Source organism: Artibeus jamaicensis, unplaced genomic scaffold (genome assembly GCF_021234435.1).
Source record: "Artibeus jamaicensis isolate MK-2021 breed Jamaican fruit bat unplaced genomic scaffold, CSHL_Jam_final contig_3214, whole genome shotgun sequence".
Classification (NCBI taxonomy): domain Eukaryota; kingdom Metazoa; phylum Chordata; class Mammalia; order Chiroptera; family Phyllostomidae; genus Artibeus; species Artibeus jamaicensis.
Genome location: NW_026521760.1, coordinates 3,418,697 through 3,490,785, shown reverse-complemented (window position 1 = coordinate 3,490,785; position 72,089 = coordinate 3,418,697). Strand labels below are relative to the sequence as shown.

The 72,089-nt window shown below is 37.2% G+C and overlaps 1 protein-coding gene across 1 annotated transcript; it reads left to right on the top strand.

Annotated features, from left to right (window-relative positions):
* Positions 1-50,424: 50,424 nt before the first annotated feature.
* Positions 50,425-71,838, top strand: RIOK2 (RIO kinase 2). The gene is made up of 10 exons (XM_053663589.1): positions 50,425-50,741; positions 53,979-54,117; positions 54,852-54,968; positions 56,761-56,936; positions 59,589-59,677; positions 61,924-62,115; positions 64,105-64,197; positions 64,966-65,481; positions 67,144-67,240; positions 70,054-71,838. The coding sequence occupies exons 1-10, from the start codon at positions 50,676-50,678 to the stop codon at positions 70,216-70,218; spliced, it is 1,650 nt and encodes a 549-aa protein (XP_053519564.1). The 5' UTR covers positions 50,425-50,675; the 3' UTR covers positions 70,219-71,838.
* Positions 71,839-72,089: the final 251 nt, after the last annotated feature.

Here is a 72,089-nt window from a genome sequence, read left to right as displayed (position 1 = left end):
CATAAATATATGCATCATATAATAGAGTTGCATCTTATTGGTGACATCATATAATAGCATTGCATCTAATTAATTAATTCTTGGTAGCAGAAATCCTTATCGGTAAGTATAGACACCTGATTTTTTTAAAAGGCACTTTGGGGCAAAATAGGTACAAAATTTTACTATTATTATTTTTTGTAAGTACCTATTTTTTGTCAAATTGGCAAAAAATATAATACAATTTTGATATGCCGCAGAATTTTAGTAAATACTTTACATGCGCCATGAGATGAAAAAGGCTGAACATCACTGTTCTAGACAATTTAATCCTTATAGACCACAAATGTTTTGTCTACAAAATAGGGTAATAGAAACTTTCCCATAGTTTTACGAGAATTAAATAAGGTGTTGCACATAATTCACTTAGCACAGTGTTTAATACATAGTAAACAACAATCGATGTTAGCTAGTAATAATTTAAAATGTAATTATAAGGTGAAGAGATTAAGAAGAACAAATTCACAGTCACAAAACAGTCACGGGGATGTAAAGCATGCACAGGGAACACAGTGAACAACACTGTAATAACCGTGTGAGGTGCCAGGTGGGCACCTGAACTAGCAAGAAGACCACTTTGTAAAGTACGTGGTTACATAACCACTATGCTATACACCTGAAACTAACACAAAATAATATCGAATATAAATTGTAATTGAAAAAATGCTAAAATTTACTTATAATTGTTATATTATTATTTTATAATTATGCCATTAGTATAATTAAGTCCATAATAAAGATCATTTTTCCCATAATTTTTTCATTATTAAGAAAGCACATGTTATAGTTTAATTATTAATAACAGAATTTACTGATATGTCCACATTCTAACAGCAGCACTTCCCCTCTGGTTATACCAATCAGGAAAGGCTTTATAAAGAAAAATAAATTCATCTGGGAATTAAGAGCTGGGAAGAGAAAAAAACAGCCAAGTAGCATGAATTCTATGCACTAAGGTCTAAGGGTAGGAATGAGGCGGGCGCAAATATGGCGTAGTGAAATACCAATACAACTGGTATACTTCTGAGTCTGGTAAAAATAATGTTGATCAAGTTGATATAATTGTAGGTAAGCTGAAAATAATGTAGGATATGTGACAGGAATTTATTAATAATGGAAGTCAGTCTTTTCATTGAACCCAAATGAAATTAACCAGAGAGTCTTTTCTTCATCATGTTTGTGATGATAATTGTGACAAGTAATAATTGCCCTGGTGATGAAATGTAAATTCCATTGAAAAAAGTAAAAATTTGGAGTCAAAAACATCAGCCAGGCTTTCTGCTGTCCCATACACTAGTCACTAGTTGTATGTGGTGACTGAGCACTGAAAATGCCTAGTCTAACTTGAGATGTGCTCTAAGTATAAAATACAAATTGTATTTCAAAGATGAGGGAAATATATAAACATCACATTAATATATTTTAATTATATTTTATAATGATAATATTTTGGCTATCTTGGAATAAATAAAATATATATAAATGAACTTCATCTCTAATATTTTAAGTGTTACTAGTAGACAGTTTAAAATTATATATGTTTATATATACATATATTTCTATTATATCACATTAATTTCCATTAGAATGTTAATTTATTAAAGCATGCATCAAAGAAATAATAAAATTGTAGACTAGTGTGCTAACTGCAAATGAAGTAGAATGGAAGGAAATATTACAAAAGAAGAAACTGAATAGTTCAGTGGATAAGGACAGGGATGGTAACCTTGGGAATCTGAGATCGGATGACTAGTTCTACAGCTGGTAGATAGAAGTTCACAGGTGAGAAATTGATGTGAAGTGAATATTAAAATATTTAGTGTTTAGACATGCTGAGTCTGAGAGGGTGGCAGGATATGCAAAAGAAGAAAAGGCACAGAAAGTACAAAAGATAAAGTCACTGAATATGGCAAAAAAGATGTGTGCATATGTTCAGTAAATAATTTCAGTAAAATTATGAGGACAAAAGCCAGATTATGAAGAGTTAAAGAATAAATAGTAAATAAACAAAGGCAATGAAATATAAATCATTCTTTTGAGAGGCTGTCCCTGAATGAAAAAATTAGGCTGAGGGCAAAGAGTAAACGTTGTTGAGGAAAGGATTTGGGTTTTGCTTTCGGTTTCCAAGAGGCAATGGACTCCACGTGCCTACCTTTTCATCATCCAGTCTCGGTCAGTCAGTCTTTCAAAAACCAGATGATTAAATAATTCCTATGTGTCTTGCCCCTAAGTCCTAAAAGTCAGAACAAGTGTAAAGAAAAAATAGTAACAATGGAAAAAGGGGATCAAATAAGTGAAATGAACACAAGCGTACATACACACACAAAAAAAAGGTCTTTTAAGGGGCAGTGAAAGCCCCCGGGGTGGCTAAATCAGGGAGTAAGAACATAAAGAGAGCTCTAGATGAAGAAGCAGGCAGAGACCAGACCTGGGGTGACTCAGCCACAGTAAAAACGTTTGCACTTCATTCTCAGGATCGAGGTGAACTATTAAATAGTTTTAAATAAGGAATGGCATGGCCAGACCCATAGCTTTGCCAACAGACTGTAGAGTAGAATGGAGAAGACCAGAAAGAGGAATACCTCATGCAGGACAATGAAGGCCTTAATTTGCCTTTGGAGGATTTTTCCCCCATCAGAGCTTCAGCAGCTGACAGTGGCTCCAGCCAATTGTGGTCACTTCCTTATGCTCCATGAGTCAAAAAGATGCAGAAAAGTTTTGGATATGTAAAGAAACTCAAGCATGGAATGACCCCCATTATGCCAAATCAGCCTCTATGGGCCAGACTCCAACTTCTTTAGAGAATCTGATGAAATACACAGAGCAATGAACACAAGTCTCTTTGAAAACTGTTTTAGGTAGTCGCAGAACCCTACCTATGCGTTTCAATTCAATTCAGTAACTACGTACAGAGTAAGTTCTGTAAGGCTGTATGTGGGAAAGGAGTGGTGAAAGATGAATGAGAGACGGAACAGATATTTGTAATAAATCCTAAGGAGTTTGGACTTTGGCCTTAAGGGACATGGGGGCCACTAAAGGGTTTTAAGAAGGATGACCTAGTCAGATTTTCATTTTACTCTATAGCAAATTGATTGGAACTGGAAAATCTCAAGACAAAGAACCATTTAGAATATCTTTGGCATAAACCGGGACAGAGGTGGCAGCTCTGCCACCTACACTGACAGCAATGGAGATAAAGCGATATGCATATTCTAGAAAATAATTAAGGTAGAATTAGCAATTCTTTGTGACTGATGGGACGTGAAGGAATCAAAAGAGTCCAGGATGATGCCCAGGTTTCTGGGTTGGCCAGAGGAGGTGACACATTCAGTACCATAGAAATACAGGAACGGCACCAGTAGGGAGTTAAGGAAAGAGGTTGAACTTGGTTATTATTATGTTGGGTTTGTAACGCCTGTGAAACATCCAAGGAGAAAATCCAGCAGGTAATCCAGTGTTTGAGTAACATGTTCAGGAAGGGTCTGAACTGAAGTAATGATTTTGAAGTAAGCATGGAGATGGTAACTGAAGCCACTGGAGTGAGTGAGGCCACACAGGAAGATGCACCACATATAGAGGAGCTGGAAGAGACAGAAACCTGAGAAGGAACGCTGAAAACAGGAAAAGGCAGAAGGGTGGGAAATGCAAAGAACACGCAACCAGAAAGGAGGAAAACCAACAAAATGTGGTGCCAAGAAAATGAAGTATTTTGAAATGGTAGAAGTAGTCAACAGTGTCATAAGCTGCTGAAGGGCCAAGTAAATAAGAGTTGAATGTCCTCCCTTGGACTCTAACTACCAGTGTTTACGCTGTTGAACTTGTCCCACAGTTTGCCGATGTTATGTTTATTTTTTCCTCTCATTTCTCTGTTTCTGTTTTAATCATTTTTACTATGTTTTCTATTTGAATCATTTATTTCTTCAGAAATGTCTAATCGGTCATTAATGCTGTCTGTGTCAGTTAATTTAATGTGTCAAGTGTTCTAGGCTATGGTGCCCAGTTGATTGGTGCAACACCAATCTAGATATTGTTGTGAAGATCTTTTTTAGACACAATTAACCTTTAAATGAGTAGGCTTTGAATAAAGCAGATTACGTCCATAATGTAAGTACATCTCATTAATTAGTTACACACATCAAGAGAATAAACCTGAAGTTCCTCAAGGAGGAAAGAATTCTATTTCCAGACTGCCTTTGTAGTCACAACCTCAACATCAACTCCAGCTAAAATTTCCAGGCTGCTGGCCCGACCAGATCATTTGACTTGCCGGGCGACCACAGTCACATGAGCCAATTCTCCAAAATATTTGTTTGCTTGTCTGTTTATGCATTCATTCATTCACCTGCACCCCCTATCAATTCCGTTTCTCTGGAGAATACTAACTAATACACAATCCGGTGTATTTTTAATCTCTAGAATTTCTGTTTGAACCTTTCCTATACCTTCCATCTACTTAACTTTTTGAACATAGAAGTGTAGTTATAATAATGGTTTTAATGTCCCTCTAGTTATAAGATCTATATCAGTTCCGAATTGGTTTTAGTGGTTCATTTTATCTCTCATTATGTATTCTCTTCTCCTGCTTCTTTGCATGCTTAGTCCTCTTTGATTACATACCAGTGTGAATGTTGCCTTGTTGAGTGCTTGATATTTCTGTATGTCCATAAATCTTCTTGAGCTTTGTTCTGGGATGAAGTTAAGTTTCTTGGAAACAACTTAATTCTTTCAGTTCTTGCTTTTAAGATGTGTTAGCTGGGGTCATAGCAGCACTTAGTCTAGAAACAAATAAAATAGAATCCGATCACTGATTTGAAATTGAGGCAAGAAAGAGAAAATGATCAGATGAGTATGAAGTTCAAGACACAGATGAGTGAGAAATAGCAACACCAGAAATGGAGGATAAGAATTACCATCATATCCGAAAAATGTTTAATTATGATAAAATAATAATAATGTATGAAAATAGTAAAAATAAAAATAAAATCCTCTGCTTATGATAAAAATTGATAGCTTCCTATTCTGCCCATCCTTCTCCCAGAGTCAACAGGCAAACTTTGTGAACTGTTTCTGTTTGGGTTCTTCCGGTAGTTAATCCCACAAATTATATATACGAGTATATATCCTTCTTGATTTACCAACTGTAATGTCGAATTACTGATTCTCTGCTATGAAAGAAGAGGCTTTGGCTCACTTACACAAAGCCTCTCTCCCTCCTGTGTCCCAAACATTGATAACTACTTTGTAATTCCTACCTCCTTCACCACTTATCTTGGTAACTCTACAATAGATCCAATGCAACTACTTCTGGGCCTCTCCAATGAAAGTATTCCTAGCATCACAGTATGATGGATTTTTTTTTCTTTCACTATACCACAGGCTTACCATCAAGTCACATTTTAATTAGCTCCATATTTGGTCTATGGCTTAATTTTTCAACTATTTGTTTTTTTTTCTAGAGTTTCTAATGGTCTCAGTTTTCTTTAAAAAAGGTGGAGGCAGAGTATGGAAGGATTACAAGCCTTCATTATATCCTGACATTTATCTTGCTTTCCTTTTAACTGTATGGTTTTTTACATAAAGCTCAGGTTTCTGCTGGAGACATCTGTTCCAGACCTTCCTGCTTTCGTACTTCAACTGAGTTGGAGGGGGCTGAGTTTCTTGCCTGCTCCAAAGTCCAAGGAATCGCCTTATTTTTTAAATTAAAAACAGTATTTCTTGAATCTTATGTTCTTCTCCTTCTTGTTTTTCCACAATGTTCAAAATTACACTTTATCCTCCAGCCCTATGAGAATCTGTCAGTGTATGAACACAACGTGGCCTCTATTACTTTGTAGTTTTCAAAATGCTCTCGCATCTACCAGAAACCTCTCTCACCCACTTTGTCTGGCTAAGTCCTATTCATAGTTGGCGTCTTATTTTGGAAGAACATTTGCTCTGTGGTGCTTTAGAACCCTTTCTCCTCCTTCCATGCCTACTGTTCCGCTTCAGACTTTGCCCTCTTCTATGGAAGCCACAAAATACCACACTTTCCATCGTGACACTTTCTACTGTGTATTACAGTTAATTTTAAACTCAAAGCAGGCAAGAACTATGTCTACCTAGTTACAAAGTTGCTGCCTAATAACCATGGTACTTAATAGATAACTGATATGTCTGTATAATTAATTCCATAAATAAGTAAAAGGTATTCTACAGTCAAAGAATAGCAAAATGACTAAGATTAGACCAACTTCATGGAATATTCTTGTCATCAGTATAGTCATTTTAAAATAAAAAGGGTACATAATCAAAAAATACATAATATATGTATGTTAAGGTTGTAAAAAGAATACTTTGATTAAAGCAATATAGTCGGTAGACTTATGTTTTTCAATTTTCATTTCAATGTCTCTTTAGGTTAATGCTTTGAAATAGTTTCTTTGCTTTTAATATCATCAAGCAATTATAAAATAACAGCACACTGTGAATTCTTAGATGGTTAAAAAATTATAAATATAAATATGTAAGAAAAATAAAGGAAACTAGGATTTTGCCCTTAAATCTTTAAGCTTTAATTGAACCTTGATAATGAAAGCAATTTGGGGTTAGCCGTTATGAGATAACTCCTCACACTTTCCCAAAGTGAGGCTTTTTGTTCAAAAATACAATATAAACACTCTTCTAGCTACTGTGATATGTGGAGGTGTTATAACACTCTTCTAGTTCTAACTTTCTTGAAATTTCTAGAAAGAAAGAAAAAAGACAGGAAGGAAGGATGGAGGAAGATAGTAAGAAAAAAAGTGAGTAAGTGAATATAGCAGGTTCAAAATGTCTTTTAAAAATTATTTTGTATCATTCTGTGATTAAGTAAGAGACTTTTGAATATTAAATAACATTTTTAAAACATGTTCCTGTATAGTGACAGTTTACCCATAAAGCACTTGACTCTCTCAGACAAGCACTTAGCTTTGGGTTAAGAGAAGCCCATGGCAACAAGAACTGGAGCGTGGATACGCACTTGCGATGGCATGTGCACTTAAGACTGTGAAAGAGGGTCAAAGGCAATATCCCAAATCAGAGAGCTATGCAAGGGTAAGAAGTATAACACAATCTAAACATATAGACAAGCTGACTGAGTGAACAGGAAAACAGCCAAAATAGAAACCAAACCCACAGCAGGGTCTCAAGTCAGAATGAGGGCCAACTCAGGCGTGAAGGAGGCACTGGATGAGGATTTGCAGACAAGGCGGGTAGGCCTGGGCTCCCTTCCTCCCTTTCTGAGAAGGAGTGGACTTTTCTCCTGTTCATGCACAAGCACAGCTTGAGCCACACACATGGGTTACTTAGATGTTATGAACCCAGAATCTAGGGGCTGGCCAACCTACCTTAGAAAGACACTTCAAATTTTCTAAAATAAATCATAAAGTTATGTTTATGTATATTTTCATTTCAAGGAAAAGATATCAAAACTATTAAAATGCTAAGTAGCTCTCCAAAGTCATAATATGAGTCCAACTTGAACCAGAGCAGAAGGTTCATTTCCTCACTCCTGGCATTGTTACATCTGCCAGTTATGCTGCTTCCCATCAGAATGATTTACAGTTATTCTTTCTTTCCCCTGGTGCTATGACTCAATGATATCACATAAATCTCAGGGGAACATCCCAGCTATATTTCTTTTCAGAATATAGAGGCAATTTCTAGTTGATAGCAGAAAAACAATATTAAATGATTGTTTTACTAAAGAGTTAAGTCCTATATTTTAGTCTTATATCAGAAAAAATAAACACATTGTTTCAATGTGAGCCAATTCTTAGCAACAATATAACCTGGCTCCCTATATACACACAAACTTAAATACAGAGATCACAGCATAACAGTTAATACTGTGGGCTCTATAATCAAACAGACAAATGTTTTCATCACAATTCTGACAAAACATATAATCTTGGGCAAGTGTCTTGACTTCTTAAGCCACAGCTTCTTCATCCATAAAGTGAGGGTAATGACAGTAAATACTTCAGGGGGCTGTTGTGAGGATTACATTTAAAAATGTGCTTAAAGGCCATCACAATTCCTAGCACTACAGTCACTGCTCAGTTAACGTGTACTAATGACAGTAGTAATCGTCCCCCTCAGGTCTACTGCAGCAGGAAGCTCACAAGATGGAGCTAAGCTCTCGTCTGGGCTCTTCTGTTAAACTGGCACTCGTGACATGGAACTTATGTCATATTCAAGAGCATGTCAAGGAAAATGGCAGGCCTCTTGGTGTTTTCCGGGAGCACTGGTTCTCCACCACACACACAGCTCTGAAAATCTAAGCATATTTCAAAGTTGCTTAAATAATTCTTTTCGGCCAAGAGTCATGTACATTGCCAAATGGCAATGGAATGATTTTCCACTCAAACTTGGCAACAGCAGGATTTAAACAGAAAACTGGGAGGAGGGGAAGGGAAATGATACCCTTCCTTCCTCGGAGCAGTTTCACACTCTTTGGCACCACAGATAAAAATTGTAAAGAAGAGAGAATTTTGGATGAGTATTACAGTATTTATTCTTAATGTATCAAAAATAATCTGAAAAGGAATTGCTAGCTACCATCAGAACCCCTCCTTTTCTACCATGTTTTCATATTTGTGAACTCTTTTTAGAAGACATTGTAATTTTTTCATTTGGGTGCTCACAATTCGAGCAGAATGAAGCTGGATATTTTGAGACAAGTAGGAGACCTTTGACTTCAGTAATCCTGCAGAAGTTGTTTGTTTTCTTCAAAATGTAACATAGAACCCTAAAGCAAAATAAGTCATTCCATATTTCCATTATTCTTGAGAGTAAGAGGAATTAGGGTAAATGCTAATGATATTTAAATTTTCTCTAAACAAAATTCTAATTCAGAATATTCTGATGACATTCTAACTAAATTAAAAACTTGCCAGGATAAAGGTTCTATATGCTTCCTCAAAAAACACTACTGCAAAGTACTAACAGGAAGGGTTTTCTTATTTATGCATACATGGCTGGCTTCCAAAAAAGATTTGAGGCAAGGCATAAAGATATATATAGTACATTGAGATGGAAGAAAAACATAAATGAGGAAACCAGGAGAAAAATAAAAGCAATTTAAGAAAAAATAAAGATATCAATGCTAAATGTGGGTCATAAACTTCCTCTAAGCATCCTAGCAGTCAGTACAAAGATGTTAATTATATTACTTGCTATCTATAAGAATTACAACAATAATTTGCTCAGGAAAACTTACTGTTATCTAATATATTCCTCCTGCTGAGATTTGCAAGAGTTTCCTTATATTTTCCTGTAAAAGAGAACCCTATTATTTAGGCCATAAAGGACAATTTTTATGTATTTCAGAGACTTCTACTGCAATACTTAGGTGGAGAATGTCATGACATCAGCAAAAATGAACAAATATTCCTAGTTAAGACAGAGAGAGCATATCTAATAAATATATTCTATAATAATATTCCCCTATGTAGTTTTTAGCACTTGATGGTCCTTAAAAAAACTGTGAAAAAGGTCATTTGGTTTCCAAAGATGAAATTAATATACCATAAGATGCAGTAGATCAAAGACTAGTAGGTTTACATTTCATGGAACTATATGTCTATGTAGACAGAATAATGGCCCTAATAAGATGTCCATGTCCTAATCCTGGAACCTGTGAATGTTACCTTACATGGCAAAAGGAACTTTGAAGATGCAATTAAATCAAGGGCTTTGACATGGTAAGATTATTCTGGATTATCTGGATTGGCTCAATATAATCAGAAGGGTCCTTACAACAGGGAGGTGAGAGGGTCGGAGTCTGAGAGAGGAAGGATCATGATAGATGCAGAGGCTGGAGTGATACAGGAAGGGAGCTTGAGCCAATAATTGCAGGTGACCTGTAGATGCTAAGAAAAAGCAAGGAAATAGATTCTTTCCCAGAAATTCCACAGGAAATGCAGCCCTGCTGACATCGTGATTTTAAATTTTCTGACCTAGAGAACTAATAAGATAACAACTTTGTGTTGCTCGAAACCACCAAATACGTGATAATTTGTCAGAGCAACAGTAGCCAACCAATTTAATGATAATGAATTAAATATACTACTTACTGATCTCATAAATTTCTATCCGGGTGTCAAAATAAGCAAAAACGTATATGATTTTTATAAATAATGCCAAATTGAAAACACATCAACATTTTGGCAAAAACCACAAAATAGTTCCAAGGTATATTTAGATACTTTTAGTGTAACAATTTCCAAGTATGCTTCGTAGCACATTGCTACTGTGGAATACTAATAGGTATTCAGCACTAAATGAATTCTAAGATCAAACAACTCGGCAAAACCGTACTATTTCATTACAGAATAATTAAAATAATTTTTTAAAAATTACCCCAGGATTCTAGATTTACTAAGAAACCTTCTGGGTTATACAATAGATCCAAATGAAATCAAGCCCACTATAAGAAACAGGTGTAAGATGAAGTTGCAGCAGTAAAATAAATGTACTAAGTGATAGTGCAGAAATGTCATTCCAGCCCTATAAAGTCTTGCTCATCAACACTCACCACGATTTCACACTCCTCAGCCCGTGCCCATGAAGCCACCCCTGTAGTTCCTGCTCACCAACCATGAGACAGGCTCAGCAAATAGACTCTTAGATAACATAACTCCTCCTTGAAGTCTCTGCCACTCGCCACTGACCTTGACCAAGGAAGCTTGCTCAGGCTTTTATTTGGAAGAATAGGAATGATACCAGGACTACTCACTAATCAAAGTGAAAAAAAAGTAAGCAATCTATCCCATTTATTTAACCCAGCCCCTCATAATTCACTCACCCAATATATACCAACCTCCCTCATCCAATTCTCCCACAGAGGAAGAGAAATTTGCCAAGAGTATAAGTTTAATGGACCACAATTTGAAACATGGACATTACAGAAGTTTCAGGCCTACTCCTAAAGAACAAGATTTCAACAGCCTCAAAGTTCCCAGGGCACAGAAAAATGACTGAAAAGCTTGTCAACAAGAGCCAAAGCTTGGTCTCTTATATAAGTGCTACACTCCAAATTTTAACAAATTTCTTCACTATAGAACAAATGAATATCATAAATATTTAAGAGAAGAGGAAAATTATACAGTGTTTTTCACACATTTGTGACCTAGGAACTTTCTTCTCTGGAGCATGTTCAGAACAGCATTTGGAAAATAATTTGCTAGTTATATATAAAATTTTCTACAAATCAGTCAACGTTTTGGAAGACTGTTATGTGAAAATTAAAAAAAGAGCCAACATAAAAAAATTCTACATAGGCAGTTTGAGAACTGATTTTGGCCAAATAACAAGGTATATTTTAAAGAGCTTATTTCTAGCCCTGGCTGGTGTGGCTCAGTAGATTGAGCACCAGCTTGGGCCAAAGCATTGCCGGTTCAATTCCTAGTCAGGGCACATGCCTGGTTTGCAGGACAGGCCCCCAGTAGGAGGCAAGCAAGATGCATCCAGACATTGAAGTTTCTCTCCCTTTCTTCTTCCCTCCCTTCCCATCTCTCTAAAAATAAATAAAATAAAATCTTTTTTTTTAAAGTGAGGTTTTTTTAAAAGCTTATTTCTAGATATTAGGGAGGTGGTTTGGGCCCTTTCTGCTGACGAGCTATAACCAGGTTCATTGAAGGAGGGTAGACTAAGAATGCACAAATTGTCAGGCATGCAATGAAGTCAGAAATTGAGGTCTGGAGGTCTGGAGACAGGATAAGAATCAAAGAGGTCGGCATCTGGCACAAACTTAATAGTCAACAGAAAGCCAGGTCACCCAGATCACCCCTACCTACCAACTCAAACAAAAAGCACTGAAGCTAAAATAACATGATTCAAAATGCCCTAAGTACTAGAAGTTAAAATTAGGAAAAAAATATTTCAAACAAAATAAATGGTGTCATGAGAAATAATTGTAATTATTTCTAAGAATCTTAGAAAACAGCCATATATACCTGACAAGGGAACAATCACTCATTATCGAGGAATTCCACAGGCCTTTGGCCCATAATTATTTCCTCAGTTATAAGGATATTTTCCCTTATTTATCCTTAAGAACTAGAAAAAAATGCTGCTTTTAAGGACTTTAAAAAAAGAGGGCATAAGAATCAAACGTTAACTTTTTTCCACAGAAACTTATCAGCTAAATTTCCCTATTCCAAAATATTTTTTTAAATTTTATTCACCAAGTCTTTATATCCAGGAAGAAAAACATAATTATAAACAGTTTTTTAAAACCTGGAACAACATATAAAAATCCACAGCTACACATGCTAACACAAAATTCAAATTAATGTAACATAGTGTAAAGTCTTTTGGGAAGAAACTTCATAGCATATGGCAGCCACTGTGAATTTATTGTCTTAGGTGAGTTTGTCTTTTTTTAATCAAGATAATGTGAATAATTTAAAAAAACAAAAGAGGTATATACACTTTATATTACTTCTATTTTCACAAAAGAAACTTGAAATACGATCATCATAATTAACATATTTTATCATTAAAACACATTCATTCAGCAGGTATTATAGAATGCTTTCTCTCAAACTGAGCTAACAACGTTGAGCAGTAATGTACCTACCTGTGTGTCTGTTTCATAATTACATTCATTTAATTCCTCTCCCCACAAATATAAAATTACTTGTGACCAAAAAATAATATCTCGCAGTTATGTATCGTCAGGTACTTACAGCGATCCACAAAGGAAAGGTAACTTTTCTAACTCCTAAAGTGACAGGACCCTCTTAAATTGTGTATTCCGGGAAGTTTACTATATTTTTATACAGTATTGGATGGCATGCTTTCTTAAAGTATTGGATTAGTTTTACCTTTTTCCTCAGGTTTACAATTTTGCCAGGTGTTTTGTGACTGAAGAACATAAGTAATTTTGAAGGAAAAAAGCATTTTAATGCATGCTTTTATAGTAGAAACCTCTATTTTTAAAAGTTAGACATTGTTTCTCAAAAAATCAAACTAAATCTACAGAAATTTTATTTTATTTAAAAGTATCCATATTTTCACCTTTTGTTAAAGTTTGACAGCATTTCCATTTGGTATTTTAGCAGAAATACTTATCATGAAAACAGAAATGATACACAGTGATCTACAATATTTTAAAAGAAAATTGCCTAAACAAGAGGTTTTTCAGTAGCTAGGCAGCAAGCTACAGGAATGAACTCTAACTTATTACAAATAATCTTTCCAAAAGTGTTGTTGTGGTCTTGACCCTAACATGATGATTAGGCTCGATATTTCTTTGAAAATATTACAGCTGTCAATTTCACAGAACCACATTTCTCACAAGCAGTGATCTCTCTAATGCAATGTCTCACGTTACATCAGTAATATAACTAGTAATCTGAGCACACAAAGGAGCACTGCCATTGTTTGTAGGAGAAGTTAAAAGATAATATTCTGTTATTTGAGCATCATTTTCAGGCAAATCTATTAACAATCAGCATAGCTTTTTCTCACCACGTAATTGACATTGCATTAGAGATTAAAACCTTATCCCTGCTCCTATGAATCCCAACTCCCAAGAAGGCAAAGCAAGCGGGGTTTTTTCTCTGTTTTTTAGCATGTCAGTTTGAAGGAATTTTTATTTTTGGCATTTTGCCTAAGCCAATTAAATTCCAAAATCACTCACTAAAAGAACTGGGTACATTGAATAATTTCCTTAAAAATAAAGTCATTTGAATATGAAATGTTTGTGTAGAAATTAGCTTATCTTATAGGTCATCAACCTAGCAATCTGCAAACAACATAACATGCTCTGAGGAAAGGATATAATTTTCCTCAACATTATTATTCATATCACACAGGAAACTGAAATTGAGAGATGTTAAGGAACTAGCCCAAGACCATGTCGTTCATGAACAACAGAATCGGGCCTCAATCGACATCAGTAGCTAAGACCACCACCCAGGCCTTTCTGACAGATTGGGACCACCAAGCTTGCCTGTTTCAGCACACAATAAAAATAAATAAAAACATAGAATGCATTCTATAAATCAACTATGTTCAGCTTTGCTAGTCATTATCTGAAATATTTTTGTTTTCTCAGGCTAGAAGAATATTCTAAATCATTTAATTTAATTATGAACTATGTTACGCGTAAGTTTTCTTTCAGGAAAAATATACACATCCTACTTTCTATACATGGGAAAGACAAGTTAAGAGAGCTTACCTTGTATCCCCCCAAAATCCCCCAGGTATCGAATCTGTAGCTCCATTCTTAGGCCTCCCATCAGACACAAGGCTCATATCCAGCCATGATTCCCATGCCTACCAAGTGATGTCTTCTCTGGGTCGGACCTCTTAGCTATAATGCATCAGTCACAGAAGCACGCCCAAGGACACCACAGGTGAGAAGAACCTCTTTAATAATATTCTTCACTGATCTTTTAAATGAAAAAAACAGCAAGGAATTCTATATATAAGAATAACTTCCATTTTCCTCTTATGCAGAGGTTCATCATGCTTACTCCAAGCATAAATTAAGCATTCCTATTATAAAATATTTAGGGCTTCATTTTAAAGTCTTTTTTGTGGTGTAGTAATTCATATTCAGGCACTTTCCAGGTCCTCAAAGCAGCATGAATTCATTTTTAAATCAATTTTTTTTTGTTTTGCAGAAAGGCAGAGAAGGCCCAAACTGCTCATGCAATGAGATTTCTCTCATTAATAATGGCTTTTTGAATAAATTAAATCAACTTTTGTTTTCCCATCCTAACACTTGTAGCATGATACTTACATTTCTAAAAAATCTGATGTGAATGCTAGTGTAGGTTCTACTCTGGCTGATTCCTCTGTGCTGAGCGGAGAGTCCTTCCAACCTGCTGCCGCCACACCCCAGGGAAAACCCTGCATCAGCACCCAGTACTGTAATGCCGGCACATGCCTGTCCCCACTTCCAGAATGTAAACTTTAGAGAGCAGGGACCTTATCTTATTCGCTTTTTTAAAAAATGCCTTATTTATTTATCTTTAGAGAGAGGGGAAGGGAGAAAGAGAGAGAGAAACATTAATGTATGGTTGCCTCTCACATGGCCCCCACTGAAGACCTGGCCCGAAACCCAGGCATGTGCCCTGCCTGGGAATCAACTGGTGACCTTTTGGTTCGCAGCCCACACTCAATCCATTGAGCTACACCAGTCAGGGACTTATTTGCTTTTTAACTGCAATTAACATATACATTGAGAGAAAGGAATACATAAAAGCCACATACAGCTTTTTCCCTTCCCCTTTTTTCTTCTTCCCTTCTTTTCTGAACAATTCGGACCTTACCATATGGGCAGAATAAGGCAGGCTATCTAAGTGCAAAACTAAAGCAGGGTGAGAAAGGTATCCAAGCAGGAGGGCCCCACAGCATGCGTCAGTCCTGAGTGAGATGACGACAGCATTTATGAGAGGGAGCAACCTTGAGTAGGAAGTGAGAAGCCTGCAGGAGGCGACACAACCCAGAGCAGGGTCTTGGAGACACATCGGGGTGGAGTAAGAGTCGACAGACTGTGGGAACCAAGCCCAGAGGGCAAAGAGAGCATCCACACCTGGAGTGGATCGTACTCAGAGTGACAGAGCCGTAGCTGGCGGAGGAGCATGTCCACAGGGAGAGGCACTGTGGCATGAGATGTCACAACCCAGGCAGAGTGAGGAGGGGAATTCTGCAGAGGGTCTGAGTCCAAGCGGAGTAAGGGCACCTCCATTCTGGACACATGTAGATATCAGAGCCTAAGCCAGTGAGGAGGGCAAGGGGGTGGCAGTTGGGCGGGCAGCGGGGCGGGGCTATAGCAGGGAGGTCTCCGAGCCTGAGAAAAGGGAAGGGGAGGCTGATGTGAGGTGCTGCCTGAGCGCTGGTACCTCAGTGCTGGATGCTGCGACCTGTCCTAGAGGGTTGGAACATGGCTATGGTGAGCAAGCCATCCACACAGGAGCAGCAACACTGTTTACATCCAGGGCATGAACTAACAAGTGTTCTGAACAAAGGCCTAGTAATGATCATGGGAGCCAAGTCTCTCACTGTCAAAGAGAGTAACTAACATGGAAGGAGCCAAACCCCTGAGAAATTTTGTTTTGGAATCTAAATTCATCTGAGATAACAAATTGTCATGTGTAACTTAAAATTTTTAGAAATTTAAAAATAATCATTAGAACTAATTATTACTTAAAATATTAGCATATTTTATATATACTAAACATAGTATTTTTATGTAATATAAAATTTTAAGTACTATGTGGTATTTTTCCTCAATTCTTCTTTTAATCTTTTTTATTGTTATTCTATCACAGTTGTCCCAATCCTTCCCCTCTGCTCTCCTCCGCCCGTCCCACCCCCACTCCCACAGTCAATCCCCACACTGTTGCCCACATCCATGGGTCATTCATACATGTTCTTTGTCTAGTCTCCTCCCCCTCTTTCTCAAGAGTCCCCCTCCTCCCAACCCCTCTAGCCACCCCCAGTCTGCTCCATGTTTCTAAGCCAGCAACTCTACTCTGTTCATTAGTTTATTTTGTTCACTAAATTCCACTTATAGGTAATATCATATGTTATTTGTCTTTCACCAACTGGCTTATTTCACTTAGCATTATATTCTTCAGGTCATTCCACACTGTCACAAAAGGTAGGAACTCCTTTCTTTCTGCTGTGTAGTATTCCATTGTGTAAATGTATCACAAATTTTTGATCTACTCATCTGACAAGGGTTTGATCTCCAAAATATATAAAGGACTCATAGACTGAACACTAGGAAGACAAGTAATCCAATTCAAAAACAGCCAAGGACCTGAATAGACCGTTCTCCAAGAGGGACATACAGATGGCCCATAGACATATGAAAAGATGCTCAACATTACTAGCCATTAGAGAAATGCAAATAAAAACCACAATGATATATCACCTCACACCTGTCAGAATGGCCATCATCAATAAATCAACAAACAAGTGTCAGCAAGGATGTAGGGAAAAGGGAACCTTAGCACACTGTTGCTACAGCCACTGTAGAAAATAATATGGAGTATCCTCAAAAAATTAAAATCACTGGGTCATAGAATTGTCCTATGACCCAGTGATTTCAATTCCAGAAATATATCCTGAAAAGCTCAAAACACCAATACAAAAAATATATGCACCCCCTATATTCACAGCAGCTCTTATTTATAATAACCAAGATCTGGAAACAGCCTCTGTGCCCATCTATAGATGAGTGGATAAAAAAGCTGTGGCACATATACACAATGGAATACTATACAGCAGTAAAAATGAAGAAACTCTTACCTTTTGCAAAAATATAAGTGAACCTGGAGAATATTATGTTAAGTTAAACGAACCAATTGCTGAAAGACAAATGCCATATGATCTCACTTATGTGTGGAATCTAATTAACAAAATAAACTAATGAACAAAACAGAAACAGATACAAAAAAAAACAGACCGATGGTGGTTAAAATGGAGGAAGGGGAACTAGATGAAAGAAGGTAAAGGGATTCATCAAAGAACATATATGCATGACTCATGGACATGGACAAGATAGGGAGATTTCCTGAAGGAGGGGAGGGAGGCTGAGTGGAGGTGGGCAAAGGAAGAGAAAGCAGGGACAACTGTAATAGTATAAACAATAAAATACAATACAAAAAATCAGTGGGGAAAGAGGGTATTTCACTCAAGTTGGAAGATCCTGACCTTGGAAGATCTGGGATGGCTCCACCTTCTTACAGCTCCCCTTCCTCTCTGAGCCACTCCCTACCCCTGTGGTACAGGGTAGGTGTGTCAAGTGGGTCCCTCACCACCTCTTGTTGCAGAGCCCTCTTCACCTAGAAGACTGCCCTCTGATGAAATACTGGCAGGGAGGCATATGCCCTACCTGCCATGGAGTCCATTGCTCCACAGGACCCTCACACATCACTGCCACATCAAATCAAAGAAAACATGCCAGCTCCTGAAGCTTCCTGCTTCTTCAGGTTCTGCTCAAATAGTCAGAGGGATAGAACAGCTGCAAGCCAACTGTTCTTACAGGAATGTCCACTCTCTAAACAATTCACATGGAAGCCAAATATGCTCTTGCTCCTCGTCTCTCATCCTCCTTCTCCTCCACAGCCTCCTCTTCCTCTTTCTTTCTTTCTTCTCCTCCATCCCTTCCTCAAATTCCCTCATAGACACTGGAGCGGGGCTACGGCAGGATAGAGGCTGTATGTGTTTGGGAACTGCAGGTCTGGTTCGAGCCCCAGATGGATTGTCGCATTCCAGGTTCCTTTAGAATATGACATAAAGTTTGTCCCCTGGTCCAGAGCGACATGAAAAGTGCCCCTCAAAAACTGAATACATTTATTAATGCAAAGAAAATGTCCGAAAAGATACACACAAAACTGAGGACCCTGGTTAAAATTCAGTAGGAAATTGGCACAGGAAACCAGAAGAAGGGAAACTTATGCAGGGAAGTTTCCAAGATCTGAATCTTTTCCAAGGTTATATTCATGCGTTACTTATGTAATTTAAAATAAATCAAACATAATAAAAAATTTAAAAATTAGTCATTGACATTCAAAAAGAACATAGTGAATATAAATAACAGAATGGGCTTTGTCACCATAAATCAATGAAGAAATTAAAAGATAATTAGATTTGCCCATATAAGTAAACATATATGTGCATATCTCATACAAATACAACTTTGAAAACATCAAAAACTGAATGTTAAAATAAATAGAATCATAAATTAACTCTTAAAAATTAAAAACAACTATCTAAGTTTGAAAATTAATATCTATTGGTTGCCTCGGGGTAATTCAACCCTTTGGGGTTTTGTTGGTTTATTTTTTAAAAAAGGTTTTCTTTATTTGTTTTTAGAGAGAGAGGAAGGGAGTGAGAAAGAGGGAGGGAAACATTGATTGGTTGCCTCAAGCCAGCCCACAACTGAAGGAGACCTGGCCCGTAACCCAGGAATGTGCCCTGGGTTGGGAACTGCACTGGAAACCTTTCAGTTTGCAGGCCAGTACTCAACCCACTGAGGCACACCTGCCAGGGACCCTTTGGGTTTTTTTTCTTTTTATTTCTTATAAAATTTCTAAAATGAACATCTACCTCTTTAAAATAAAAAAATACTTAAAAAGAAGTCCTTCTCACCCCTACTACTCCTCAGAGTATATATACCAAATACACATTTTTGGTATAATTCAGAATCTCAATACTAGAGAGAATATAGAAACTTAGAGCCCAGTAAGGAAGCCTAATGATTTTTCATTTTCCCAAAGAGAAAATATTTAATAATAGTTTTAATTCATCTGATAATTTATAGTTAATGTTATAGTTTTAAAAAGTCACAGAAACTTTAATATAGCTGTCCTTCAAGAAGCATCAACAGGATAAAGAAATTTTAAAATTCTTGAGTTAACCAAAAAATGTGTTACATATTCTATAATTTTAGAATTTTCTATGAACCATTTTCTGTAACTTCCTGGCCTTTTTCTTTTCTTTACTTTTTATTTTCTTTTCAGAAGTCATCATTCTAAAAATCCTCCTTTGTTAGAAAATTTATTTCCTCTGGCCTTTAATAATTCTGACATCTAACTCTTTTTTTACTTTGAAACTTTATCTGCTCTTTCTTCCTTCACTTAATTTTTATGAGTGGATGGGATACTAAGACCTAAGATATTATAAACTCCAAAATCAAAATATCAATGTATTTGTAGAATAAGTATAAAAAATCTCATACATTCATTCATGACGTTTCATTACAATCATGAAACATAAATAATCGTACATAGTACACTTCCCAAGAATAAGTGAATTGTAATCCTTTAAAAACTTGTGTAATATACTTTCTCTCAAAAAGGAAAATGCAAGTCGAGGGGAAAGCACATAATTGATTTCTCCCCTTCTCTCCTAAAGATAAATAAATAAATATTTTTTAAAAGGAAAATGCACTAAGTTTTCTTGTGTCTAAAATTTAGCTGTGAATGAACTAGCCAAATGTAAGATTATGGCCTGTATGCATGAAAGAGAATTTTCTTCAAAATGCTAATTCACAATGAATGCAAACACCAAGACACCTGCATCATTCAGGCCAGTTCCCTGCTCCAAGCCTGGGAAAGCTGGAAATGGGAGAAAAAAGCAGTGATGAAACAGAAGACAAAGAATGCCTCCAATAAGTACAAATATCAAAGCCTGACTTACCCCCAAAAGCATTTTTTGACAATTCAAAGGCACGAAACTTGCCAGTCAATTCAATCTTTCTATCCATGACTCAATCTCTCTATCACGGAGCTGGTAAAGCCCTATCAACTGAAAAGGGAACCATAAATTAAGTGTTTCCTGGAGTAAAGATAAACTCAAGAGAAGTATTGTAGTTACATATATTTTAATAATCTTTAAAAATCTTGGGTTATCCTCATTAATTGAATGAAAAAAATTTATAACCTAACATGATATTAAATATTATTAACAAATATACTGACATATTCATATTCACTCTTTTTTTAAAGAGTGCTAAATTTTACTTTTTTCCACATTCGAAAACATTGCTTTTATTATTCTTGTCTGGACTCAATTTCACTAAAACTGAAGAGGACAAACAGGGTGGTATTAAGCAAAATCTTCTTGGTGAACTGGTGATAATCTCATCCAAACCTACTTACCGCCTGTTAGAGAAGAAGTAGAACTTTAGCAAGCTAAAAACTGTCGCACAGAAAACAGCAGGCAGTCTTCCCCAGAGAGCTGCATGCAGGTTCTGGACACTTACATGAGCTAGCACTGAGCCCCTGATCACAGCCGGAGAGCTTCCAGACATGACATGTTCAACGCCAAAGCCAGGGCTCTAATCAGTGAGAGATTCCAGTCTGATGGTAAAGGGCTTAACATTCTTTGGGAAATAAGGAGCCAGACAATGTCTGAAGCTTCCATGTAAGTTTTCGAGGAGAACCCGGGTGCTGAGAACTGCCTCCAATGTGCTAACGTGACATGCACAGGTGACCAAACAATGAACTGTACACTTGACAAAGAACAAGAACATATTTGGTATGTGCTAGCATCCTTCAGAGCAGCTTTCCTCTTTTGTACCTGAATTAAGATGAAACAGTTTGATAGGACACATTATGTGGCTGAGTTACTTTAAAAAAAAAACAGGAGACAGCAGATAAAATATATTTTATGAAAACTTTTCCTAGATACCAACTTGTACATAAGTCAACATCTGGGAACTTCTCTGATGATCAGAGACAAATCTCAGTTTAAAGGCTGAAACTGCATTAGTAAATATAGACATTCAGTGCTTAGAATTATATAATATGACATTTATACAAGGGCCCAAACACTAAATAAATGAGAACATATCCTCTTGACTTCTAATTTAAAGAATTATTACTGCTCCCAAAAGTTGCTTGCATGCATGATTTTTTCTTCTTTTTTATTTTAATTATTGTTCAAGTACAGTTTTCTGTCTTTTACTCCCATCCGAGCCCACACCCCCAGCCCTCCCCACCTCCCTCCCATATCCACCCGCCCTAGTTTTGGTCCATGTGTCTTTTATACTTGTTCCTGTAAACCCTTCCCCTTTTCCCCTCAAATTCCCTCCCCTCTCCTCTCTGGACACTGTCAGCCTGTTCTCTATTTCAGTGTCTTTGGTTATATTTTGCTCCCTTGTTTGTTTTGTTGTTTAGGTTCTTGTTAAAGAATATGAGATCATATGGTATTTGTCTTTCACCACCTAGCTTATTCTGCTTAGCATAATGCTTTCCAGTTCCATCCATGCTGTTGCAAAGGGTAGGAGCTCCTTCTTTCTTTCTGCTGCATAGAATTCCATTGTGTAAATGTACCATAGTTTTTGGATCCATTCGTTTACTGCTGGGCACTTAGGCTGCTTCCAACTCTTGGCTATTGTAAATTGTGATGCTATTGAACATTGGGGTACATAGGTTCTTTTGGATTCGTAATTCAGGGTTCTTAGGGTATAATCCTAGCAGTGGAATTGCTGGGTCAAAAGGCATATTCATTTTTAGTTTTCTGAGAAAATACCATACTGTTATCCACAGTGGTTGTACCAGTCTGCAATCCCACCAACAGTGCACTAGGGTCCCCTTTTCTCCACAACCTCTCCAACACTTGTTGTGTGTTGATTTGCTTATGATGGCCATTCTGACCAGTGTAAAGTGGTATCTCATTGTGGTTTTAATTTGCATCTCTCTGATAGCTAGCGATACTGAGCATCTTTTCATGTTTCTCTGGATCCTCTGTATGTCCTCCTTGGAGAAGTGTCTGTTCAAGTCCTCTACCCATTATTTATTTATTTATTTATTTATTTATTTATTTATTTATTTATCTATCTTTAGAGGGAAAGGGATGGAGAGAAGGAGAGAAATATCAGCGTATGGTTGCCTCTCGTGTGTCCCCTGCTAGGAACTGGCATGTTCCCAGGTATGTGCCCTGACTAGGAATCGAACCGTGATCGTCTGTGTTTTTTTTTTAATTAGGTTCCTTGTCTTCTTAGAGTGGAGTCATATTTGGTTCTCATCAAATTAAAAAGCTTCTGCACAGCTAAAGAAAACAGTATTAAAGTAAAAAGAGAACCAATCATATGGGAAAACATATCTGCCAATGATACCTCAGACAATGGTTTAATCTCTAAAATATATGATTTTTTACTTTTAACTACACAAACTCTAAAGAGTAAGAGTACTTTGACTTTTGCCTCATGTAACTGAACTGGAGGGAGAAACACTCATTTTTGATTGTTCACCAAAACAGTATGCATGAATTCTGCAATAAACTAAAGTAGAAAACTTATTAAATTAATCATTGGGTTTTTCTACTTTACCTACCCAACTTGTTACACTTAAAGTAGCTAAGACCTCTAGGATAAACTAAAAAATGTATACGGTATATGAAAATTCAGTTATACATTCTAGTAATGCTGAGTTGTTTTCTAGTGTTTGTTTAGAAGGTTTAAAAACTGTTGGCTTAGTATTAAAATATTAATTGTGTTTCTAAAAGATTCATCTTAAGAATTCTAAACCTTAAGTAAATAAAGTTAATAAATCATCAATAGTAGATTTGAAGGTCAAGAACTGGGATTAGAAATTGTAAATGAAGAGCACTGAAAAACAAATACCTAGCGTACATACTGTACTACCTTGCTAAAAGGCAAAGAATGCTGAATTCTGAAATACATCTCTTTCCACAGATTTCACCTTTATGGAATACAGGGGTTGCAAATGGTACGTTTGCTTTCCCAGTGAGGACACTGAGAATAGAGGGTTTTGTTTTCTCTAATAGAAATATTTTGAAAGAAAGTGAATATATAGACTCCAAAAAGAGAGAAATATATTACTTGCATAGAACTATCCTCATATTCTTTCTCTTCCCTTTTTTGTAATGGGCAGCAATTTTCTCTTGGGGAAGAAAAGTAAAAGCTCTGTTGCACCATGATCCCAGGAAAAACTAAGGCACTTTACTTGCCACATCTCTTGTCAGGTAAAACAAGAATTATACCCTGCGAATGTGCAAAAGCACCCTGAGCCTTCCAGTAGGCCTCGGTGCTCAAAAATCTCATGGAACACAAATTGGGCAAGTTAACTCAGAACACAAATTGGGCAAGTGACTTGGTGGTTAAAGAATACAAACTAATAGATCCAAGCTACTTTATTTGAAAGAAAGTTACCAACTGCTTGTAAATATAAACACTGAAGCACATCACAAGGTTTTAGTTGTTCGTGGTTATAAAATTAGCCATTATAACTTTACACCACATTTTGTTTGCAGTTTTCCAGATCAAGGTTATATCTGGAAAATATAAAGTGCACCTCCTTGTGACCAAAGAAGGTGATGGAGCTTACCACCTTCCAGCAGACTACACTGTTTTCTCATTTTCACTATATATAAAATGTTAAAACAAGTTTAAAGTAATTAATATAACTATACTATATTAATATAACATTTTTACATTACTGATTATTTGCCTTCCCTGCTAGAATGTAAACTCCACTCCAGCAGAGATTTTCACAGTTGTTCACTGATCACATAGAAGAGTGCCTGGCATCTGCCATGAACACTGTGGAGTGAATAAATTAAATAAAAAAGTAAAAATTTTAAAAAATAAACATACATATATAATTGCATTGAAATACTTTTTACTTCAACAGAATTAGACTTTAATTTTAAAAAATAATCTCCCGGAAGTGTTCATCTGGTCTCCTTAAAGAAAGATGCCATACAGCTGGGCCCTCTGGTGTCCCCCTCAGGGGGAGAAAGCCCTCCCTCTCCACGGTGGACGAGTGTTAGCACGTAGCTCTTCCCCTCACACACCCGGGCCCTGGTTCTCCACGCTCAGGGCAACAGTCCCATACCAGGCTCTGGCGCTTTCCATCAGAACTGATTCTACTATAAAATTTATATTGCCATTTATGCAAAGGAATAAACGTGGGTTAAATGTTTATTTCCAAGGTCCTAAAAACAGATTTGAATAAGGCTTGAAGCCAAAAAAATTAGACTGGGATTGACACTATAAAGATTTTGAATTGAAGCCAAATTTAATGTTTGAAGCCAAACATTAAAGTTTGAGGTAAAAACTGAAAATCGCTATTGTAATTTTTTTCATAACAATTTTATTGTTAGGTATTATTTGAAATATAAGCTCTATCTTACTGAAATATGATAGTTCAAAATGTTTGGTAAGCTGTAGATAACAAATGAGTGTGTTAAGCAACTTAGAAAAACTTGCGATGAATTTTGTGAGGGTACATGTGAACCTGTCCTCCCTAATCACAATCCCCCTCCCTCTCAACATACTGCGAGTCCCACCGTCACCCCCGCTCTCGCCACCACGCAAGGTGATGCTGCCTTGAAGACATCAGAGTCCAGAGTGCTAACCATTACACTATGGAACCTACTCCGCCTTAAAGACATCGATACCCTCCTTGCTAACTCCTCTTCCCAATCATTCTTTGGACAGCATTTCATGATTTCTACCCTCTTAGTTTAGATGACACTCTAAAATCCTAGATATTTTTGCTGCTTTTGCAAACAGATCTGAGACTTCTCACACCAGTGCTCATGGAAGTCATTCCATGGAGCTAAGTTTTCTCTTTTGTTCTTTTGTTTGCATTGACATCTCACAGGTGCCTATAACTCTACCCACTAAAGTGTGTGTTTTCTTGGAGCATGAGCCATTCTGATGCTCAATGAGTGTAGAGTGAATGATTCCTATTCCGGTCTAGCATCAAGTCTATCGTGCTTCCCATGGGATTATGAGATACTGATTAAAAATATGCCAGTAGACAAACTTTATAAATTAAAAAAAAAATTTAACTTGCAAAGAATATAGAAACTTACAGAGACATTTACACAAAGCAAGAAACAATATAACATATATTCAGATTAAAAAAATAGGCTTTCCATACCCACTAAGTCCCCATAAAAACAAATAGTACAAGTAAGTTTTACATAGTTTTGAATGGCTCAGCCTTTGTAGCCTCATCACTGTCTCACCCAACTCCTCTCTGTGATTACTTGCTCATTCAGGTTAGTGGCTGCTGATAAACACCACCAGCACATTCCTGAATGTTGACTGGGAAACTAGAAAAAAACAAATATACAACATTCCTCGGGAGGCCCAGGGTGTAGACCTGCCCCGGATCCATTTCTGCAGGCCTCCAATACCATTTACCTATGGAACATCTTCAGGCACTTCCACTCCTTCAAAAGTAACAGGTTCAAACACACATTTCCATTCAAAACAGGGCTTTTCCTTTTTTCAATGGTTTAAGTAAAAACAAAAGTTTTATTTAAATACACCTACCCTACATTTTAAATGATCCATTATAATAATTATTTTTATTGGCTAGTCTATTTCCTTGTTTTCATACAGCCACCATATTAGGACAAATTCATAGCAAACTTGAAGTAAACATGCCTGTTCTGGGCTGAAATGTGTCCACACTCACCCTGAAAATTCATGTTGAAGTCCATACCCCTAGTAGTACCTCAGAATGTGACTATAGTAGGAATACTACCTCTAAAGAGATGATCGAGGTAAAATAAAGTCATATGGATGGGCCCTAATCCAACATAGCTAGTGTCCTTATATGAAGAGGAAATTAAGACAGACATGCATGGAGGGAAGACCATGCAAAAACATTGGAAGAAAATGGTCAAAGAGAGAGGCCCTCAGAAAAAAACAACCTTGCCAACACCTTGATCTCATACTTCTAGCCTCCAGAACTGTGGGGAACTAACTTTGTGTTGTTTAAGACACCCAGCCTGTGGTGCTGCATTATGGCAACTCTGGCAGACTAATACAGTGTCTATTTCATGATTTAATCCCTTTACTTGGCCAATGACCCATTGTTCTCTGAACAGTATATACTTAGCATCTTTTTCTCTTGGTTTCAGGTTTTAACCTCTTTGTGCAAGTTCCTGAAAGACACACTTTAGGCATCATTCCTTCTGCTCCTCTGCTCTCCTTTTCCATGTCTTCCAGCACAGCTGTTACCTCAGGGATCTTTTTATACAGATGTTACACCCCTTAGTCATGCTACTCTGAACAAATTCACCATAGATTCTCTCTTTAAATTAAAGCTTCATATATAAGTCTATCCTTGCAATTAAAACATTAAACTATTTGGCTCCTTCTAATTCTTACATCAATAGTTAATCCTTATTCCTGATCTTAGAGAAAAAGCTTTCAGTTTTTCACCACTGGGTATGATATTAGCTGAGGGTTTATCATATATAACCTTTATTATGTTGAAGTATTTTCCTTCTGTACCTATTTTATTGTTTTAATAATAAATAAATGTTGTATCTTATCACACTGTTGCCAAACAAAAAGGGAAGTTCATCTATCTGCTGCCATAAAAGCCAAACTCAACAGGCAGTTGCTGGTGAAAAAGGAAAGAGGTTTTATTGAGATGCTGCGTGATATGGGAGAATGGCAAACTCCCCATTTGAAAGCCCATCTCCTCCTCAACACCAAGACCAAGTCCAACCATCCTCAGCAAGAGGAAAACAAAAGCCAGCACCCAGAGTTTTTGCTCCATTTTAAAATGCAGCCCTTTGAGGCCCACACTGACTGCTGAGCAGTCGTCCAAGTAGCTTAGCTTGTTCCCATCCCAGCTGCTGTCCATTGCAGGCTCCCTCATGGGGCCCGCATGTGGAGCCAGTGTGGTCATGAGCCACGCAACTGCTGGAGCCACCATGTCACATACTCTGGGACAAGACAGCACATGAATGCACTGGCCCGTGCATCTCCAGGTGGGCAAGAGAACAACAGAGGCTCCCTCCTGGAGACTATGGGCCATGTGGCCTTAGCAGCCATGGAAAGAACGAGTGAGTCTGCTTTCTAAGCACAGGTCATGAGCCAGCAAGCCACAAGCAAGAGAGAGCCTTCTTTGCTCCCCTGGGTTTATATCAGCTTAGGTATGGGGTGGACGAAGTGCTTTCTCAAAATGACCAATCAACTTTCCAAGCTTTCACATGCTTCCGGTTAGTCCACCTCCCCTCCAATCCCTTCTTTCTCCAGGCTAGACTGAGAGGCCTCTTTGGTCCAGCACCCGCTCCTGCCATTATTTTCACTTCTACGGCACTTGCGCCTGCCAACCTCTGGTCCCATGGCCAGTGCAGTACCAGAGGGGCAGCAGGGGGAGGGCTTTTCATGTGCTCAGTGTAGAAACCTCCCCCGGCTGCCATCTTAACCGGTGGTAAGACTCCCAAGGCTCCAACCAACCATCCCACCGGTAACAAAATGCTTTTTCTGCATCTATTGATATGACCATATGATTTTTATCATTAATTTTGTTAATGTGGTACATCGCATTGATCAATTTATGTATGTTGAACCATCCTGGTGCCCCTGAAGTGAACCTCACTTGGTCATGATGCATTATTCTATTTGCTAGCATTCTGTTTAGGATTTTTGCGTCTTTATTCATCAGAGATATTGGTCTGTAGTGTTCTTTTTTTGTGTGCTATCCTTGCCAGGCTTTGGTATCAGGGTAGTATCAGCCTCATAAAATGTGTTAGGAAGTATTATTTCCTCTTTAATTATTTAGAAGAGTTCAAGAAGAATGGGTATTAAATCTTTGAAAGTTTGGTGAAATTCCCAAAGTTACTTTTAAGTGTTTATAGAAATGGAAATATTTTTTGCTATTCTCTATTTGAGTTAACTCTAACCTGCTAGGATACTGATATGTAAGAATCCCACAAGGGAAGGTTAGCTCAGCTAGAAAAATCTTGTGGTCATCGAGGTCTATTATCATAACTATATTCTGGAAAAATTAATGTCCACAAGTAAAAGAAAATAAAACGTAAAAAGAAAGTAAACAAATAAAAATCTACAAAGCTTTTAACACATACACACATTTAAAATGCACATATTTTAAAGGTATTTTAAATTATTAAAGAGGAATTATCATGCATTGCTTTATCCCATTTTGTATTACAGAGTGTATTCATTTCTGCTGGTAAGATCATTATTATGACGAGGCACTGAATATTAAGTTTAGCAATACAAACCAATAACTATCATCTTTACATAGGACAAATATTATTTTTTTCATGTGCAATGATCTTCAACATGTTGAGGTCAAAAGAATTACAAGTAATTATAATGGCTATTGAGAACTGTATGATTCACCTTCTCCCTAGCTAGGAACAAAACCTTTAAACAAAATGAGTTCTACTTTACTGACATAATTTCTGAGAGGAAAAAATTTTAGACAAAACCAATAATAAATCGATGCTCTGAAAAAGCACAATACCTATTTTCCTAAATTGTTTGATTGGATCACAATATAAAAGCAATAAATTTAAGACATTTTAGTATACATTTTTCCATCAGTATCTATCTCTAGACGAAAAAAGACTACAAAGACAAAAGAAAATATTTCCAGATAACAAAACTGTACTAATCCAAACCATATTCTATGGGAAGATTAAAAAACTATCTTATTTCTTGCAATTCAAAAAAATCTGACTCTTTGCCCTAGTTTAGTTTTGTTTTTTAGCAAAGCAAGTGATAAATCTGGAGCCTGAAATCAAAATATTCTTAAGAGGAAAGCAAAATTTATCCTTCAAAAATTAAAACTCAATTATAACTAGATTTAGAACATAGGTCAAGCTCTTTCTATGCTTTCTTAGAAAATAAAGAGGGAAAGCCAAAAAATCTCGCCAAAAAATCCAAATCAAATATTAGTTTATGGAAGTTCTCATTTTCTTGGATATTTTCTAGCTAAAAGCACATCTCCTTAAATGTCTTAGCTATACAATATTTTTTAAAAGAAGGAGAAAGAATGAAACGTATGAACCATTTCTCCTCTCTTAAGAAGGCTGCTCTCCCATTTCTGGGTTTGGGATGTAACAGGGCAGTGCTGCCCTCTAGAGGAACCAGGGCTTTGTAGAGCAGGCAACTGTCTCACGGCCACGTAATGCTGCGACACACATGCTGTGCAACTAATTTTTGGTTTATGTTCTGTGAGACTTTTAAAAACTAGAAAATAGCTTCTGTGTAGGAAATCCTAAAAAATTTCTAAATTAATTTAAGATTTTTCCAGAGTTTGTTTAACACTGTAATTTTGTGGTACATTAATTTACAAACCTTCAAATAATGTACTTGTATTGTACTTGTGCAATAAAGGTTTTTCTGAGAAAATAGAAAGTTTTTGGTTTTTCTTAAAATATGTAGGTAGAAATCAAACAGACTCCCCATCCCCCAGTAACTACAGCAATAGAAACATGTATACAATACATATGACCTTATATTCAATTAAAAAGAAAAGTTGGTGACAAAATTGGCCCATATAATTTTGGTATCATATTCAAACTTAACATTTAGAGAGTTTAAAGGCAATTAAAAATAGAGGAGAATTTAAAACTTTTCTATTTGGCTAGAATAGCCGTTGCTACAATGGCTAGTTGTGGCAATCTAGGTCAAGAATTTCCCCAATTGCAGAAGAGTTTTCAGCAAACCCACATATCCCAGGAATCAAAATCAAAAACTGGAGCAAGTCATTTAAACACCTGGGTCTCTCTTTCTAACACAGGTAACCAGCTTTCTCAACACATTATTCTCCCTAGTACCATGACCAGGGAGATGTACGGGTACCGCCTTTCCTATGCTTTCACTGGAGCGGCCTTTCTCTTGTCTTTCTGTTCGGGTTTCATACAAACTGAAGTGGTTCCAGGCTTTCCGAAGGAAGGGAGGGAAGGAAAAAGGGAGACAGAGAGAAAAGAGAGAAGACGGGAAGTGACGAATAAAAAGCAGCTTGAGAACTGTTGGAGGAGAAGGTCTCTGTAAATTCCCTTCTTGGATTGTATGAATCTGTTTCCTTTGGTTTTCTATTTCCAGGGGTGGCACCAGCAAAGGGTCAGGTTGACTCAAGCTAGTTCCTAAAATGAGAGAGATCATACCAAGGACAAAGCCAAGCCTGAACCTAAGGATGAAAACAGGGTAGAACATTGTATGTCCTTAGCATAAATTCTACATTGTAGAACACTCTTACAAAAAATACAAAATAGAAGAGTATTTTACAGTGGAGCATCTGAGCACATTGAATCATGCAGATTACTTGGCATGCCATGGCATTTTTCTTCCTCCATGTATATCTACCAGCCACCTCACACTGACTTTCACAGAGACATGTCCCTTTGCCTTCCTGTATATCTACAGTATAAAGTGCCGCAGTATATCTACAGAACTATAAATATGTCACAAAATAGCAAGGTGAGAAGTTTCAATGAACTATTAATGGAAACCACCAACAAAAGTTTCTGGTTTGCCTCTATTGTTTTCCCACAAGCAAAGAATTAAATCACTATTTAGAATAAAATCTGGAAGCCACAGTCTTTTCTTGCATCTTGAAATTCAACCACACTGTAAAATTCTCACCCACTGGTTTTAAATGCTAAGATTCTTTGACCAGGGCATGAGGAATTTTAGAACACAAACTACATGTACTCATTTAATCATGAAATCCAAACTGACCAGGCTTACCACACACCCTAGCTTGTGTGCACCCCCTCTCCACAAGGCAGTCACCCAATGTGGCAACACCACCACAGAAGAAATGACACTATTCTTGTGTCAGTCTCAGAATGTCTCTCCCACTTTTTCCTGACACTTGCAGAGGTGGCTTACTGTCACAAACCTGTGACCCACAGGCATTTAGGAGCCCTTCTATTCCCTTGCCCGGCCAGTAGAGACAAACTCCGCCAGTGCTCCACTCCCAGCCCCTCCTATTCTCTCCTGCAAACCCACCCAGCAGGCCCCGAATCTTTTCTCCCCCCCAATCCAGTCACCTCATTTTGTCTACTGACAAATCATTTGCCTTCATTAGGGTTTAAAAACAACTCTCTCATTTAAGAAAATGTCTGATATAACTAACGAGATACACATTTAGGGTAGACATAAAGTTAGAGAAATAGGTTTTATTCCAAAAACTTCTACCAAAAAAAAATTTTAAGCAGAGATGTTTAAAAGTAGTTGACAATTAGTGTTCTAACCCAGCTCTCAGCCCAAATCCTATCCGTGATTTTCTTTCACACAAGCTTGGGAGACGTAACAATATTGTGTAAATATCCTTAATAAGTCATATTCATAATGCAATCATGCCTTTTAATGTTCCCTCTAAACATGATCAAATTTTTATGTATGTCTGACTGCATGACAGGTGAAACAACATACAGAATGGGTACCGAAGCTCCAGAAACACTCAAAGCCTTCTGGGAGAAGCAAGGCCTGGAACTATCTTCCTATTTAAACCAAAGGTCCCCAAACCAAGTAGTACTCTTTCACCATATGATAATAATCACGTCTAGTGTGTATTTACTATTTGGTACATACTATACAAGCACTTTTTAAATAAATTAACCAATCTTAAGAGTATGATCATTACTGGCACTTTACAGGCGCAGAAAAGAAGCACAAACAGGTTAAATGATCTGCCTGAAATTCACCAGCAGTGAGTGGCAGAGCTGAGACAGAAAGTGGCAGAAAGCAGCAGTGCGACTGCAGGCCCCAGCTGCCCTGAAATGCCTCCAGAAAGCCTGCTGAGGGAATGTGGTGTGGATACAGCCCAGATACTGCCCTCCACAGTTTGCAGTTTTGTGGAAGACTAAAAGAACCTATCTCTGCCCAATGTCTATCAAACACACACTTATTCCTTTCAATCTATCACCAGATTTGTTTTGAATGTAAAAAAAACATTCAAAAAAGGAAAAACAACCCTGACAGAAGTGCCACTTGATTAAAGCTCAATCAGTACATTATTTTTACAAAAGTTAAAATTGTGATTTCCCCACTTACCTTCAAATTTGTAATGATAACTAGAATAGCTTTATGTCACAAGGGCAAAGATCTGACATCACTGACAACCAGTAAAACTTTCTCTCAGTATTACTTTAAAATGTTTGTATTGACATGGACAATTAGGCACAAGTTTTGACTGAGGAATTAAAAGGCTGTATTTGTGGGGGCAACTTTGCCCACAAAGTCCCCCCGTCTGCCATGGATGAAAGTGAAACTACCAAGACATGATCTGCTGGGGGAGGAAAGGTGGCCGGTCCCTCAAAGGAGAAGGGCCAAGACCTTCTTCCTCAAAAGGCTCTTATTGGGTTCATTTGCACAAGAATACAGGTAAGATTCAAACAATAGATAGCATTCAAAGAACTATGAGGGCTTATTCTCAGTAAGGGTCAGATAGCTAAAGAGCCATAAAACTTTAAGGAACAAACTTCTTGCTTGGACCCTTATCATTTAAATGAGAGCATTCTAAACAATGTATGTTTCACAGGATTTTACATATTCTTTCTTAGGCCTGATCACCCCTGATCCCACTCTAGCAGGCAAAGGGCTGCACCACCTTCCCCATCATAGGTTTTTAGGCTTAAGTGGATTAGAGCCATGAAGCACTTCTCCCAGAGGACATGGGGACTCGGGCTATGTCAGAGTAGCTGGGGGGGGGGGGTGTCTATCACTCCCTCTTTGATCCTGTCTGACTTAGGTTGCCCCTCCTCTGAGGGGTCGTACCTGTCATGGACTATCTGACAATGCATTGGGGGCAGGGAAAAAAGCAGAAGCAGCACTTGCTACCAAAGTCAAGCTTTGTCTCCTAAGTGGCTCTCATTCTGAAAGTCGCTCACTCAGCCTTAGCCATGGGGGGCAGTTACAACTCCTAAAACCAGGCAGAGTGGTTCCCAACATGTATGAACAAACATTTCAAGAAAATGAACCAATGACTCAAATTATATGTGAAACCAAAACATTTTATATAATTGTAAAAGAAATAAATTAAAATTATTCAATTAAGTTTCAAGAAAAATGTAAAGGTCAGATATACAAATGTTGTGTTTTTGTGCATAGTATTCCTCACTACTTTTCAATTTCTGCATATTTATGTTACACTTAATTCTTAACATTTTAGTTATTCTAAGCAGAGTAAATGACTGTGGTATTCCCTTATTTACTGTGTGGTTAATGTAATGAATAAAATATGCTCTATGTGCCCAAAACCAGATTCAAATATTTAATCAGCAGTTACCAAAACTACCCAATGTTATTTCTCTCAAAAATGTTGAGTAGGACCTTTTTTTAAAAATAGAAATTTTTTGTGCATTTAGTTTTTGTTACTAATGTAATTTTAAATCGCAAGGCTCTACAGCATCTGGCAACTGGAGCCAAGTTTCACAACTCACATTTGTCAGTATATAAACATTAACATTATTCTGTCTGTCTGCTTTGACTTGTGAAATTCTGCTATTCCTGACTTCCAAGGTATCATGATAGGTTTGCAAAAGCTTCCCTATTGCCTTTACATGTTAAAAAAAAATCAAATGAGAGTAACACTTTGCTGCCAGAACAACAGAATAACTTGAGTTTCTGTTAAAGATTATGGATACTTTTCCCAGAAATGTTCTAAATACACAATAGGCCAACCATTCATATTATCCCTAACAGTATCTACCTTTTTTATTTAGTGTAAATCAATATACACAGGGGCTGCTGTATAAATGTGGTCCAGAGATTTTTTCTAGTCTAAACATAAGCTTACAAAATTCTGTGATCCTAGTTTTTCTGTAACATTAAATTTCAATATAATGTATAAATTTATCATTGCAATTTTTAGTAAATACTCTTTGCAACACTGCAAAGTACTAAGAATAAACAGACATAGAAAATACATATAATAAAAATTTTAAATGACTATAAAGTGAATACTTTCTGTCACAAAATGTGGCACAAGAACAAAGTATTTGCCAACAAAGCATTCTAAGTTCACCACTTAGGGAAAATTGAGCATGTATGTTTAGATGTAAAGGGCATACCAAAACCCAAATCAAACCTGTAGATAAAAAAAACCACAAATGTATGATGAAAAATACACTGGGTAAGACTAATAGCAGATTAGATATTGCAGAAGAAAAGATTATGAACCTGAAGACATAGCGATAGAATCTGCACAAAATGAAAATTTACAAAGAGAAAAAAAGGCTAGAAAGTATAATAAAAATCAGTAGTAGAGAGGGAACTTCATAATTTAATAGATATGCATTTAGAGTCTCTAAAGGAGTAGAGATAAACAAAATCTTCAAGAAATAAAGGTTGAAATTTTCCCAAATTTGATGAAAACTATAAACTCCCAGATCCAAGAAGCAAACAAATGCCAAGGACAAAAAATATATAAAGAAGCTAAACCCAACCACATCATAATCAATTTTCTTAAAATCAACCATGAACAGAAAATTTTGTAAAGCAGCCAGAAGCATACCTTTAGAAATAATAATATAATATCTTTCTTGCAGTCATGTTTCCTTTGAAAACAGTCTAGATCCCTCTTTCTATAGTCCCTCTAATTAGCACCAACATTTTATTTTTGAGTCAAATGTCCATTCACATTTATTATTCAGAAGCCAGACTGGGAGTATGGTGAGGCAAGAGCAGCTCCTTGAAAAATGTTAATACTTGAAAAATTCCTTCCAGGTAATTGGTGATAAATAGTGATCTCCCCCTGCCCCCCCCAAAAATAATCACAAAGAATACTGTCATTAACTGAACACTCAATAAGCACATTTTGAATAAATATCTTTTAAGAGGCAAATTAAACTAGCTTGTTTAAATTTCAGAGATGACTCTTCAACCAAGTAAATATCTTTTTTATAATGATGCATTTAATAGTATTGTCCCTCCAAAATCACTTAAAAATGTGACCAATATTTTTTAGCATAACATACAAATATGGCTGTCATTCTTGGCAGACTAGCAGATTTGTGGTTCTTGTAGAGCAAAATAACCATAAACTGTACATGTTTCTTTAGGAAAACATAATAAAAAGAGCTGATAAATAATATTATTGGAGATAATTACACAGATTTTCAGTATTCAGATCTGTTTGTGCTCCAAAAAGATAGAAATTACACCACCAGACTAAATAAAAACACTTCTAGAAAATTAGAGAAGTGATAAAAATTCAAAATTAGAAATGTTTAACAGAAATATGAATCATATAATAGAGGTATAAACTCTCAAACAGTTCTGAAAAATATTCAAGCTGAATTATAAAATAAATGTTCAAATATACATTTTAATATCCTCCCCAGCACATTTCAGTATTTCCCTGAACCAATTTTATGTACATGTAATTTATGTTTCTGTGTCAAACACCTGCATGTTATAAATATATTAGCACAAAAACCTATTTTGAGGATTTTATTAAATCAGAAGCATGTACTAGTGTGCTTCCATTCAGTTGAAGAAGTTAATACAAGAGTTGTTGGCTAGTTATGGTACAAAACTGAGCCAGGGAAAACATTCATTTATTTATATACTGTAGCACATGAAAATGTTTCATTTACACTGTGCCCAGAACCACAAAATTTATCAAATAAATTTGCAGGCTCTCTCAACCAAGTAAAGGCTACATTTCCAAAGACACTGTAAAATTCTCATTAATTAAAAAAATAAAAAATTAGCACTGCGTAATGGTATCTAATACCCAAAATAGGAAAAATAAGTTTGTAAATGATGAAAAGAATAATGTATATTTTATAAAATATCTTATGCAGAAATTGGAGAAACAATAATCCTAAGAATATTTCATGCAAAAAAAAATAAAGATTGCTTATGATAAAGACAAAAAACCAGGGGGCCTGGGCTTAAACCAAGTTTATATTATTATAACAAGCATATAGGGAGACCTAAAAATTTCTACTTTTAAATTACTTATTTATAATGCCACTTAAAATTAGCCTTTTAATTTAGCATGGAAAAAAATACGGCATCTAAATACCTAAATCAAGTCAGCCAGCAACTAAGGATGGAGCCTAGGTAAAAATTCCCATCCCTAGATTTCAGTGGTTCACCCCAGGGGTGATTCTGCCCCCCAGGGACATCTGGCAATGTCTGGAGACATTTTTGGTTATCACAACTGAGGGGGAGGCAGTGCTACTGGCATGTAGTGGGTAGAGAGGAAAGGAATGCTACTAAATATCCTCAATGTACTGGAAAGTAACTGCATAAAAGGATTACCGAGTCCAATATGTCAACAGCACCCAGGTTGAGATACTCCACTGTACAAATAGATGCCCTTGTTTAAGACTTCCCTCCCTACATCGATCAGCTAAGACCAGGATAGCAGATCAAGAAAAAGGAAAGTCAGCCATCTCCATAAGAGTCCCTTAGGAAAGGGTGCTGTATAGAAGACAACATGAGTGACCTAATATGTTGCAAAAACACAGGGTACCTTCTTTTCCATCATCACCCAATTGCTTCACTTATCTCTGTCCCAGCTCTTCAGGACTTGTACCTGGCTGAAGGTTCATATGTTTGAATCCTCCATATATCTTTTTTTTTCTCCTTTCATTATGGAATAGAGTAGCATAATGTAGCCATTGCTCAGCTTTAACAAGCAACATTCTGCCATTTTTGATCTTGCCATTTTCTTCTTTAGTTCTACCACTTCTTTGTTCAATGATTTTGCTGGGGCATTTAAAAGCAAATCTCCTATTATTTCACCAATTAATATTTCAGTTTCTTGCTATAGACTTACCCCTGAAAAAAGATATTCAGGATGAACTGGATATGAACAACTGGGGAAGTGGGCAACAATAAAATGAGATTAATTTGGTAAAATGAAGAGGACATGGGAGGGAGCAGAGCAGATATCCCATATTTTGACTTGAAGGAGGTCAAGCCCTTCATGGCTACAAGGAGGGAGCCAAGGGCTGCAAACTACAAGATGGTAAAATTAAAAGTGTTTATGGTGGCTGCAGTCAGACACGTATCCATTAAGTAAGTCCCGTATTAGAGTAAGGCAGCAGTGAGATGGTATCACATAGATGTCAGCAATAACCCAAGAACCTATATCAGGAATCTCAGTAAGTCCCAACGCTCTTGCCACTCTAACAACTTGATGGCTACCTGGAGTGTTCTTATAAGGTTTCTAGCACTCTGAGGAGGGGGGGAAATTCCAAAATGAGTAGGGGATAGGGAAATCGTAGCACATGCCACAGACTTGTCATTTCTTCTCTGGAAGCTAAAGTAATAAAACTTGGAGAAAATAAAGCTTCTATGGAAAAGAGACACATTACCTGACATTCCAGGAGGCCAGAGGAAGGGAATCAAAAGCAGCATACATCATACGGCAGAGCCACATGAAAGGGTGGTCTGCTCCTTGGCCGCCTGCCTATTCTCTACCAAATGTGGGTGGCCCTCCACAGATAAATCTATTCAACAGATTTATAGCAACGACATAGAAACTCTGTGACTTGCAACTGTGCTATGTCAAAATAAAAGTGGGCAGCTAAAATTCCAACTGTGTTCTTACAGGAAGAATTTAAAATTACTGCTTTAAATAAAAAATGCTCAACTCATACACATACAATCCCAAGGAAAGAATACGTACTCTGGCTTTTCTAGTGTCCAGTCTCCAAAGAGCAGTTCCTGTGTTTTTCTTTGAAAATGCAAATCTGATCGTGTTACACATTGCTTAACACCCTTCATTTATTCCCACCTCACTCCAGAATAAAGTCCAAAATCCTAAAATAAGCTGACCTGGCCCTTGCCTACTTTTCATCCTCCAGTGGCACAGCATTCAGCCTTGTTCTCCTTCCACACTGGCTTCCTTCTGGTGTCCCTCCCATCCCGCACTTGTGCCTCAGGCACTGTGTTAAGCACTGTACACATACATTTCCTTCATTCCTCTCGAAACCGTTTAGCATGGGTGCAGTTATCATTTCCACGAGAGAAGAGCCTGGGCACAGAAAAGGCAGGTGTAGTGCCCAGTAACAGGCTCCACTACATGTACTTCAACTGAAGCCTTCTGCAACAAAGCCTTGCCAAAAAAAAAAAAAAAAAAAGGGTAACAATTTGGTTTTTAGATCACAAGCAACTACTAGTCTCATTATTTAGTGTATTTTAAAAAATTAACTTAGCTATAAAAATACAATAATGGCCCCATTTAATTCATGTCAGACCTCTGATCATTTCTAATCTTATCTTAGAAGTTGGTTAAAAAAAAAGCTTGAAAAACCAATCACAAAATCCATAAACTTTACATGACAGGACAAACATAGTTATGTGTAGACCCCAACAATTAAGTAAACTGTATCACTGTAAATACACGGACACATTAGTCAGTGAGAAGAGCTAGTACTTCCATAGCATCTGAAGGTATTCAATTCAAGTGAATGACACTTGAATTGTCATTCAACAATTGTGCATTTGAGCACAACATACTCAGTGATGTGTCAGTGCATTGGAATGTAGTTCAATACTCAAGACGCAAATAGGATTGAAGTCAGGGAAGTCAAGCTTTGTACAGATATTTTCATTCCAAATAAAACAAAAGCTTTGATACTTACAGATTTGTTTCAATTATTTAAAATATATATATTATATTTATAATTTTGGCTAAATGAGGTATACAACAACAATATAATACCCAACCATCTATTAAATACGCAAATATAATTTGAGTTAAAAATTCACTGACTTAAATATAGGGCACAACTTTATTGTGCTAATGGAGACACATATGAAGTTTGTATCTGTGTTTCAATGTGCATATATAAATTAATATAGTAAACATGAACAATTTATAGCTGTTTTATAAGCCTCAAGAGAAATCATGTAAATTTTAGATTCATTTATTCAGGAGAACAAAACACATTATCTTTCTTTCTCACTGCTATTTCCAATTTCTCTTTCACTGTCCTATTATACGTATGCATTATGTTTCAATATTTGTTATGTTTTTTATTATGAAAGTAATAATACATTTTATACATACCTTTGAAAATATAGGAAAGGGAAAAAATTTAGATACCACAATTTAAAGATTATTACTCCTGTTAATATTCTGGTATATGAGGTCTATCCAGAAAGTATCCAGTTCTTGAAAGAAAGTATCCAGACTGACATCAACAATGTGGAGATTTTTTCTATACTAACCACCAATCCTCCAACATCACTGGGTGTCCAACGACTCAAAATAATTCTGACACTAATTCCCAGGTTTAGCAGACTCCACAGATTACGAGCTTAGTCCCACAGACTGCCTGTACTCCACATGCCAGTGGTAAATGAGGCGCCCAGGACATCCACACTGCTGCCCAGCCAACTGCAAATTCAGAGGTCCCCACTCTCCCCATCAACTTCCATGCTTCACAGGTTGGCCTACAGAATTCAGGAAACGACTAAAATTTTCTGGTTTATAATAAGGATACAACTCAGAAACAACCAAATAGAAGAGATACATCAGATAAGGCCTGAAGGAGGAGAGGGAGCTCCCACGCCCCGTCCAGAGGTGCCATCCTCCCAGAACAAGAATGTGCTTGCCAACCCAGGAGCCCACCAAACCCCATTCATTTAGGGGTTCGTGGAGATTTCACATGCAGGTATGATGAATTAAATCGCTGGCCAGTTTCGATTGATTTTAATCTCCAGCCCCTCTATCCTGCTTGGAAGTCAGTGGGCGGGGCTGAAAGTTCTAACTCTCGACCTGCCGGCTCCCATCCGGAAGCCATTTAGGGTTTCCCTCAGGAGTCATTTCATTACCATATAAAAGAAAAATGAAATGAAGACATACCTGAAGGTCCCCCAAGCAGACAAAATCAGATAAGCCACTAGGCAAAACAACCTAGCTACATTCATGAGTTAAGCAGTACTTGATTTAGGTTATTTCTGGAAAATGCCTTTGACAATCATAATTGAAATTTAAGTTATCTTCCTAAAACAGTATGAAATAATCACTTTTCGCCAACTCCTGGCCGTCTGGAAATTTCTATTGTAATAATTAATCATTGTAGAGGTTAAATAACTCCCTCATTTTCCCTTTAGGAGCCATCCTATAACATCATGCCTCTGAGCTTCATATCATTTTCAGGTTTGAAGTCTGCAAAGAGTTTGTTTTATGACTCGGTTTAACATTCATATCTAGTAAAGTTCTCTGAAATTTCTGTTGATAACTGTAAATTCCAAGTCATTAAGGGATTCTCTGCCAGGAAACAGGAACATACACCAAATACTTATTTTTTATGACCACAAAACCCCATACTAAAATTAGAGGTAATTCCACATTCTCCCACCCCCAACCCCTAGCAACCACTAATCTATGTTTTATTTCTATGAATTTGTATATTGGGAACATTTCTCACAGATGGAATCACACAATATGCTCCCTTTTATTTCACCTTTTTTTATTTAGTGTAATGATTCTAAAGTTCATCTATATGGTAGCACGCAGGTGGCAAACACAAGGCCCGCAGGCGGAGTCTGGCCTCCACCTTGTTTTATCCAGCCTGGCACCTTGTTTGTACCCCGGCTGCAGTGCCGAGCTCTCGCTTAACTGATTAAGGAGTAGTTACATGTACACAGTCCTAAAATTACACTCAGCCCTTTGAAGGCAACCTCGAGTGAAGCTGATGTGGCCCCCGGTGAAAATGAGTTTGACACATTGATATCTATTTCAGTTTTCTAAAATCCCCCTCCTCCCTGAATACCCTCTCCCACCTGCATTCCCACCCCCTTAGTTCATGTCCATACTGTTAAAAAATAAAATGGCTGAAACTAACCCAAAATCATAGTGAATGCAAACTGTAATTAAAAATAAAAATTTACATTAAAAATAAATATTTGTTGACATAAAAATGAAAAATTATTTTATTACATGGCAGTTTCATAAAAATTAAAATGGCTTTCTTTTCAAAATTAGTCCTAAAATAATTTAAATATGAATAAATTATAATCTACTCCATATTTAAGAAACTAATGTTGAAATCATTGAGATCTACTTTCAGTGATCTAGAGAAACATTAAAAACAATGGGAAAAATGATCCTCAGATAAGCCAGGACCTTCAATGTAATGCCTGCAAACTGTTGAGAAACATTTTATTGGAGCCAATAAAATAAAAGCAACAATAAAAATAGCATCGCTTTCATTTCACTTCACTTCCTTTCACCCGCTTAGCCTGAGTTCAATGGGTAGAAAAATGCCTAGAGGGAATCTCTAAGGAAAGAGCCAAGAAATGGGCTCAGTTTGTACACAGACCACGTAATCAGTTCTCCCAGTGACTATGAAGAGTCTACATCTGAAGCAGTAGAAGACTCCACCTCTAATATTTATAGAAATAGTGGAAGTTCTAAAAATTACCAGCTTACAGGTCATTTTTTGGCTAGCCTACACTGTGTGCACTTTATTCCATACAGCCTTAACATATGTTAGATACATTCAGAAAAACAAATCAGTTCAACATGAACTAGTATTCAGGCAGCGACCACAGATTAATTAAAGGCAACTTTTGACTTCCTTAACAAGAACTCCCTAGCAGGTTAATGAATGAGTTTGAAGTTTCAGAGAATTAGTAACTTTGGCAAAACCCAGCACTTTTTAAATAGTTAGTTCCAATATTTCCAAATGTCTTCTGACTACACAGGGCAGCTTAACAAAGCTGAGAATTGTGAGAGAGTTAAACAATCTTATTCCTGGGAGAACTGTCTGAAAAGGGTGCAGCTATAAAAGAAGCACGTGAACATATCTCGAGAAGAGTGGTTTCCCAAAACTGAGATGAAAGAACCCAGGGTACAAACGGCTCTGTTCAGGGTGGACTTTCAGCAAGTATGCGGAGGTGTTTATAAATGTACCTATGGAAAAGAATTTGCTGTATCTGGGCGTCTGGCACCATTACTGCCTTTCATTAAGCTTAACTAGAACGTACTTTCACAATTTGAATCTTAGAGAATTTGTATTTTTGGACCATTACATATATTTTTATATAGAACATAAAAGTTTCATTTATACATTATTCTTTATAATGTTTCAACTGATAAACACAAGTCACTAAATAACTATATTTTCATGTTTGTTAATTTATATCAATAGACATTTTACAGCACTCTCCAGCTAATTAAACTACCATTCCACTTTCGAATACCTCATTTTTAATATTCTCTATTTGACCACTTCCTACTGAAAGTTTAATACCATATTTTATATAAAGTCAACTTTCATGAGAAGTCCTTATGAGCAAATAATATTTTCATGTTAAAGAGTAGCATATTAAGTAAGCCATGTTAAAAGGAGTATAATAAGAATGTTTAACCAAGTTTGGAAGTCAGGCAGTAAGTAGCTTAGACTAAAGAAAGCAATTCTAATAGAGGGCCAGTTAAATACTGCATACTCTAGATAATATTTTTAAGGCCTAGATTTATTATTCAAAGAAAAAAGTCATAAAACTATGTAAAATTTAATGTGTGGAAACATAAAATTCTAGCATGGGAAAGAGCAGCTTGGAATAATATGTCAAATGTTCTAATTTGTAACCAAGACAATAACATATACTATTTTAGGTAACTCAAAAACCCGTATTTAATAAAAATCACTACCTGAATAATACAGTTATTTTTAACTCTTGTAAACAACTAGTGTAACAAAAAAAACAAGCACAGTACTAAAATAAGTATATTCATTAATTAAAGGAAGGCAATGAAGTGAAAGACAAAAATCTGAAACAAGTTATTCACTCCCTTAATTAAGGTGCACAAGAAAACATCTTGAAACAGGCAGACCATAAAGATTCTTATTTCCCTGTGTAGGTCCAATAGGAGGACAAAGAGAATCTTTTTTTAAAGAAAAGGTCTTTTACTTTTTAAAATTATTTTCAATTACAGTTACATTCAATATTACTTTCTATTACTCTCAGGTACACAGTATAGCAGTAAGACAATCATATACTTTACAAAGTGTTCCCCATGATATTTCCAGTACCCACCTGGCACCATACATAGTTATTACAATACTATTGATTATATTTTCTATGCTGTACTTTACACTCCCACGACTATTTTGTAACTGCCAATCTGTACTTCTCAATCACTTCACCTTTTTAACCCAGTCCCCAACCCCCGCTCCTTTGGCAGGCAGCAGCTGCTGTCCAATGACCACATTCTCAGAGGCAGGCCTTTTCCTGCCTACCACATTTGTATGGCAGGGTCCCGTTAACACTAAGCTGAGAGCCCATAAAAATACTGGTGAAGGTTGCGCCTCCCAGGCTTGTACTGTTTTAGGAGTGCTCTTTTGATCAACCTCTGGAGCAGCGTAGGGAAGGAAATATGATCAAGCAAAGAAGAGGATGAACTGGAATGAAGTACTAAAAGAGGCCTCAGCTGACCCATAGGGAGTTCTGAAGATAGGATGATCAGAGTTATGCTGATTTGGGGGAAAGAGGCTGAGCCTTAGCCATCTATGTCAATCAGTTATCACACTTGGGCAAACCCAGAAAGGAAGTGTGACCTTGAATGAGGTGGCTCCGTTCAGTGTATGCAATGGAGTGGAGGCTGACAGCTGAGCACTCTCTGCCGGCAGCAGTCCCAGTAGCTGGGGGAAGTATGTCCTTTATTCCTGAAGGGAAATAGCTGGGTGGAACTTCACAATATCCACCACAGTCCAACCCTTGTGCTGCTTGGATCTGCTTATTTGTTGAAGTTCTGGAAGCAGCTCCTTCAGGATTTCAGTGAGCCTCTCTTCCTGGGGGAATCTTAGAGGAGGAGGGTAAACAGGAAAAACTATATAGCCCTCAGCACTGCAGCTATTCTTGATCTATAAATCATACTCATTATTCCCTGAATTTACCATTCATTGTAGATATCTCTCACACTCAGCTGGCATGCTTGATAATCTCCATAACTTGTCTTTCATAACACAGATCCTCATCCAAAAGTCTCTATGGCCTCTCATGCCATGTCTCCTTGAAACAAGTCATCTAAGAGCATTTAGCAGCCACAGTTTATTGTTCAGGTTAACTCTATGTCCCTTGGTGAAATATTCTCCTTTGCAAATCAAAATTTCTAAACCCTCAGGGTCCAGAGTTATTGAGATGAAAATTCCACAAGTAGATTATTAAGAATGATCCCTGATTTTTAGACCCAGGTATTCTACCTATTGGGGATTGAACAAAGTGACTGATTTCTTAGAAAATGGTAACCGAAACTAATAGGATACTACCTTCAAACTGACACTTCGGCAGTGCCTCCAACAGCCTGTTCCTTCAATTAACATTCCCATCATTCTCTCATACCAGTAGTGTCTGACTGGCATAGGGAACCCATGATCACATGCACATTGCTGTATCTCCTTTGATGTATAGTCTCACACCTTTGGAGCAAACATTCTGTACACCTTACAACTCTGGGGACAGCTGAGGCCATGCAGACAGGAAAAGCAAACCCATACCTGTAACATGTGTCTATTACCATCAGTACAGACCTCTGGCTTGGCCCTTCTATGGTAGAATGGGCCCAATGTAGTCAATTTGATACCAACTGACCGATTAGTCTCTTCAAGGGTTGGGAACTCAACATTGGTTTCTGCTGAAGGCACAGTGGGTGATCAGAAGCAGAAGGAGATGTTTTAGCCTTGGTAATTTGAAGCCCCTACATTGCCCGGCACATGTATAGCCTCTTCCATCCCTGCTACCATCACTAATCCATTTGTGTACCAATTGTGCCTTCGTTAAGATGGCAGATGGCAATGACAGAGGCTGGCTGTTTTCAACAGCCAAATTGATGAGATTTTAAACTACGTGGTTGCTTTAGGGCCTTTCTGTCTTAGATGTAAGTATGCAATCCAAAGATCCTCACACTTCTTCCCATATACCCATGTTTGTGCCTCTATCTCAGAAATCTTTGTCTCCAATGTAACAAATTTTCTCTTTTCAGACCTTGACCAGCCAGCAAAGCCATGCATCCCTGACTATGAAGCTATGTATATTTAAGACTTGAACTATTTTTCATAGTACACAAAGTGAAGGATCTGGTGCACTTTCCAAGGCTCTGCCTATTGAGAGGGTATCCTCTGATCACTTTTCTTTCTACCCACCTGGGACAACAGTTCAACAAAAATATCAAAATGACTCATCGATGAGCCAAGGGTGGGCTTTTTTCCTTCACTAGCTGATCATAACACAACAAACAAAGAAGCATCAGCTGAAAAGTGGTGTTTGAACAATAGCAGGTGACGTGGGAGTCCAAGCTACCTGCTCATGCAGCTTGTTGGTTCTGCTTGTGTTCAATCCTGAATGTACCACCTTGATGGATTGTTCCTGTGTTTGCTCAACCTTATAACATGGTTGATCCACCAGAACACAGTTCATAAAGGACAGTTGTGGCTACAATGTCACTTGGTGCCTCAACGTCAGGCACTCCATCTCTCTCAGGGCACTGCAGCATGCCAGAGCTATTTTTTAAAGGTATATATATCTCTGCTGCATGGTCTGTTGTGCTCTAGAACCCCATGAGTCACACTGTGTCTCTCATGGGAACTTGGCATAAATTCCACACATCTATTTGGCTAGCCAAAAAATTCATTTTTTTTTCTATCAGGTGGCTCCAGTAGTGCTTAGTTGTCTTTAACTTCATTTGGAATAATTTTGTTAGATTGTGTTGTGACAACTATCACCTCAGGGTGAATTTTTTTTAACTTATCAAAATTGGTAAATTTTTGTGTAGCCATTTTAATATTAAAGACGGAAGAATATAAGCAACATTTTTGGCATACTATGCTTTATGATTTCAAGAAAGGTAACTCTGGCTGGTGTGGCTCAGTGGATTGAGTGCTGGCCTGTGAACCAAAGGGTCACTGGTTGGATTCCAAGTCAGGGCACATGCCTGGGTTGCAGGCCAGGTCCCCAGTAGAGGGCGCACAAGAGATAACCACACATTGATGTTTTTCTCCCTCTTTCCCCTTCTTTTTTCCTCTCTAAAAACAAACAAATAAAATCTTTTTTTAAAAAAGAAAGCTAAAAGCACAACTGAAGTACATATAAAATTATTTATGCAGTGTATAGAGAAGGTGCTATGACTGATCATACATGTCCAAAGCAGATTGCAAAGTTTCATGCTGGAGATTTCTCACTGGATGATGCTCCATGGTTGGGTAGACCAGTTGAAGTTGATAGCAATCAAAATTAGACATTCATTGAGATCAGTGTCATATAATGCAGGAGATAGCTGACATACTCAAAATATCCAAATCAAAAAAGCTACAGATGAATATTTTGAAAATATGCCTTTTATTTTATGAAAGAAACTAAACAATTTTTTGGCCAACCCAACATATATTCCATACTGTGTCTTTTCCCACCAATGATACCTCCAATACTCTAACAAATGGTGCTGTAGTCCACATGCAGTAAAGACTATCACAATTTTTCTGAGTTTTAGCTAGTATACCTTAAATACAAATATATCAGTTTTATTTTCCTTGACTCTAAATATTTTTATTCAATCTCCTTGTTCAAATTTTTCTATAATTTATCTAATTTATGGGCCAATAGGGGAGTTTAAAAAGTGGCTGAAAATTAGAAGGCAAGCTTACTTTGGGGGATTATTAGGTGAATAATGTCTCTACTCACCAAAAGACAGCAATAGGTTCTAAGCCCCAAAAGCTATGAATTTACTCTCCATGGAAAAAAAATTGTAGCTGTGATTAAGGATCTGGGTGGGCCCAAAGTGCAATTATGTGCATTTTCATAAGATAGAAACAGATGGAAAAACACACAGAAATGGAAGAGGCCGTGTGATTGTAAAGGCAGAGACTGAAGTGATGCAACCACAAGCCAAGAAATGGCAGCAATGACCAAATGCTGGCAGAAGCTAGGACAAGCAAGAACTGATTCTCCCTCAGAGCATCTGAAGAAAGTGTGGTCCAGAACTGTAAAAGAATAACTTTCTATTGTTTAAGCTACTAAGTTTGTAATTTGTTACAAACTGCTAATTTGTTACAGCAGCCCCAAGAAACTAATATAAGGATAACAAAGAAAAATTTTATGGGGTACATAGCATTTGAGGAATAGAGGTAGAATTTACACATATGGTGATTAGATAGAAGACAAAAGAAAAGGAGGAAGGAAGATGAGCATTACAGATAAAAGAAATAGGCAGCGAGACAGGAAATCAAGTTAACTTGTGCAAGTATAAAACTAAGTAGTTCAATTAACAGGTGTATATGCTAGTTGAAAGTAAATAATGATACAGACTGTTAAAGATATTGAATGCTAACCTAAGAAGTGTGAATTTTAATCTAAAAAATTAAACTTTAATCAGTAGTCAGGGTCCTCTGCATTTTCTGAAGACAAGGTGTATGTGTGTGAGTAATGGGAGTGGGAGTCTGGGAAAGGGAAATAATGTGTTAAGTCCTTTGCACACTTATGAGATCTGTCCAAAAAAAGTCCAGCCATTGTTAATATAATGGGAATGGTTTATACAACACCCATGTAACCTGGCAGCCAAGGAGAGTGGACTGGAATGTGTATGTGTGAACAATGACGACTTCACTGAACTAGTCAGTGGGGGTGGGGCAGACACCACTGAGTGAGCTTATATACCACATGGCCATTGCATTCAAAAATGACTGAGCGAGTAAAGCAATGAATCTGTATCAAATTTTGCATTAAGCTTGAACATTTCTCTGTGGAAACTATTCAGATGATTTAGAAGGCCGCAGCTATAGACAACTGATGATTAGCAGCTATGTCATGACAGCACACCTGCTCATGCTTCATGTCTTATGCAGAGTTTTTTTGGTAAAACATCAAATCACCCAGGAGAATCAGCATCCCTACAGCCCAGATTTGGTGCCCTGCAACTTCTGGCTTCTCCCTAAACTAAAATCCTTTGAAAGGAAAGAGATTTCAGACCATCAATGAGATTCAAGAAAATACTATGGGGCAGCCAATGGTGATTGGGAGAACTGTATGAGGTCCCAAGGTGACTCTGAAGGGGACTGATACATCATTGTCCCAGGTTCAATGTTTCTTGTATCTTGTATCTTCTTCAATAAATGTCTCTATTTTTCCTAGTACATGGCTAGATACTTTTTGGACAGACCTCCTATGTCATACTGTTCTTTAACCTTTAGAAAGTTTTTTTCTTTTCTATTGGTTCCAGAGAAAGGGGAAGGAAAGGGAAAAACATCAATTGGCTATATCTTGCATGCACCCTGAGTAAGGACCTAACCTGCAACCCAGACACAAGCAGTGACTGGGTGGGAATTGAACCCTCCACCTTTCTGTTGGTGGGATGATTCCCAACCAAATAAGCTACATCGGCCAGGGCTATTCTTCAACTTTTTGTTCACCTCCTTCCACCACAAAGCTTGCAGGTTGAAAATGAGTTTAGCCCAACACTGAGCAAAACTTCTGGCATATATGTATGATAAATCATTCCCAGAAACAGAGCTTTGAATGTGAATCATGGCTCATTTACCTGCTGTGAGTAAATGAAACTACCTAACAACAACTACACCTCACTCTTGAATAGAACACCCAAAGTGGTGAACCCCTTGAGTTCAGTAATAGCCTGATTAAGATGACTTCATTTAAAAAACATTAGTACTCAAAATATGAGAAATGTGGGCTGTGTGATTAACCCCAGAAACTACTCCAGAACCAGGGCAGCAATTCTAGCCAAACGCAATCAATTAGTGGAGGCTGTCCGGAGCAGAGGTGAGAAGCAAAGAAAACTTTGTGCCATAACAGATTAGCAACGTCAGCTAAAGTGTTGCATGGGAATTAGATGTACAAATAATTTGTGATTCTCATTCACCATAGACCCAGAAGTTAGTAATATGGCTTTTTAAAGGATTTCATTTTAATGTCCTCTTCTGTGACATACAGAAATAAATAGATAAAACTCCATTTCAGTGGAGGTTTCCACTTAGTTGAGCATAGCTAATTAAAGATTTACTGCACTCAGGTAAAAAAGAAACCAAGGTTGTCGTGTGGAGGGGACAGAGGGTTGTTCTGTGTCCTCTATGCAATGATACAGAGTGCTACTATTCTGGTTGGAAAGGCAAGGCATATTGAACTGCTTGCCTCTAACTTATATGCTGTGGTTTGAAATACTGAGTGGGGAGGGACTTAGAAGGGAAACCAGCACATTGGTGAGTGAAATCCCACATGAAAAAAAAAATGGAACTCTAAAAACCGAATTCCAATATTTACCCTGGAAGTTTTGAGACTGGATGCTGAGAGAGGCTAAACACCAGTTGCTGAAAATAAGACCAAGGATAAAGGAGAGAGCACAGCCCTCTGTGACCATATGTAGCAGCCACAGCTAATGAGTGGTATCAAAATAACTGCCTTTTAAAGTTTTAAAACCTAACTCAGAAACAAGATATTGTAAACACAAACTCTCACACAAGTTAGTTATCCTTGTTGCTGTTGTAGGGAGGGTATACGTAGAGAACGCAGCTTTTTTGTCGGCGGGCGGAGAGCGTTCAAGTTGTTTACAGCCTGCTCCTGTGACCATTTTTGCAGAGGCCTGTAGGAGTTCCAGGGCCACTGTGGACTGCTCTCCTAAAGCCCTTAAAACTGCACCTAGGACTAGGATATCCAAACATTGTAACTCGGCTGGCACCATCAAATTGTTGCAGAAAATTCTGCAAATGTGCGGGAAAAAGATAGGGCACAGCCCCACTACCCGAATTCGCCCCCCCCCCCCCCCCCCCACACACACACACACACACGCGAAACTCCCACCAGGCGCAGGCGCACTCCGAATCCTAGCTAACCAATGCAAAATCTAAGTACTGAGCAGGTGCAAGAGAGTTCTCATTAACCACGCCTTGAGGAAGGCGCATTTAGAAGAGGGGCTGGTTGCTTGTGAGATTATTATCGTTTTTATCTTGATTGTCTGGAGTAGCGCTCTGGTTCGTCTTTCTCCTCTTTTGTTGGAACTCACTTTGCCTACCCTAAGAGTTGTTGTTTGGGGATAAAACGATTAAAATAAACAGGCTACTCTCACGGCCTGGTCGCAGCCTTTAAGCCGTCGGTCCTTACAGATATGAAAAATAAGACGGTTTTTTATAGTGCACACTTACAGGTTGCCAACTCATTTACATGAAAAAAATCACTTTAAGGAGTACTCTACCTTTTCCATACTATGTGCTTCATAATACCTAGAAAACCCTTTAGTTTTCCAAGCCAGTCTCAATCGTACTTACATTTATCAGCAAGGACCTGAAGTAAGGAGTAGCGCGTGCGCGATCCGCCCCTAGACTGGAACACGTGAGAGGTTGCAGGAACCTCTAACCTGCCCAGTGTTCTCCGGTTGTTTAGGACCGGCTTTTGGGCTCCAGCCGGTGCCGCCATGGGGAAGGTGAATGTGGCCAAGCTGCGTTACCTGAGCCGCGATGACTTCAGGGTCCTCACTGCGGTAAGAAGTTAGCCTTTTACCCCTGCCCCTTCTCCTGTCCCGTTCCCACCGTGTGTCCGTCCCTGGAAGTTTTCTGGGAGCTGAGCGCGCTCTGCGCGCTGGAACGCGGTGAAGATTGGGAATGGGAAAAGACTTGAGAGTAAGATTTTTCCGTTTTTGTCCGGAGGCTTTATCTTCCCCCAAATGCAGACAGCAAAGGACCTTCTTGTAATTATTTCCTTCCTCCCTGCTCTTCTTATGCGCCAGAGCCGTGCGCATCCTTACGGCCCGGGAAGTTAATCTGACCCTGGATTGCCGACCACCTGAAAAGTGTTAAGGTTCCCGAGGAAAATTAATAGCATTGAGTTCCCCACGCACGGACTCATTCACGCGGTTTTCCTTCCTTTTCATTCAGGCAACAGACTTGCCAGGTTATTAAACTAACAATTTTAGGGAATTCAGCGGGGTACAAACAAGTCAGGGGGGACAGATCATTAGCAAGTGAACAGATAAATAACAAGGATAACATCAGACAATGACTGGTATGAAGATGATAAAGAGAATAACTGAATAGAAATCATGGATAGCCGGGGCAGGAGCGTGGCTGCTATCTTTAAGTTGCATAACCGGAGAAGACAGTCTGCTGAGTGCGAGAACCTTTTCTGTTAACCGTTGTAACCAAAGTTTTAAGGCTTTTTTAAAAAAGTTCCTGGCATGTGTTAGATACGGCATAAATACTTGCTAAGTAAAAGAAAGAGTAGGAAGATAGCAAGAACTGAAAGAAAAGTAGCTGGCTTGGTGAAGTCCTTGGGAAAAGTTGGAGGCAGAGGAAACTGCAGTAAGGAGTGAAGAGGCTCTGAGGCAAGAACAGTTTTTGAAGAATGAAAAGGCGAGTGCAGCTGGACCATAATGAGCAGGAGGCTGAATGGTTGGGGATGTAACTGGAAAAGGCGAAAACCTCATCAGGCCTACTAAAGAATTTGGAGTATATTCTAAATATAGGGAAGCCACTGAATCTTTTCAAGAAAGGAGTGATAAAAACTGATTTTATGGTCTTAGATTTATGGCACAAAAAGGAACACATAGATTGGGCATTTGCAGAATGAAACAAATTTACTTTAAAAGCTGTTTTCTCTTTTATTATAGGGATTAAACTATCAATGCAAATTTAGTATGAAATTTGAAAGACACTTCTTTGCCCTCCGATAGCTTCTTAATTTCAGCTGGACTTTACCAGGCACTTTTCAAAGATACATTCCTTTTCCACTTCCTCAGTACATTCAGTCATTCCTTAATGCAGTGATTTCCAACCTTTTTCATCTCATGGCACACATAGACCAATTAGTAAAATTCTGCAGCAGGCCAAAAATATTTTTTGTTAATCTGACAACAAATAAAATAGGCTTAATTTTGCTTCATTCACACCAGGCAGCTATTGTCATGTTGGCTAATTTTTTTAATTTGACAATCCAAAGGAAAAAAGGTTAGTGCCCTGGACTGAATAGTCAGGTTGCGTGGTTTAAAAATTCTTGCAGCACAGCAATTGAAAAGTCACTGCCTTAATGCCTCTGACAGAAACGAGGGAACCAAGAGGAAGAAATGTTAGAGGCTGGGAGAGACGGAGCAAAGCATGGAAGAGAAGTGTGAAGTGGGAGGTTTTTGTTGAGGCATCAAAATGATAGCAGGTTTATCTTCTAAAACTTTCTCTCTGCAATATTTAAGGTCTTTTTTGAAGCTCATTAAGGAATGGCCTCATTAAATACAAAATTTCAGTCTCGGTTGGGTCTCACCAGCATTGGTATCAGTGGCTGCCTTTCCTTGACCTCTATTCCCTTTACTTCTCTGGCACATCCTCTATCAATAATCATACTCTTACTGGCCACCCTTACCCTTCAATGTGAATTTCCCCCCAGTTCGGTCCCTCCACCCTACTTTTTGTTCCATTACCCTTGCTTGATGAGCACATCCACTTTACAGCTTCCTCTGTTACCTTTATCAAATAATTGACCATTTTCCCCTCTAATTATGGCTTCAGTCCTAGTGTAGACATGCCTTTCCAGTGTTCTTTAAACGTCTTCATTTGAAGGACCTTCCAACACCTCACACTCATTGTGCACAAATCATATTCATTAACTTTGTCTACCCTCTCTTTTCCCAAACTTCACTAAAATAAATATTATTACTACTGTTATTTTAAAACTTGATCATTTTCACTACTTTTCAGTTCCTTTACCTCCCGCTTCCTTTGTCATCCAGTACTGCTTTCCGTTACAACTGTTTCTTCTCTGTTACAGCTTCTGTTTCCTCGGCCTGGCCTATCTCAGTTCTCCAATACACCACCTCCAGGTTTTGCTTTCTGTAAACCACTTTGCTTATTCCTGCTACATTAATGTTCTTAAAACAACTGTTCATACATCTCTTTCGCCTGAATGTCTTCAAGTTTCCTACTTTCCTCTGTATAAAATCTAAAACTCCTCCGTCTGCATTCAAGTCTTTCCATATTCTTACTTAAAAGCATTGTCCTGCCTTTCCATGAACTCGACATGCCATTCCAATCCGAGCTACCACTGTAATAGCTGTCGCTGTGTTCTGTGCTTTCTTGTATCTGTGCCATAGCCAAATCTTTTCTTACTATCTTTCTTTAGTATTCCCTTGTCTGCTTTTTCTATAATCCTTTATCTCTCAAAGTCAGTCTCAGGGCCTGCTACTTCCTTGAAACTGGTCCCTCAGCCAGAAGTGTTCTTATTCTGCCCTCAGCCACCTCTTTGTTAGCATTTCTTTCTTACCTTCCAGTAGAACTGGATATGTACATGCTTATTTCCACAGGAAGATAATATATTCTCCAGGGTAGAGGTTATTTTTATATTTTTTTTATCTCTTATAATACCTACATATGCTTTCTCATTAGTGTTTTCTTAGTAAGGAAGTATTAAATATCTAGAACATCTGTAGTTTTTAAAGACAAATACTAGGATGTCAGTAAATATTTTAGTATTTACCACACATTAGTAAATTAAGCACTCATGGTCTTTACCCTCGAAGTATCTATCTCACTTACTAGAGAGATAGAATGTGAATATCACTGATTATATCTCAAACTGAAAATATGAACCAAGAATGTAGTAACTTATGTCTCAGAATTGGTTGGAGAACTGCATGGTCAGAGAAGTTTGAAGGAGAAGTGAATCGGTTAACAAAGTTTTGACAGATCGCAGCTCTGTGTTGATTATGATTGCATAATGATTTCTTTAATTTCAGGTTGAAATGGGCATGAAGAACCATGAAATAGTTCCCTGCAGTTTGATTGCTTCTATAGCCAGCCTTAAACATGGTGGCTGTAATAAAATCTTAAGAGAATTAGTGAAACATAAACTCATAGCTTGGGAGCGTACCAAAAGTGAGTATTCCAGGCACCATTTGGGATTTTTCATTTAACTGGCTTCCCCAGAGCAGGCTTTCCAAAAGGCAGGAAGTGGAAGTTGCTGGGCCTAGAACACACTCGCCCTAGAACTGACACAGTGTACATCCTCCGTGTTCTGTAAGTTAGAGCAAATCACAGGACCCACCCAGAAAAATAGGGCGGAAAATAGTCTGCATCTCCTGATACATGAGAGTAAGTAGGAGCAAGTAGAGGTAGTGATGTTGTCATCTTTGGAAAATGCAGTCTGCCACAAGACTCTAGAACATTACTACTCAAACCATTTCCAGTGAGGGATGAGTTTCTTTTTATTAGCCTATCATGGATCCATACTTCTATAAAATAACAATAAAAGGCTAGAAATATGAAACAAACTGATAAAATGTGAGCATAAATTCCTTGTTACAGTTGAAGATATAAAATAACTTGGTCAAACTGATAGAAAAATTTTTTTCCATATCAGGTCAGTTTCTGTGTCTTGTCACAGACTAGTAACATAGACTGGTATAAGTCTGTGGGTCACGCTTTTGAGTAACACTGCTCTAGAAAAGAAACACAAATTATAGGAAGAAATGCTAACTTGTAAAACTGGGTAGCTAATCTTTTTCCAGTGAAAACCTCCCATTGTCTAAATTGTTCTCGTGACTTGAACTGATGTGACTTGGTAGTACAATGTAACTAAAATATGGTCTTTCTCATTTGCTTTTGTCTAGCTGTCCAGGGCTATCGGTTAACAAATGCAGGCTATGACTACCTAGCTTTGAAAACACTTTCTTCCAGACAGGTAGTTGAGTCTGTTGGAAACCAGATGGGTGTCGGCAAAGAATCTGGTAAGTGCTAACAGTCTATTGAATGCATTTTCTTTAATTTATATTCCCTTTGAGAAAGCATTTTCCTTCTAGTTTGTTTTTCCCACTAAACAATAAATTGAAGAGTTGTTTGGAAATAATACAGATTAAAATTACTCTTAGTGTAGTAGATTATTATTTTGTCATAAATCTGTAGTTGACAAGTATACCAAGAATTAATTTTCCTCTAATAACTGAAATCTTTGGCAAATATTTTATTTGCTATTCTGTCTGATAAATTGGATATTTGTAATAGCTAAAATATGTAACACAAGGAAGCAGAGAAGACAGTGAATATCCAAAAACCACAAACTTTTTTTTTCTTCTCAGTAATGTGATCAACAAGGCTAAGTTAGGTATGTGTAGAACACAGAGAAGAGCATTCTAAAGTAGCACTGAATAAATGCTTATGTATTTTCTATGTAGAAGACAGGTAGAAGCAACAGGGAATGATATTCTTCATATCATGCCCTCTTACACACTCCCTTTTTTATCCAGTATAGTTTATCTTATATGTTAAATTATTATCTGAACCGAGGAAGGAAAATTAGAGTTGAGAGAGAAGAACTTACCAAGAAGCCTGTTCCCAAGGAGGTCGCTGTGTACTTCATATGGTGTGTCTCCTCTGTTAATGTGCAGATTATGGTATACATTTAATAAGTAACACAAGAGTGCTAAATATGGCAGTGTACAGCACTGTGTGCCTGTGTGTGTGAGGTATATAAGTAAGATAATGAAACAGCTTTTCACATATGCTTCCTCTGGTGGCTTTTTTTTTAATATAGAACTTCATTGTATACAAAATGATAAATGTACATGAGTACAATAAAAAGGAAATCTCCTAACACAAGTCTCAATCTCCTGTTACTACTGTCCCAAGCTGTCACTGTTTATTGATGTCCCAATAATCTTTCTAGAAATATTCTGTGTAAATACAAATATGTACTGTACTAAAGATGTGTGTATACAGTCATGTATCTTTTTAATCTCAGGTAAAAGCAAACAGTACTTACCATCCTGCACATCCAGTGCATCCCTAATATTCTGCGTCAGCCAATTTGTGTTTGTCTTTCTCAAGCTTTCTAAGTGTTACATTGTATGGAAGTTCCTTTACTGATTTTACCAGTTCCAATTGTTAGTGGACATTTAAGTTACTTACAGTTTTTTTAATAAGGTGGTGAACACTCTGGTACAGATGCCTCTGTACAAATAAATTTGTAAATACATTCTTAAAAATTATGTACTCTTAAAAGTTTGATAATACCAAATTTTCTCCAAAATGTTTATAACAGTTTATAATCTCACCAGTGTAAGAAAGAGCTGTTTCTCGATAATTAAAGTAATAATTAAAATTCCTAATGAATAATTAGGACATGTTCGCCTTGTGAGTGTTGCAAATAGTAACTTATTTTGATAGCTGAAATACTTAGGGAAAGATCTACATTCTTATAGGATTATATTCTAACAGCTGAGTATTAATTTAAGGAATGAACGTCCTGTTTTTGAGAAGGAAGATATTATTAAATCACTTCTTGAACGTATAGGACACTGAGGAGCAATTAGATGTTTTCCCACTAAATTGAATTGAGCTTTGAGTACCTTTGCAGTCAATAACCTCTGACATACATGTCACCATTTTGGATTGTGACGGTAAAATAACTGTGTTTATTAGGAAAGGTAACAGTTGATACAAACAAAGTAAGACAAAGTTAGAATTGTTTGAACTTACTGGCATAAAAGTGTAACGATGATCTTTTTAAAATCTTGGCTCTAGATATTTATATTGTTGCAAATGGAGAAGGGCAACAGTTTGCATTAAAGCTTCACAGATTGGGAAGAACCTCCTTTCGAAATCTGAAGAACAAGCGTGATTACCATAAACACAGGCATAACATGTCTTGGCTTTATTTATCTCGTCTCTCTGCCATGAAAGAATTTGCCTATATGAAGGTATGTTTAAAATAATTTTTCATTTTTTAACCAAATAATACTTGCAGCTGAAAGGCTATAGCGACAATCATTAGTCTGTTGCCTGCACATTTATTTCCCTTTCTCCAATTCCAACCTTACTGTCACTTTTAACTCTTGCTGCTTTGATTTTTTTTCTGGCATTTGTTTTTCTGGTTATTTCCTTCTATGCAAAGGTATTTTTAATTGTTTAAAGTGTATAAAGGCAATAATATATAGTCGACAATATTAACAAGATAGAGTAGCCTAGAATACAGTGATGTGATTTTCTCACAAACATGTATGTGCGAATGTGTAGTTAAACTGTACAGAGGTCTGTCTCTAATTGAAAACACCAGCTAATCACCATTTGTAGAAATCTTAGTATCTTCAATAAGTTGACTAATATTTTTATTTTACAAAGAAGAAATGCCAAGTAAAAATGTTTATGTGTATTAGAAAGTAGACATTTTTAAAATGTCTACTTTAAAAAGTTTTCAAACTTTTACCTTTGAGATTAAGTTTAACATTAATTTACTAAATATTTTAATCAAATATCCTCAACAATATTTAAATTAAATTAACACTGTATTTTTATTACATTCTTAGTAGGATTTATTTTTTATGGCTTTTTAAAAAATAATTATTAGAATTCATCCAGTGTTTCATCCAGTGTATGACTAGTGTTTCTTGGAAGTTTCAGTTTGGTCTTCTTTACTTAGGCTAATTCATGTATGTAAATTTTTAGTGATTGTAGGGGAAAATTCTTAACACAGTATAAATAAATGATACTGATACCATACATGTTACGCATTTCTTATCTTATACTAAAGGTTTATATCCCACAATAGTCGATCAGGAAGTTGGCAGCTTGATAGGAATCATTACCATTTTCCCAAAACTCTATTAGGTATTTTCTCAAGATGCTTATATGAAGGTACAGCAGTAGACTTGGTTGTATTTAAATATGCTTCTTAAATACATCGATATTTTCCTGACAGAGAATAAGATAAAATGGAGCTATAGCTTAAAGGTTAAGTAAGGTATGGCCCACTGGCTAGACCACTATGACTGTAGTTAAGGTTACTATATGCTCTCGGGCTGCCGAGGCCTACTCAGAATCACTTGCATTTAAAAATATGTTTAAGCCCGGCAGCCAGTTTTGAGGGAGTGGAAGTCATTCATTTCCTGTCCGAAGAAGGTAGGAAGTAGAGTACACAGCCTTTTAAAATTAACCCTGTTAATAAATATATGTCAGGCATCAGCTATGTGGCTACCACTGTATTAAGTAAGTACTAGGGTAGGGTGGGGAGCAGGGATAGATACCAAAAGGGTAACCAGTGCAGTCTGTGTCTTAAGCTGGGAAGATAACTTGAACAACACAGATAAAACAAAGAACTAATTAAAAATCCTATTATATGTGTTTAGAGGAACTTACGTAGAGTAGAATAGTTGATGAAGGAAGTTCATGAAGTGAGTGGGATTTAGGCAAACTTATGAAGCATGCATATGATTTGGGTGTAAGGAAAAGACTGTGAAACGGTGTACTTTGCAGAGGAACCACTTCGGGTACAGACACGATCGTGGGATAAGCTCTGTGTGTCGAGGTAGTAGTAGTCCTGAGATGACTATCCTGATTGCACTCCTGAGCACTTATGGGGACTGTTGGGAATCGCAGGGCTGGTGAAGTTGATTAAAGAGGGTTTTGAAACCTAGGAAAAGTTCTGAGTAAGATCAGTATAGCCATTGTTGATTTTTTTTTTAATTTATTAGGGTGACATTGAACAAAGTCATAGGTTTCAGGGGTACAGCTCAACAACACATCTGTACACTGCATTGTGTGTTCAACAGCCCAAGTCAAGTAGCCATTACAGATTTTTTTTCTAATTGAGCACTGATACAAGCATCTTCATTTGCTATTAGTACACAGACTAAACGTTAGGTATGGTGGCAAGAGCTAGAACCAATGTTAGAGTTAATTGAGTTTAAATGACAAAGGCCTACTTAGAAATGGCAGTATTTCAAATGGCAGAGGTCATAAATCTGACATTCTGAAGGAATTAATAACATGACTTCATAAGCAAAGATAGAAAAAGTTAAGGATAGGGGAAAAGATGAATCTATGGATGATTTTAAGTAACGTTTGACTCAGGCTACTACAGTGTATATGTTTATTACATAATAGTTTTATATTGTATATTTGGTCTCAAGAAAAGCTCAGTGCTGTATAAACTAAAATGCTTAATCTATTGGAATATTTCATTTTCCTAATATGTCAGCAGACAGAGTACTTTCTAAATCACAATTTTTATTTTTTAAGCACACTCCAGTAAATGGCAGAAATTTACAAAAGTTTGGCAGATAAATCATAAAGACAGACTTTTTCATACCTTTGTAACCCTAGCACAGTGTACAGTATTTAGTAAATGTTCAATAAATGAATGTTTAGTGAAAAAGTGAGTTAACTGGTTTAATTTTTTTTTATGTACAGTTCATTTTATGCTGTAAGTAAGCCATATATACGTAGTCATATGTTGACTAATTTTGTAAAGGCTTGTATGTTTTCTTCTAGTAGTGAGCAGATATATTTACTTTTATTGTTCCTTAAAAATTAATGACCCCTTCATTAGTTTATGCCTGTTTGCTGCGTTTTAGGCATTGTACGAGAGGAAATTTCCAGTTCCAAAGCCAATCGATTATAATCGCCATGCAGTTGTCATGGAACTCATAAATGGCTATCCTCTGTAAGTACTTACTGTTGTTAAACCTGTGGGTCATAGTAAAGGTAAGGTTCAGTTTTTAAAGTAAATTTCTTTTTGTTAAATGGAATATTGTTTCTGGGAGGTTAGAAATTAACTTAGGCAAATTGAAATTACACTTTCATTTTAACAGTATGTGTTACATAGTCTCTATGATTCATTCAGCAAATATTTATTAACAGTCTGGTGTGTGCCAGGCACTGTCCCAGGCTCAGTAGTAGACCAGGTCTCTGCCCTCACAGAGTTTGTTTTGATGGGAGGAGAATGCAGTAAATATCTAAATAAGAAAATACAGGATAGAGTAAAAGCAGGTTTACAATTCACTGTATGTAAAATAATTAATAAATAATAATACGAGAATAAACTCTGCCCTGGCTGGCGTGTTTCATTTGGTTGGAGTGCCATCCATAAACCAGAAGGTCAGGTTTGATTCTGGTTAGGGCATATGCCTAGGTGGCTGGTTCGATCCCTGGTCAGGGGCATAGGAGAGGCGACCAGTTGATGTTTGTTCTCTCTCCCTCTTCTCTTCTCTCTAAAATCAATAAGCATGTCCTCGGGTGAGGATAAAAAGTAATAATAAATAATAAAAGGACAAACTCTGTGTTCCACGAACTTATAACTGTAAACCCACTTTTGCCCCACCCTGTGTATATCAAATGGCGGTAAATGCTACGGATAAAGTACAGCACGGTAAGGGACAGGCAGGGCTGAGGCAGGAAGAGGAGGCTGCTGTTTACATGGGGCAGTCAGGACAAGTCTCACTGGTAGGAATGCTGAAAAAATGAGGGAAAACCACGCAGATGTGTGAGAATATCTCGCAGGGGAAACAGCAAGCGCATACGCTGTGGTCCGGGAGCATTACCTACGTGTTCGGGGAACAGTGAGGACTCAGTGCGGCGGGAGCTGAATGAGCAGGGGAGAAAGTGTAAATGATAAGATGGGAGTGACGGCAGGGGAGCAGACCACGTAGGGATTGTAGATCACTGCAGGGCCTTTAAAGGTTTTTTCTTACTGAAGTATATTCCACACGTGATATTGTATAAATTAATGTATACAACATGTTGGTTTGAAACTTTTATATATTGTAATGTGATTACCATTGTAGTGATATTCAGCACAAGGCCTTTTTAATTTTGATTGAGATAAGAAGCCATTGGAGAGTTCTGAACTGAGAAGAAACATGACCTGGCGTGTTTTAGTAGGATCACTGGCTGCCATACTGAGAATAGACTGAACGGAAACAGGAACAGAATGTGGAAGACAGTTTAGGAAATTGTTATGATCCAGTCAAGGACAATGCTGGTTTAGATCAGAGTGACGGCAAGGTGACAGATAGCAGTCAGATTCTGGATATGTCTTTCTGGAAGAGCCAGCATAATTTTGTTTGGGATTGGATATTCATATGAAGAAAGGTGTGAGTCAAAAGTAACAACCAGCTTTTGGACCTGAATGATTGATTAATGGGGGGGTGCATAAGTTCACATTTATAGATGAGCTGGAAAGACTCAACAACAGTGTAAAATAAAAATTGGGGGGCGGAATCAGTTCAAGTTTGGAGCTTGGTAAGTTTGAGATAAGTACGAATTCAGAGAAGTCTAGATTGACATTAGTATATGTATGGTGTTTAAATCCGTGAGCCTGAAATCACCAGAAATGATTTTAAATAAGAGGCCCTAGGATTAACCTTTGAGGAACTCCAAAATTTAAAGGTCGGGGAGAAGGTAAAGAATTAGCAAAAAAGACTGAGAGGAATGATCAGTGTAGAAAGAGGACAGCCTAAAGAGTTGGTATGTTGAGTCAAGTAAAAGAAGTGTTTCAAAGGGGGAGGGGGGAGAGGTTAATTGGGAGACCAAATATGATGAAGACTGAGAATTGACCACTGCATTTAGCAACACAGATGTCACTGATAGTCTTGACAAGAGCTGAATAAAGTGGATGAAGAAAGCCTGTATGAAATGGTTATTAGAGTGGAGGAAAAAATTTAAAGAAAACACGTAGAGAAATTGGACTGTAAAGAAGATAAAAGAAAGGATTTGACAATGCAAAAAAGATACAGAATCAAGGCAGGGTGTGGCTTGTTTTTTCAGTAATGGTGAACACTGTTACGTTTGTATGCTGATGGAAATGAAGAAAAGCTGCTAGGGAGACAAAGATGGAAAAATACACACTTGCTTTCATTAAAGTCATAAATGAGTACAAATAATTTATTTTCCTATGTAAAATACTTGCAGGTGTCAGATACACCATGTTGAAGATCCTGCATCAGTGTATGATGAAGCCATGGAACTGATTGTCAAACTTGCGAATCATGGACTCATTCATGGAGATTTCAATGAATTCAATCTCATTTTGGATAAAGATGACCACATCACCATGATTGATTTTCCACAAATGGTTTCAACTTCTCATCCCAATGCTGAGTGGTAAATACTGAAATTGACTGTGAATGTGGGTGTGTTTATGTGTGGTGAAACAATTTTTATTTAGAATTTTCAGCTTTGTGACACTGTCATTTGTGTCAGTAACTGGTTTGAAGTGGCTGATGTCAGTGGTCTAAAAGTGTGTGTGTGTGTGTGTGTGTGTGTGTGTGTGTGTGTGTGTGTATTAATGCTATCAAACTACTAATTTCACCCTGAAAGAATCTTTCTTATTTCTCAGTATTTTAAAGGGGGGGTGCACTTTGATCTAGTTTTTAAAACATGTTTGTTAAGCTTATTCTGTGTGTTGGGAATCTGAAGATCCTGCCCACTTTTGTAAGCCATCAAAACCATTTGAATTACTTTTATAATCTGGCACATTTCTGTAAGTCAAATTGTCTTAGCCATGGAATCCTTTATTCAAACAAACATTTAGGTGGAAGCCCAATTTTTAAACTAAAAAAAGCTTGTTCGGAAGTAAGGACATGGAGGGGGAACCCTAGATCCCTGTTCTCTCTGCCTATCCCCCGTTTTTTCTCCTTGCTTGGCTTCGAGGGGCTTCACCAGGCATAATTTGATCATCTTGATTGTCTTAACAAAAGTTAAGGATTTGGACTAGATTAAGTTGCCAGACCAGTAATATCTCTCATGTCATTTTTAGCTTTTATGTTAAAAAAGAATTCCCATAAAACCTCATCCCTGACACAGGGCAGAACCACTTTATATACTATGATAATCTGTTTCTCACACTGCTTAACTAGTTAAACCGGCCAAATTGTGAAATGCAAGAGAATATTTTCCTTTATTTGTATTCCACGATGCAATTGAGCATAATCAAATTTAGGGTGAGTACTTTTAAAGAATATTTCCAACAAAACAATACTAATAGATAAATGCCTGGCACTTGGGTGGTCAATATTTCTTATGGTGATGACTGATTACCATTTTCATTAAAGTGATGTAACATAGTCACACAATAAAGGAACATCTAGGAACCACCAGAATTAGAGACAGAAATGATAACAGGATATGACACTCAAATTAAATATAATGTGCGTTATTCTTGAAGATACTGTGATTTAACTTGGACTTTTATATGGGGAAGTAATTGGGTGAAGGAGTTCTATTAAACGCTAGAAATTAAGATATCAATAAGACATATCTCTGCCTTTGAAGAAGTTACTGTCTAGTAGGGGAGACATAGCATGTATAAAAACATAACTTTAAAATAATTTGAGGTTGTTCCAAGGGTGCCCTAAAAACACAGAATAGTGGCATTGTCTTCCTAATTCTAAACTTGATGATTCTCTAAAATAACAATTTAGTTAAATGTAAAGAGTTAATCAATTCCATGTGACCCTTAATTCTACCTTATTTGGAAACCCTCTAGAGAATTTAAAGGGCTCTTACTGCTTTATGTTGACCTAAAAATAACCACACATCCAGAAGTTCTGCTGTCAGTCCAGATTCACGTGTTTTCAGATTGTTATTTATAAGCCCACAGCATTGTCTGTCTCTTTAGGAAGTTATTACAAGTCGGCTAACAGATAAGGATATGTAAACATAATTCTAATTCTCAGACTTTTTCCTGAGTTACTAATCTATTTTAATCTTCAGCTCTCTCAGTTGACAAGGGGTTCAGCTGGGCGTAGCTGATGGGAAATACAACCAGACATACTGGAGTCTGTAGAGGAAAGTGGAACCCTCTGCCCCCACATTAGAGGCCCATAGTCTTCTTTTCTAGATTCGTATTTACCTTATTTTCTCTTAGTATGTCTGCTGCACTAAGGGAAAACCTAGAGTTTTCTGACCATAGGAACTATGTGCCTTTGATAGCTTATATTCCTTGTTTGTACCCCTGTTGTTACGTTCATTATTTCAAACATCTTTTTTGTGTAAAAAGTAGAACTGTCATATATTAAGGATATTGTCATTGGTTCATAAGGAAAAAATAAACAACAAAGGCTGTATCAGAAACAATTCTTTCTTTTGCAGGTATTTTGACAGAGATGTTAAATGCATTAGAGATTTCTTTATGAAACGTTTCAGCTATGAAAGTGAGCTTTACCCAACATTTAGTGATATCAGGTTTGTACTCTGCTTAAAGTGATAGAACTCTGATAAATACCTGATTTATTTAGTTCTAAAAGGTAACATATTTTTATCTAAAAAACTTTCGGATAATGAGTGACCTTTGACACATTGTAATTATTGAGTGTTATAGCTGGGTGTTATAAAAAAATGAAACTTACCAATCTAGAAAATACCTTCTTTTGATCCACTAAAATTATGGTACTGAATTTGGGGGAGGTATACACCAGTTTCTTAGAATTCGGGAACTTTTATTCAATGTAGAATGCTAAGTGAATAGTCCATTTGTAAGGAACAAGCCAAGTGTTTATCAGAATTTGTGGTTTTCCTTTATTCAGACTAGAAGCTATCTTTACCTGATCATGGACCCCAATTATATGTACATTCTCAAAGCCAAATTTCTCATTTGTTTTCTAAAATTAGTTCACATATTGTTTTCTGGCTTGAGATGACTGACATGAGTTCAAAGAAATCTTTAGTCCCCTCTAAAAATTACTAAGTCAGTAAATACCAACTGAAGTTTTTGTAACCTTTCTATTTAATATCTATTGCTTTTCACATTTATTTTGTTAAAATGACAAACAGCATTTATCTTTTACATTTGTGTACTTAAGCAATTTAAATATTGCATTTTAGGCAAAGGAAAATCTTTCAAAGATATAAACTATTAAACTCACTTAAGAATTATAATTTTCCAGAGTAATAAATATTTGTCCGTGTCAGATGGGTTTTTCCCCGCTAAATGCTCGGCATTTCTTTTCCCAGACGGGAGGACTCTCTTGATGTAGAGGTTTCTGCCAGTGGCTACACAAAGGAAATGCAGGCAGAGGACGAACTGCTTCATCCAGCAGGTCCAGATGATACTGACACAGAGGAGGGGTCGGACTTCTTCTCTGATGAAGAGGTGTCAGAAAAAGCAGAAGTCTGTAGCTCGGAAAATCCACGTGAACAAAACTCTGTAGACGAGTTGGTCGGGTGCCGTCACAGATCACCTGGCGACCCTGAACAAGTGAAGGAAGGCGATTCGTCGGGGCAGAGTGCTGCTGCGCACTGTTTGGACATGACTAAATTCAGTCGGGCTTTAGAAGAAATAAGAGGTCAGGTCGTTGAAAACCATTCTGTACCTGAGTTTTCTGGGGAGGAGAACAAAACTGGAAATGACACCAGGCACGATGGTGAAGCGGGTCGAGGAGAAAACGCCGCAGGCTCTGACGAGTGTGAAGATGAATGCCCTCGTCTCTTTCCTTTGTCGTCATTAAACAAAGAATTCAGGCCTTTCAGGTACAGATTCTGCTGGTTGATTTTTTTTTTTTTTTTGCTTTAATCTGGAGACCTGCACTTTCTTCAATTCTTGTAAATGAGAATTTTTTAAATGAAGTGACAGAGTTGTATTCTATACCATTATGTGTAAAATGAAAACAAACAACCCTTTTGTTAAAATTACAGCTAGCCTTTATAGTCGACCTGATTCTAGACAGCATAGCGATTCAGTTTTAAGCAGTCTGCTATAAGATACAAACTGATTACTTTCAAAAAATTAATACAGATCTCTTATTCAGTTGATTATGATTTAGATGGATGAATTCTTTGTATATGTCCATAAATACGTATCTAATGTTTGGTTTATATGTAGTCCAATAAATCTGCAGTAAATGTACTATCTTCATTAGGGTCAGTGAATTTTGTCTGGTACTTTGAACCTTCTGTTCTTATTTATTCATGTAAAAATTCTATAATGTTATTTGTGTTTTAAGAATTTTATTTCTTGCAAATATTAACCAGCCTAAGCTCAGATTAGCAAATTATCTAAAATTTAATTTTTAGATTTGGACTGTTTGTCTAGAATCAAACAACTGTAGTTTAATGAAATATAGGTTTATTTGTTTCAAAATAGTAATAGAACAAAATTAAATCAGTAACTTTTACAAACATGTATTTATTTATTTCTAGAGAGTGGGGAAGGGAAGGAGAAAGAGAGGGAGAGAAAGAAACATAAATGTGTGGTTGCCTCTCACAGACCCCTACTGGGGACCTGGTCTGTAACTCAGGCATGTGCCTTGACTGGGAATCACACTAGCAACCCTTTGGTTTGCAGGCCTGTGCTCAGTCTACTGAGCTATACCCACCAGGGCAAGTAACATTTATTAGGCATTTCTCGCTACATTTTCAGGCTTACATCCTAAGGCTCTCTTTATCATGAGTTTCACTGTGAAGCAAAACATGAGAATTTTGTTCCTTTTCCATATAACTGTCTTGAAACACAGGGTTATTACCACTTTAATGATAAATGTAAAATTAAAATTGAGTGGCAATGACTCAATATTTTGGGTAACAGAAGAAAATCTATATAGATTAAATAGCCATCTGAGCGGAGAATAATTTGTTTTTACTCCAAACACATGTTGGGCAAATTTTTATCAAAGTAGAAATATTTCTGAAAAATAGCAGCTGTTAAGAATTCATATCATCTGAGTTTCTTACACATTAAAACTTTGAGCAAGGCACACTACAGATGAGAGAGTTTCTGTCACTGCAGCTTTTCTGCATTGCAGCAGCCTGCCAGGGTACTGTTTCTGCACCTGCTTTTGTTTGGGAGAATGGCAGGAAACTGTCCCAAAGGATTGAAATGTTAAAAGTCAGAGAGTTCAGTAAAAGGAGAGGGAAAGAGACATGAATTATGGACAAGCAATAACAAGTTTCAATGGCTAAAACATTTTACTATTTTCAGATTTTGATAGTGACTATCAGAATGCTGGAAAATGAAAATTGTTAATATATTAGGCTGAATTGTGGATGGTTTTACCTTCACAGAAATTTTAAATATATTTCTGAGATAAATTTTATGTCTTTAAGTTTCATTATCAAGTAAGGAATAATATAAATGGTCTCAACAATTAACTGTAAAAATTAACTGGATATATTGTGATTTTGCTTTAATTTTAGAGATGAAGAAAACATGGAAGATATTAACCGATACAGAACAAGAACTCTCAGTGTTACTTCTGCGGGCAGTATTTTGAGCTGTTCAACAATTCCTCCGGTAACCATTCATTCAGCGTTTGCAAGTGTTCCTTAGGTCATCCTGCAGGCGTCTGACATGGGAGGAGGGTTTGATGTACAAGACAGTCACAGCCATTGGGACCTTGCATATTAACAGTATAAAATTATAATAACGAGTACAAATTTAGTAATATAGGAGAGAGGGTTACTTTTAGGAATGATCAAAGCTTTCAGGGAAAGGGCAGCATGTAAGTTAGCTTGAATTAGAAGGATAAGATCGCGGGGGCTCTGACTCTCACGCGGTCTAATCCCTGCACTTCAATAGTGAGGAGATTGATTTCTCACACTTTATAGTTTCCTGTCTATTTTTGGCTTTGATATTTTTTATACTTAGTGAAATTTACCCTCCTTTCTTTGATTTCTCAGATTCAAAGCATAGGGCTTTTATATCTGATTGCAATGGTGTAAAATTGATAATGTCATACAAAGAAAAGTTAGATTGCTAATTCATGCTACTTTTCTTAGATTCTAACTTACACTCTCTTCTGTATATAAAGAATATGGCACTGACATTGTCATGAGGTCTTGACTTTATCCCATTTTCCTTATCGCCAACAGCCGCTAATGAATTGTATTATAAAATATAAGTTTGCCTCCCAAGGACAAAAAGAGATGTCTTTAGCCTAGCTTGGTTTCTTTCTGATCTCCGAAACCAATCAACTGTACATTCTTACAGAGGTGCTCTCAAACAATTTTTCTTGAGATCACATTTTATTTTGTTAAAAGGGTCAGGAGAAAAACTTTATTTTGTTACCTCTTTTATGTTGACGATTGTGCAAGGTAAAGATTTTCTCTATCTTCTCTGATATTATTGTAAGTCCTGTTTTCCTACTTAAAATAGTTTTTTGGTTTTTTATTAGCAGAATTGCCATTTATGTGCCCTGTGCTTTCTAATATGTAACAGTTAAATTATAATGAAAGGTTAAAATATATTTTTAATAAGTATGCAGTCACTATCAACAGCAAACCACAACCGAATACAGGATCTTCATTGCTATTTTTTATAGGCTCCCTGAAATAATACAGCGGTATTTTATTTCACACTTTATAATCATTTAAAATATACCAAATGGGATTTTTCTCACACTTTTGTTAACATGAAGAAAATAAACCTTGTAGGATTTGGAAATTGTTCTGAATTAGGAAGATATACATGCATGACAATCTATTCTCTCCTTCTTCAGCTGCTTGATATGATTATCTTAAGGTCTCACTGAGGGGATGAACCAAGGGGAAATTGAAGAAGATTATTTGGGAAAGAAATTGATTTTTTTTCCTGGAAATATTCTGGAGGCCTCTTCGAATTCCTCTTTTAAATGTGGTGTATGGTCCTGGCTGGTGTGGCTCAGTTGGAGCATCGTCCCGTGACTCAAATGTTTTGGGTTTCATTCCCAGTGAGGGCATATGTCTAGGTTGCAGGTTCGATCCCCAGTCCAGGTGCATACAGGAGGCAACCAAGGGATGCTTCTCTCTCACATTGATGTTTTTCTCTCTCCCTCCATCCCACTCTAAAAGCAATGAAAAAAAAGTGTCCTTGGGTGTAGATTAAAAAATAAATCATGGTGTATGCTTGACTGTTGTTTTCCTGGGACTTTCCATCTCATCTCTGCTGGGTGCCTTCTTTCCTGGTTCCTTTCCTTTCTTACCTACTTTACTACTTTATTGGCAGTAGAGATTCCAGTAGTGATTTGAGTGAATTTTGCAGAGTTTTTATTACTAAAAATGTATTTTTATTCTCTATTAATAGAGAGTTCAAGTACTAGAGTTGTGGTTTGCAAATAATTTTCTGTTAGAATTCTGAAGGTATTGGTCTGTTGTCTTTGTTGTAGTTGAGAAGATGGCATCTCCAGGATTCTGGTCCCCTGCTAGAGTGGGGAGACTGGAGCTGCCTGGCTTCCTGGGGTAGGGAAGGTCCTGGAGGCGAATCACACTTACTTTAAACTTTCAGCCAACTGTTCTTTCAAGTCTGGGATACCAGGTCCTTCTAAGTCACCAACCTTCCTAATTTGGGGAGATACCCCTAAATGCATCTCTGTGTCTTGCATAGGGTGAGGCATATTAAGAAGAGACCCATGCTTCAACCCATAAAGTGTTCATCTTCCTTGCTTTAGGGGGCAGCTTGGATAATGCAAGGTTATATATACACAAAGAACAAACAGGTGTAGTGCTTTCAGAGAGGAAAAAAGGTTTTGTGGATGCAATGTTCAAAAATGTTATTCATCTTGGCAGTTAGGGGCAACCTGTATCCTACGTAATAAGAAATCCATTGAATTTATGATCCTTCCCTGTAAGAAAGCATTATCTCCCAAAATTGGTATGAAGACTTTGCCGTGGGTAACTGCGGCTGTCAGGCTGTTTGTACACCTGCAGTTCTGAAGGATCCGTGTACCAGTAATGAATGCTTCCAGTCTTGTACGAAGACATGCCTATTATCACCTAAAGCCAGGAACAAGCAGTTTTTCGCTTTGGTTTTGATTATGTTGGTTTTCAGGGGGTAGGAGGGGTTGGTTCTTTAAGTTTTCCCAGTGGACACTAGGTGGCACTATGTCTATTCGTTACTCAAAGAATTTTAACTATATTTTTGTCATATTCTATATTTATTTTAGAAATGTAATTTATAACAGTTTTGTGTTTTACTGCTGATTTGTATAGTACTGCTTTTAGAATTTGGAGTTTTAAAAATATGTTATTAACAAATTTGAAAAATATTGGCAGTGTCAATATTTGGTTGAATATTTACTCCTTATAAAAATGAGCAGTCATCAGTGATACTAATCATTGAAATCTTTCCAGGAATTGGTGAAACAGAAGGTGAAACGTCAGTTGACAAAACAGCAAAAATCAGCTGTCAGACGTCGATTGCAGAAAGGAGAAGCAAATATATTTACCAAGCAACGGAGAGAAAACATGCAAAATATCAAGTCAAGCTTGGAAGCAGCTAGCTTTTGGGGAGAGTAATGTATTTAGAGACATTTACAAAATGGAATACTATCTGGCCATAAAAAAGAAAATTGGACCCTTTACAACACTATAATGGACCTGGAGAATACTATGCTAAGGGAAAATAAGCCGGTCAGAGAAAGACAAATACTGTATGTTCTCACTCATGTGGACTCTACTGAACTAACAAAGTAGAGACCGACTCAGAGTAGGCTGTCTGTCGGCTCTGGGGATGGGGGTCGAGGGGTGGAGGGATCAAGGACAAAGGGCTCCTGGGCAACAATGTGGTGATTTTGGGGGGTGGGAGGGAGATGATAAGATAGTTAAATGCTAATGGAAAAATTACAATAAAATAAAGATGCAGAATATTTTTCAGAAAGTTACTATGATTTCAAGCTACCTTTAGTCTTTTGGACTAAGGCAGAAAGGTAACAAACAGATAAACTTTATTTCATCTGTAAATTTGACTCATTCAATACGTTTTCTAGAGGATAATTGTAGTAACTTTACTAAAGCATAAAGCAGTCCAGTTTTCCAAATAGTTGTGACCACTGGTACATCAGCTAAAATCTATTTTACAGAGCAATTTTTATTACAAACATTTGGGTATTTTAAAAAGTGTAAATGTCATTGTTTGGGTTTGTTGTTATCTACCAAAAATAGGTAGATGGCTTGGCTTCAAATCCCAGCTTTCTACTTACTAGTGGAAATTACCTTGGGCAAATCATATTTTTCTCTTTTTTTACCCTTCACCACATCACTTTTTCTTACTATTAAAATTGGATTTACAACTACTATAGGGTTGCTTTGAGAACCACACGAGGCAATATACAGAGAGCACGTTATATACTTCCAGTAAAGTGTAGATGGGTGAATGATAATTTTAATGATGTTTATTTTTCCGAAATTCTGCTTAACAACTTGATTGCAATTTATTTAGCCACTGAGAAAATACACTGCTGTCTTTCTGTAGTAAGGGTTTTAGACAATAATGCATAATGTTTTCTGCTGTTTAAATTGGTAATGTAGTCATAGGCACAGAAACTTGACGTAGTCCCAGCATGGTCTTCACAGTTGCCAGTTTGTATGCAGGCCTGGGTAGTAGGAGAGTTGGGGCTGGGAGAGTGGGGAGTAAAGGGGAGGGAGGAGTGAAAAAAAGTTCTAATATTCTTAGAGTGGGTCCAAAATATGTCTCACTTCAACATTAACTGATAGTGTAGGAAAGAAAGAAAATAAGACATGGTTTCTCACTTGAGGACTAATCTATTGATAAGTGAAGATGGGTGCTAAAGGTAGAACCTGGTTGTATTCAAGCCCCTTCAGCATTGCCCAGGAGGGTGGAGCATCACCTGCAGCAGAAATGACCACTAGATGGCAATGTCACTGCACAGGGACTCGACAGGATGTCCTTAAATTACTTCTGTATGATCTACCAGAAGCAGTAACAGCAATTTTTTCCCTAAGATTGATACAGACAGCAGATGCCTCTCACCTTTGCAAAATTAATTTTACTGTTTGCAGGCCTGTCATTAATCTACTTTAATATAAATGCAAGAAAAATTTCCTTGAAAATTAAAAGTACATAGCTTTGAATGAAATTTGTATTTTTTTATAATCTTTCTAAAGCATTTAAACAACAATATTGAGAGCTTAATAGAACCATAGAATGTTTATTCCAGAATATATTTCGTATTCAGAATGTCAAGAGCGAATTGGGAATGAAATACATGACCATCCTACTCATTTGACTCCACTTTTGGGTTACCTACGATTACAAAATTACTATCTGAGGAACTTAGAAGGCAAATAAACATATCTTACCCTTCATAGCTTATGGTTTCTTGTAGGTCACATAACAAATTAGTAAAATGCACAAATTAAAATTATTC

What these genes read in the sequence shown, in the direction of transcription:
- RIOK2 (XM_053663589.1), top strand. Translation starts at nt 50,676, where the DNA reads ATGGGGAAGGTGAATGTGGCCAAGCTGCGTTACCTGAGCCGCGATGAC. An exon ending in AAGAATTTGCCTATATGAAG is followed by an intron (nt 56,937 to 59,588) that starts GTATGTTTAAAA and finishes GCTGCGTTTTAG; the next exon opens with GCATTGTACGAGAGGAAATT. An exon ending in GCTGTTCAACAATTCCTCCG is followed by an intron (nt 67,241 to 70,053) that starts GTAACCATTCAT and finishes AAATCTTTCCAG; the next exon opens with GAATTGGTGAAACAGAAGGT.